Source organism: Solanum lycopersicum, chromosome 7, assembly GCF_036512215.1.
Source record: "Solanum lycopersicum chromosome 7, SLM_r2.1".
NCBI classification, from domain to species: domain Eukaryota; kingdom Viridiplantae; phylum Streptophyta; class Magnoliopsida; order Solanales; family Solanaceae; genus Solanum; species Solanum lycopersicum.
Window position 1 is genome coordinate 7,885,457 of NC_090806.1, and position 72,089 is coordinate 7,957,545.

General features: G+C 31.1%; 2 protein-coding genes across 5 annotated transcripts; one reads left to right on the top strand and one right to left on the bottom strand.

The window, feature by feature from the left end:
- Window positions 1-26,698: 26,698 nt before the first annotated feature.
- PDF1A (polypeptide deformylase) lies at window positions 26,699-31,193 on the top strand. 4 transcript variants are annotated; one of them, NM_001316977.1, is made up of 5 exons: window positions 26,699-26,778; window positions 28,769-29,266; window positions 29,344-29,433; window positions 29,522-29,589; window positions 30,682-31,193. In NM_001316977.1, exons 2-5 carry the CDS (start codon window positions 28,832-28,834, stop codon window positions 30,920-30,922), a joined length of 834 nt encoding a protein of 277 aa, NP_001303906.1. In that variant the 5' UTR covers window positions 26,699-26,778; window positions 28,769-28,831; the 3' UTR covers window positions 30,923-31,193. The 4 variants fall into 4 exon arrangements, with proteins under 4 accessions (NP_001303906.1, NP_001234703.1, XP_025887604.1 ...); NM_001247774.2 differs by having other exon boundaries at window positions 28,772-29,266; XM_026031819.2 differs by having other exon boundaries at window positions 26,753-28,671; window positions 30,682-31,188.
- Window positions 31,194-31,474: 281 nt separating this feature from the next.
- LOC101253391 (polygalacturonase At1g48100-like) lies at window positions 31,475-36,256 on the bottom strand. Its single transcript, XM_069286720.1, has 7 exons — window positions 36,044-36,256; window positions 34,429-34,560; window positions 33,423-33,638; window positions 32,835-32,879; window positions 32,313-32,520; window positions 31,967-32,157; window positions 31,475-31,891 (listed from the first exon to the last, which is right to left on the bottom strand). Exons 1-7 carry the CDS (start codon window positions 36,221-36,223, stop codon window positions 31,514-31,516), a joined length of 1,350 nt encoding a protein of 449 aa, XP_069142821.1. The 5' UTR covers window positions 36,224-36,256; the 3' UTR covers window positions 31,475-31,513.
- Window positions 36,257-72,089: the final 35,833 nt, after the last annotated feature.

The window sequence follows — 72,089 nt, forward strand, 5'->3', positions numbered from 1 at the left end:
AGAAGTTGAGGACAACATAATGCAACAACATATAACGCTTCAAAAATAAATAGAACTACGAAAATGTGTTTCTTTGTTTCCCAAGAGATCAGATATTACCTTAAGAAGTTATTCATACATGTAGTACTCCAAATGTCACTAAGTTTCCTTATAGTTTGCATAAACATATCCTACTAGTTTGAAATTGCTTCTTTTTGGGTAATAGAGTCCCAAGTTTGTGGTTCCTTTTAGGTAGTGTAGAATTCTTTTAACGACTTGTAAATGAGGTTCCTTAGGATTAGCTTGAAATCTAGCACATCACCCCACACTAAACACAAAGTTTGGTGTTCTATCTATAAGATATATAAGTGACCGAATCATTCCTCTATAGAGCTTTCAGACGAAGATTGAACCTATTCCCTCAAGATCTAACTTGGTAGCTGTGGCAATTAGGGTATTGATTGTTTTTGCATCCTCCATTTTGAACCTTATGACTAGTTCTTTGACATACTTATGTCGGTGAATTAGGGTACCTGAGGATGTTTACTCGATTTAAAGTCCTAGGAAATAGTTTAGCTCTCCTATAATGCTCATTTCAAACTCATTCTCATTAGAAATGCAAATTCATATGTGAGTGTTTATTTTTTCTCCCAAGATGATGTCTGCCCCACGTACACATGTATGATTAGCAAGTCCTTTCCTTTATTCTTGAGAAAAATCGTGTTGTCAGTTTTGCCTCTTGTGTGCCCATTACTTAAGATAAACTTTTACAATCTGTCTTACCATGCCTTAGGTGCATGTTTTCACCCATAAAGAGCTTTGTCAAGCTTATAGACATGTTAAATATAGTCATTATTTTAATAGGTAGTTGTCTAACAAGCACTTTCTCTTTTAGTAATCCATTTCAGAATGCACTTTTTACATCCATCTATTAGAATGTGAATTCCACGTGGACAACAAATGATATAAGTAGTCTTGTTACCTCTCATATTGCCAGTGGAGCAAATTTTTATCATTTCCTCTTCTTGATTGTAACCTTGGACCACCAATCTTTCTTTGTTTCTTGTTATGGTACCATGTTCATCCAACTTCTTTCTAAACAACCATTTAAATCCAATAGTGGTTCTTTTTGGGGTCTTGGCACTATGTGCTAGACTTTATTGTTTTTCAAATTGATTAAATTCCTCCTCCAAAGATATAAACCAGCCAGCATCTTGCAAGGCCTCACTAATTTTCTTTGGTTCCATCATAGAAAGGAATGCATTAAATGTTAGGTTAGATTGTATGTTATGATATTTTCCATGGTAGTAGGTCTATTATGTTGGTATGCTAAGATTAATAGACTATAATTAAAGATAAGTTAGTTTGGATTGTGATAGTCTGGAGAAGTACTTAATATGAATGGTAGAATGGTATACCATTCAAACATGGAACAAGTATGACTTGAAGGTGGCTTGTGATGTAGTTCACTTGAGCAAGAAGGATAAATAGTTGAAGTATGAATTTATGTATGCCTAATAATGAATTACTATGCTTATGATATTCATGTTATGTTTATGCTATTATATCTTATGATTATGTCTATTATTGACTAACCCTTTGAGATATCTTATGTTTTATATGTTAGCTTTCATACTTGGTACATTTGTACCAACGCATATTGTCTACATTTCTAACCAAATGTAGGGGATTTTGGGAGATTGAGTACTTGGAAGCTAGGCTCCTAAGTTCGAGAAGCTTGAAGATTGCGAGTCCTCATAACATTTGAGGACAACATCCTTATGTTTCCTTTTATGTCATTTACTATGTTTAGACTTTTGTGGGTTGCATCCCAAGACATTATTACTTATGTATTTCGTAGGTTTTGAGACGTATGTTAGAAAAGACTTTCGTTATTACAAAATGTTTTTCGTATTATGTTTAAAGAAACAGTTTTTTAATCCCCTCCGTTTTTACATAATATTATTTAATGAAGCTAAGATGCTTGTACAAGACCTCCGAGAGGTTAAGTACGTCGTGTCACTTCTAGGGGGTGCTTCTCGGTCGTTACATGTAAGATCTAAATTCAGGAAATTTCTTATTTGTCGTAAAACCAATTACTTACTATAAATAAAATAAAACATGTAAAGAATGGAGCAGATACATATGATTCATATACCTTACCACTTGTTAAGGTATATTCGGCAAAAAGATTAACATGATAATAAACATTTACTATTATAATGCATATGACATAGTGTGTTGGGTTATTCCACCAAAATACTGTCTCATCTCCTTACTTATTTTCTACTAAATGACTCTAATGACTCTTTTGTCTTATCGCAAAAACTACCCTAAATTTAGAATCTCTATAATTATGTAATCTTCAAAATCACAAATTTTTTCAATACATTTTCAACTCTAGAGTCTAAGTTCAGTATTGATTTGTTTAAATAAAATGTTTAATCTGAGATTCTTTCTATAATTAAGTTGCATTTCATCGTATCTTCAAGCTTTGTGTTGATTCTACGTTCATGCACTATCTCATTCTACTGTTTGTATTTTTGATTTTTTTTTCATGTCAAACTACATTTGGCCCTTTTGTGAGGATTATACATCAAACCCTATGTAGTGCCTCACATGGTTATATGTCGATTTTAGTATCTCCTAAAGCTAGTCTTTTAGTTATTGCATGATTGTGTATTTCAGTATTGTAATTCAGTACATCTAAGTTATGTTATTTTACTTGGTTATTGCGTCAGCATGTCTTATAGATTGATCATGCTCAGTTGTTACACTTATCATGTGTTATCTTACATACTCAATATATTTAAGTACTATATATACTTTCTCCCAATATTGGTTAATGATATAGGTTCCAGCACTAAATATCCAGCTTGCAGTTAATTATTAGTAATATCTCCGACGAGCAACATCCTAGTTAGTGAGTCCTCATCTTTTTTAGGACAACGCGTATATGTCCTTTCAGCCATTTACTTTCAATTTCAAACAATTGGAGTTAGCTAGGGTTTTATCCTAGAACCTCATCTTAGTAGAGTTTTTAAGACAAGTCAATGCAAATTCAACTACGTGTACTCAGATATTCGTCTATTGATATTTCTAGACTCCTTTAGTTTCGCATTAAATTATCTTCTGTTTATATTTCTTTCCTATATTAGTTTCATGCTAGTCCACGCTTATCCTTGGGTTCATATATGGATCCAAGCACCGTGTCACGATTAGGGTAAATCTCGAGTCTTTGACAAGATTCTCAAAAATTAGTTGTTGTCCTTAGTACATCCAAAAATATTAATGACGTTAGTTGCTTGATTCGACATAGAAAACTTTTGGAAAATTTATTAAATTATATTATATGATATTTAATATCTTTGATTCATCATTATCATATTTCCAATCTAAAGGGGGTAAAGATTACAATAATACACATAAGTCCATACTCCATCATAAGAGAATTATTCACCAATTTTATTACCCAAATACCCCTCCCCCCCCCCAACAATAAATGGTCATGCTTAGCACAAACAACACCATCTCAATAATTTCATTTCATGCTTGCTTTCCAAGAACTAGTCCTTGTATCATTTTGGCCTAAAGCTCTAGTTTATGCTTCTTATATTATTAAAGGATACCATGTCAAAATTCAAAATTATCCTTACCATTTAAATGCTTATTCCAAAAAAGAACCTGATTTATGTGTTATCTGTTTTGCTCTAATCGTTTCCATGCACTATATCATATTTCACATATTTTTTTCCAACTATATGAATTTTACTGTAAGCAAAGTTTTAAAATATCTCATCCTAGCTGAAAGTTGCACGGATACAATATTTGATGGGAATTATATGTCATGACCGAGGCTACTCCCTTGACGTAACATGGGACTTAGGATTACTAGCGACCCCACGATAACCCTATGTCTAGCATATATCAAGCATACTGAGAATAATTGAATAAGACATGTATTCTACGGAACCTAAAGCAATGGATAACTGATAGTGGGGAATACCTAACTGGTATGAAGGTATAAAACATACTAAGAGTTCAATAACAACTAAAAGATTTAACTTCATAATTCAAGTTGATTCCACTACGATGCTGAAAAGCCTCTAATTGAGTTGCGTTGCTAGAACTATACCCATCTAACTCTAACAAAACTGAAAACTAAATAAAAAGACTAAAATGACAAGCATGTCTGTTGTCCTTGAAGTATGATGACTCACAACTGAAGCTACTAAAATGCGCATTGAGAATCGATCTAAGCGTAATCCGGATGTTGAGTCCTTGAACCTACATCACGAAAGAATGTAGCGCAAAGTATGCAGAAGTACTTGGAATGTCCTAAGCATGCATGATATAAATATTAAGATGAACAAATATGTATAAGTTTAACAAAACATAGATAAGCAATGATATAAACTAAGTAAGAATGTAAATTCTGAAATATAACTGAAAAGCTAAATTGAATGTAATGATCAAGTACTAATCATGAAAATAAATGTTGAACTGAATATTGCATTATATATTGAAAACCTGGTCAAATCCAACTCGTTGCTAAGTCAACTCCCAATTGAATATTTATATGACACAAATGTAACCAAAATACTAAATAGCTCAAAATACTAAAATGCAATTTGAGAATGCAACATATATGTACTGATAATGTGACATTCGAAATATGAGTAGGATTATATGTGTAACTGACATAGCAAGTATATTTCATGAAATAAAAGATTTTGTACAAACTAGGATTCTAAGTTTGATACAAGGAACTAAACTATGTTTCCAAGCAAACATGATATTTAGATTATTGATACTATAACAACTGAAATCGTAATAATTATTTAAGCTTTTTGAAACCTTAGGTCTAAATAAGCTATATAGAATAAAGAACTGACTGAATTCTAGAAACCTGGTGGATGAAATGAACCTATTAGTGAAATCCGCACACTTGATGACAAAACCTACAGATAAATCCTTTGGATTTCAGAGCTGAACTTTCAAGAACATTATTGCTTGTTCTTGGGAGGCTTAATCGACTTTTTCCTCTTCTTTTTGCTTTGGTTTTGAATGATTTTTGGATAATGGGGGTTCTGGTAGGCCTGACTAAGTTATTAGGCTTAAACTTAGTAAAACGATGTTGTTTATGCATAAAACGACTTAGTTTAAGGGACCAACACATAGGAAAAAGACCTAAATTGCCCTAACTTAAAAGTTGATGAAGGCCATCCATGGAGGGACCTACGGACCGTAATCTATGGTTGTGGTTCAAGGTCTGCCCGACAGGGATTCACTAAAACATGCATAAAATTTTACTCTGATAGGTCATGGCCCACCTAATTCATTTCATGCTAAAATATATATAACTGTTTGAAGTTTATCCAACAACAATTTCCCTCTAATTTGATGATGACCCTCACCTACGGTCTGTAGGTTGAACCACGGACCGTACTGGTCGACCGTGGGTGGGATCAGAGACTAAGAATTTGGGTCTTAACGACGTAACTCCACCTATGATCCGTGGTTGGTTTCATTGGTACTGGTACTAGTTTTTCTAAAAACTAGGATTTTCTCAAGTTTGAGATCTAAGGTGTTACAATGTATGTGTGTTACAGCCAATTGTGTGTGTGTGTGTGTGTGTATATATATATGTTTTTGTCACGTCAAAAAGATCCAAGTTCATGATGGCGCACACTCAGAGAACCTCAAAAATTATGTGTAAGCTAAAAAAACAATTCATATGAGATTTCGAAAGGGAATTCAGGCTACAACCTACCACAAAACTACAAAGAAGTTCTCAAAACCTAGTAGCATTAGTATAGTGAGCATCTAAAACATTCTAGATTCTAAAATACATCTCAAGTCTGTAGAAGAAATTAAAGAACATAAATGATAGATGAAGACCAATGGTGATTCAAAAAATAAGATCTCACCACAACTCCGAATAAAAAGAAATTGCTAGACTCGATCAACCACTATGAAGATCACCCCAACTAGGATCTGCAGGAAATATATAACAGAAGTATAGGGTGAGTAACACTACAACTAAAAACAACTTTTAGTGGCAATAAATATTGAGTTTAGTAAAGAGATTTATAATCTTTACCGGCATTAGTTAAGTGTCCTTAGAACCAATATCGCTAAAGGATTTATGTACATATACAAAGAGTGATAATTGCCGCTAAAAATACATATTTAGCATCAATTAAGAATTATGCAGCGTAAAATTCATATGTACTTAGTAGGTTAGATTGACTAATATTAAACAACAGGAAAATGCACAAGTACCCCCTCAACCTATGCCCGAAATCTCAGAGACACACTTATACTATACTAAGATCTTATTACCCCCTTGAACTTATTTTATAAGTAATTTTCTACCCCTTTATGGCCTGCGTGGCACTAGGTTGAAAAAAAGTCAACCAGCATTGGCCCCAAACAATAGTGTCGCGTAAGCCGAAAAAGGGTAGAAAATTATTATTAAAATCAGTTCAGGGGGTAATAGGACCTTAGTATACTCTAAGTGTGTCTCTGAAATTTCAGGTATATGTTGAGGGGGTACTTGTGCATTATCCCTTAAACAACTAATAAAAGTTAAGAAAAAAGTATGAAACGCTCCCGCCTGCACGCAGCAAAATCCCATTTCAGCATCGGCGCCACCGATCTATATAGTACGAAGAAAATAAGATAAACATATAAGGTTACGGTTAATAATCATATCAACAGATAATCAAGTTATATGACACAACAAAGGTGGTCAATGCAATGCAATGAGATGAGATGATGTGGTAGAATGAATTTTGTCGCACAACCTATTGTATACACCTTGCCAAACTTTAGCTTCAAGATAAGGAACATGGGGGACTCACAATTCCTATAGCAAACTCAATATCTCATCAACTTTCAACCTAGCTCGTGATCAAGGATAAAAGTAAGGTGTTTTATTTTCTTTCTCAAAAAATGGCATTTCTCCGCTTTCAGATATTTCCATGAACATAATATGTTGAATGAGGATGAATCCATAAAAACACATAAAATAGAAAGGCATTATCATTTATCAAGGATTTTGAATAGCACAAAATTCTCAAACTCAAAAAGTCATGAAATGTGTCTTCCAGTGATAGGGATGGTGAAGGAATCCATTTCAAATCAGTCTTTACCAATTAAAAACATTTGTTTCATTTTACGAAGTTTAAATATCAACTCAAATCCCTAACTTGGGCATCTTAATGTCAAACATAATGATAGAACAAACAACCCCTCGCTCGTACAATTACTCATATATCACAAGTTATCAACAACAATTATTCACACGTGCCTCTACACAAACTAAGCATCACCAATAGGTATCGCACAGGTTAAACAAGAAGGTCAATACTTACCTGCCTCTAAAACTCATACCACAACTCATTTCATAGTTGACTTCCAAAAAAAATAATTACTTATCTCAGTATAAATGAGGTATAGTCAAACCTACCTCGAAGGCTAAACTTCACTTGAGCAAGTAAGCACTTCCTTAATCACACGACCACCAAAATGATCCCAAACTATCAAGAATAAAAAAAAAGTCCAAATGATACCCATATTGATCAGATTAGAACTGGGTAAATAGTCCAAAATAACTTCAAAAATAGAAAAGTTAAAATCATATTTTTAATTGAAAATCAAGTTCTAAAAGCCAAGAGACGTTCATGATTGAAAAATCCATTAAAAACAAGTAAATAATAAGCTCCAATTCAAGAAAATACCAATTTTCCAATTTAGAAAAAAAATCAAAAACCATATTAAAATCAAGATTTAAAATATTTCAGATGATAAAAGTACAAAGAATCAATAATTTGATCGGGAAAGCTTACTCACGTGAGTTTTCACAAAAAAGCTCCCAATAATCGCCGCACCAAATCTCCAAAACATTGAAAATTCTGGAAATGAGAAAAAAGGAAAGAATCCTTAGGTCGTGTCCAAGAAAAACTTTGGTCATCGCGATCACGAGCCACTAGCTCTCGTGATCATGAAGGACACAAAGTTCACATCGTGATCACGAGACCTTTGTCCATGATCGTTAAGGCTAAGGAAAAAAATTTATCACGATCGTGAGACTATTGGCCATGATCGCAAAGGCCAATAAAAGACATATCACGATCGTGAGCCTATGGGTCGTACTCGCAAAGGTCAAAATGACCCTCACCAGAAACTAAAAACAAGCAGACCATCACAAGGAAAATGCCTCTGAGTGGAACTTTGAAATTGTTCAGAGTCCGATAAAAATAAATTGGACATGCTACCCTACTAAAATCGACATTCCGGACTCAATGAAATTGTCAAATTTCAAAAAAGGTCAAATGATAGAATTGCCCTTCCTAACCACTTTTAAGGCTTAAAACTCAACTTCTTACCCAAACATTAAAAACTCAACCTAAGGCTTTAGAAACCTAACTAGCCATCTTACTAACTCAAACTCAACGTACCAAACGTGATGGAACTAATGGAATCTCCATCCTATGTTTGAAACTTAAAATATTCACCAAAGTTAACAAACCAAGAATTCTCAACTCAAAAGGGTCAAATCACCCAAAACACAATTGATTGCATCGGGGACCACGCCAACCCTTCCCTAACATAAACTAATCATGAAAACTCTTAGGGGAAGGGAAAATGGTTAATTTTTAAATTAAAAGAAAATTTATGGAAATAAGGGACTTTATAGTTTTCTAATTTGAAATTAAGTTCATGTGTGGTCAAATATATGTGTATGTATATATGAGCAATAACAGTCGACAAAGGTTTTAGTAACATAAATACATATATATTTAAGTATATGCTATGAAATTACATTGTATATCCATGTTATATGTCATGCTCCGAGCCTACACAGTAGACACGATCGACACTCGAAGACTATTTTTGATGTCCAAGCAAACCTTTGTCTAGACTAACTACTTAGCGGAAGACTCACTCAAGAAATAATAGGCTTAAAACAAAATTTGATCTCAAAACAAAACTCAAGTCGAGTATCTGAAAGTACTCAATGCAATAATCATAATAGTTTGCACAACATCTTTAAAGGAAAGAAAGTATTGAGAGACTCCTCGACTCCCTCTTTGCCAATACCCTTTAGCAATACTAGTCTTGGAATTGCAGCACTGTCTCAAAATAACCCCAAGATTGATCCCAATCATATACAATACGAACTTTGCATCATATAAAACATCAGCCACATAAGTAAATCATCAAAAACATGTTCAAAGAACCATAATTCAACTTAATCATTGAGCAAATTATTTTTACGTTAATATCTAATCCTTAATATGGTTTAGACTACAAGTCATATAAGAAAGTATACTTCACATATTTGCATTTATTCAGGAAATACCAGACGCATAATAACAATCATCAAACTGCAGCACTAAATCAAATTAGTTCCACTACATTCTAATCACATCATGAATGACCACAAACTGGTCGTTCTTGTACTTATATGATCCTTAAAGCCAAATATCAATTTGTATCTTCTCGGTTCCAATCATTCCTTGCTTGAGTCCCTTCAACAATGATAAAGGAATCCAGTTTAATTTTTTGAAATATCAATTGGGATTCAGAGATACCAATCGAACTCAACCCATACAACAAGCTATAGATCACATGAAAGGGATAATGAAGTCAGATGACTTTCTAGAATGCCTTCTAGACCCCTGAACATTAAATGTGGACGTTAACACACCAATCCTCAGTACTTTATTTGACATTTGCTCTTGTACTGGGAGGCCGATAACCTCGGCTCAAATACCAAATTTGCACGACCCAAACCATCGGGTTGCGCAACTACCTACTCTAACACCTAGATAGGAGAATGCTTACCCTCAAACTGGAAGATGAAATTCGGAAATGAACAAAATATAAGCTAAAACCACAATTGAAGAACTTTGAGCATGAAATTTTGGAACCATGGGGGCAAATTCTAACGAACGTTAGCCAAAATTTCACAAGTTTTGACTCTTATTATGTTGAAATCCCTCCCCTCTGTTGTTCCCAAGCTTAGAGTGTCTTAGGAGAGCTTCTGGAGTAACTTTCATCTAGTTTACCAATGAAAAGTGAAAGGAATATTAAAAGAAATCGAGTTTTCTAGGGTCTGATTCTGTTAGATCTGATATAGAACCATAATGGTACTACAGCAGTGATGTCATAGTGTGAGACTTCTTGCTATGGCGAAATGAAGTTAGCCCAGAACAAACTCAAATTCTAAAACTGTCATCATGTTACCTCAATTTTAAATTGGAAATGTATTTCAAAATAATTTGAGATCTCGCACGAGGTGACTTTTGAATAACGATGGGATAAGTTGTTATAAGAACTCAGGGCTTAATGCTATTAGTTTCTGTATAAGAAATAGGGAAGTCAATTTGAGGTATTTTGAAGCTAGGAAATTTATTAAAGAGACAAGTTTAATAGCTTAAGCACGAGTAATTAAAGTGGGTACAAAGTTTTGCTTCAATAATGTGAAGACTCAAGTGGTGGTAGAAATTGATTCATTAAATATGAAGAAGGTACTAGATGAATTTTGACAGTTACTTAGAGTATTTCATTAGGGATCTAGTACATAAAAAGTTCTATGGAGAACAGATGAATCTACATGGAGCATATTTATAGAAAGGGAAATAAGTGAGCATACTATTTAACTAACTTAGTGGTATTTTTTTGGTACGTTAATATTTTATAGTCTATAAGAGTCGCTAGTAAAATGTAATACCTCAAATCTTAAAACAAAGAAAAATCCTAGTTTTTCAAAAAACTGGTGCTAGTACTGACGGAACCACCCACGGACCGTAGGTGGGACTACTCACTGTATGTGGGGTTCCATAAATAAGGACCAAATCTCTATTGTATCTAATCCCACCCAAAATTGACCAGTATGGTCCGTGGTTGGATATACGGACCGTATCTCTGACCGTTGGTGAAGGTTAGCAGCCAGATAGAGAGAAATCATTGATTGGGTCAACTTCAAATGGTCATCACCCTCAGAACAAAAAGAATTAGATGTAACATTACCTATTATATAATATATAATTGAAGGATCTTTCCAACGCCACCGAGTTTGCTAAAATTCCATCTCTGAGTAAAAAGTTATACTCATTTTAGTGAAGCCCTATCGGGCAGACTGGACAGACCCGAACGACTACTGATAGGTCAAACAATGGACCATCTTTCCCTCTGTGTATGGGCTTCGTCAAAATTAATCCAGGGTCATTTTGGTCCTTTCTCCTATGTGTTAGGCACTTAAACTTCGTCGTTTTATGCCTAAACTATGTCATTTTACTTAGAATAAGTCTAATAACTTAGTCAATGATACCCAAAACCTTTATTTACCAAAAATTTATCAACCCTAGAACAAAAGAGGAGAAAAGAGACGACCCAACCCTTTCAAGAATGTAGCAAGTTTTCTTCTATTCTAGACCCTAAATTGAAAGATTTCTCCGTGAATTTCGTCACCATGTATATCATATTTCACTAGTGGGTTCCTTTGTCCATTAGGTCCCTAGAATTTAGTCAGATTCTTAATTCTCAACATCATATTTAGCCCTAGAATTTCATATTTATGTTTTGATTCAACTATTAGACAATCCAAATCAAATTATCATGTTTTCGTGTAATTATTGCTTAGTTCTTCCTTGAAACTAAGAACTCTAGTTGTGTAGATTCGCTTAGTTCATGAATTACACTTGCTAGGTCGTTTTTTCAGTTATACATGCTCTATTTCATTATCGCTACATTAATGTTGCATTCTCAGTTAGTATGTCAGTATTTTGAGTAATCCAGTATTATAGAAATCTAGTCATAATGTGTTATTTACATAATCAGGAGCGGACTTAATACCGACTTGGACTAGGTTAGTCACCCTTATAGTACCATAACTACATGACATTCGGTTTGTAAGTCCCCTCTATGGGCATCATATTTAGTGATCACGACATTCATGCCCTTATACCCTTGCAAGGCATATTGGGTCCTATCGATGGGGCGTATACATCAAACAACCATGCCATTATACCACTGACAAGGTATATTGGGTCCTCTAGATGGGGTGTATACATCAGATTCCACATTTAGCTCATGTGGTTTTATGTCGGTTATTAGTAGCTCCCACAGTCAAATTCTAGTGTATTAACCAGGTTATTAGTTCAGCCTTCAGTCTCAGCATGTCATGTACTTGTTCATTGCATTCAGTTATCTTAGTACTCAATGTTTCTATGATATTCAGGTTATATCCTTGCTTTATTGTTTGTTCAATTATATGTTTTATTCAGCTTTATTCTATCATGCATGCTCAGTACCTTTCAAGCACAGCATACTCTATGTTACATCTTCTCATGATGTACGTTCAAGCGCCCAACACTCAGAGTACACATAGATCGGTCACTAGTGGTAAGTCCTCATTCTTCTAGGACGATTGACATGTTACTTTTACATCTATAGTTGTTTAGTTTCAGATTTTCTAGAGTTAGCTAGGGACATGTCTCAACATCTCTAGTTAGTTAGAGGCTTATTTCAAACATAGTACTAGATTCAGTTTTAGTTTTGAGTTTGAACTTCCATTTGTTATTAAACTCAATCTTTTATATATTCATATCAACATTGGGTATTCCCCCCTTTCAGTTAGTTATGGTTTTAATCTTTTGCATATTATATTTTATTCAGTAATCTTTTAGTATGTTTATCATATGCCAACTTAGGATTAGCATGGGGCTACTTGTGATCCTAGGTCCCGTATTTACGTCCAATGGATAGACTCGGGGCGTGACATAAAAGGAAAGAATACTCTTCTTTTTTATAAAAGTCAGATTTCAAACATCAGGATACAAAATGTCAAAACGACATTAATGATACTACAACAACCTGCTGCATTAAACAATATTAATACAACCTAATCATAGATATCGATGAACTATTGTCTTAGGTTTTAGGTTTGTGTTCAAAATTTAAATCTATCGAGAGGGAAATTTGATTTTTTAAACTAAATTGTCTTGATGATTAATCCAATATAAACCTCCTTCTAACCGTGGCATTAGCTTTTTTGGATCAATCTATTGGATAGATCAAATAGTGAATCGGTCATCAACATTCTTTATAGTCGTCATCCTAGCTGTTACTAAGGTTATATCTATGGAATATTGAGAGATCATCGAGTCGAAAAAGTCTTTGATGGAAGCAATTACATGACATCATCGAGAGATTTTAATATATAAGGTGAAACTGACCCGACACGTGAGGTGTCTTTTTCATTGAACAATTATTTCATGGTTGAAACTCTAGTTTTGCATAGAGATTGGCTTGCTCATGAAGATTGATGGAACAGAGGGATGGTTCAACATTTGGGCACAACTTTTCCCTTTTGGAGGCGAGGGTCCGAATCAGGGTGAACAAATAAAATTTTGAAACTGAAAATATTTTTAAAAAAACAAATTTAATTTTTTTGGAGGGGGTGGAGGGATGATCGGGGTCAGGGAAGGGCAGAGTGAAAATATAAAATTTTGAAATTGAAAATATTTTTTAGAAATTGATGTTTTTCAAAAAATAAATATGTAATTTGACGTTGGATGAGAGTTTTGGAAAATGTTTTTCTTAACTTTTTAATGGAAGTCTTTTTCCTTAATTTTGAGAAAAATGAGTTGATTTGGAAGACATTTTCCAAAAATTGTCCCAACCAAACATGAGAAAATTGAAAAACATTTTCTACAACGTTTTCCTTCATACCAAACACACCCATAGCTATTTTTCTTTCACAATATTTGTGGTTTCTTCGTCCGTAATATCATAGAAGTCAACATTCCCAAAAGATAATTAAATATCTATTTCAATATGGTTGTCTTAATATATATATATATATATATATATACTCTGTGTGTATATATATATATACACACACACACACACATTATTACAACAACTTCATCCAACTTAGCATGGGGCACATGTGCAACGCACGTACCCAGAACTAGTATAACATAAACAGGAAGCAAACAACAATCAGGTACTTTGAATTGGTTCCTTCTAGAGTGTTCCTTGCTCATAATCTGATTAGCCACAACTACCATTCCAGGATAACACCCAACATTCATCATAAGATCAACATTAACTAATCAAGCCCATTATCACCCTAAATAACAACTAACAACATATTCAACCATTCATACTCTGTGTATAAAGGCCTATATGTGCTAGTTCCCAATAATTTACAAGGTATTATGCAAATAAGATAGGTATAACTACTCCATTGTAACCTAGCTTACATGGACACCTAGTAACTATTGAAGAACTTTGAACATGAACATTTGGCACCGTGGGGACGAATTCCAATGAACGTAAGGCAAAATTTCATGAGTTTTGGCTCTTATTATGTTTAAACCGCTCCCCTCCATTGTTCCCAAGCTTAGAGTGTCTTAGGAGATCTTTTGGAGTAACCAACATCTACTTTACCAATGAAAAGTGCAATGAAAATTAAAAGAAATCATGTTCTCTAGCATTTGATTTTGTCAGCCCCTATATAGAATCTATGATGGTGTTAAAGCAGTGGTGACATAGCGTGAGACTTCATGTAGGGTGAGTGACGTTAGCCCAGTCAAATTCAAATTCTAAAAATTGTCATCATGTTACCTCAATTTTGTTATTAATCTAGTAACCTTTAATTATAAGGTTAACCAATGAACAGATACATAAATAAGATGAAGCAGAAAATACATAAAATACAAGAATTAATCCGAGTCCACAGAAACTGTTGTGTGTCTTTAAGAAATTTAATCCCCTCACTGTACCCAAGGTTATGGATTAATTTCTCCCAAGATAAAACGGATTAAACCTGTTAAAGAAATAACAGTACCTCAAACTTCTTTAACTTCAACGAACTTAAGAATAGCAACAAGTCACAAAGACTCGGTCGATCGACACTTTGATTTTATTTGACAGAAAAATAAATGTAGAGAAGGAAAAATTTTCAGTATTTTAAAAAATCAAAAATTGACTTCCTTTTATAGCCATTTTTCAGCAAGGAACATGTCTGTTCAGTGAAATTTGTTCAGACCCATTTTATCCAGAAAATTGTGTCTTTTGGAAAAAATAACAACTTTTCGGAAAATTTTGTTTGTTAGGAAAATAACGACTTTTTGGAAAGTAACGACTTTTCGGAAAGAGTAACAACTTTTCGGAATGTTACCGTTACCTGCAAATTTATAAGAGATAATTTTAACAGGATTTATTTGATTTAACAAAAACTGATTAAATAAATTTTGTCCAAAAAATTTATCAATCAAATCATTTGCCAAATCCAAAGCCGAAGCTGAGGCCAAGCGAGCGACGACGACGATGGCGCGAGGGGCATCTTTTTCTTAGCTCTTCTAGAAGTAATGGAAGTGTTTCCTTCTATAAGGACAACAATTTCCCTTTCTTTTGCCGATATGGGAGAAATAACTTTTCATTTGCACTTTGCAAATGACTTATCATTTTCCCTCCAAAGTAGTTCCCTCACTTTTCATATTCTCTCTTTTCTTTTCCCATTCACACTTGATAAATCCCAACAATACCCCACATGAATGGATAAGGCTATTGTTAAAACATATGTATGAAAACTTGTGTGTCTTGTAGGTAAAGGTTAATCGTATCTGGATAAGTAGGTTTCCCTTTACACTTTCCATAGTGAACATATATGGGATGTACTCGGTCAATCTATAGATTTGATATCTTTGAATCGTCGATCTTTGGTGTATACCTAGACAACATATGTCACACAATCAACCCTTGAACTGTTCTTAGTTCTCATTGTTTTGTTCGTTTCAGCCATGAACACATCTTGGATAGTAAGTGCTTAAAGAGCTGACCTTACCATTTTCTCCTTGAAGCGGCTTACACTTCACACTTACATAGGTGATTTCTAAATGTGTTATCCCATAGATACACCATTTGATATTCCCTGTATCAAACTTAGAAACCATTAAAAAGTACTTATGTTTTTATCCTGGTTAGTAAACATTGTCTCATCATGAGAATGGACCATAAAATAATAATAATTTTTTTTCTTTTCCTTTGACAATGTTGAACCGTCATCAATGACTTTGTTTATCTCCTTGAACCAAGATCTTGGGATCTCCGGTCTTCTAGGTAGAGTTACCGCCACGATGACTTGTTCTCAGCCATAGTCCCATTCCCGTCGATGATTTCTCAACTCCCTCTCTATTTAGGCCTTTTGTAAGTGGATCAGACACATTATCTTTTGACTTCACATAGTCAATTGTGATAATTCCACTAGAGAGTAGTTGTCTCACAGAGTTATGTCTTCGTCTTATGTGACGAGACTTGTCGTTATACATAATGCTTCCAGCCCTTCCTATTGCAGCTTGACTATCACAATGAATGAATATAGGGGCCATTGGTTTAGGCTAAAATGGAATATCTTCTAAGAAATTACGGAGTCATTCAGCTTCTTCACCTGCCTTGTCTAAAGTAATGAATTCAGATTCCATTGTACAGCGAGCTATACATTTTTGTTTGGATGATTTCCATGATATTGCTCCTCCACCAATAGTAAAAATGTATCCACTTGTGGATTTTGTTTTAGTTGACCCAGTAATCCAATTTGCATCACTATATCCTTCAAGAACGGTTGGATATTTGTTGTAATGTAAAGCATAGTTTTGAGTGTCATCTAAGTATCCCAAAACTCTCTTCATTTCCAACCAATGATTGTGATTAGGATTACTTGTGTATCGACTCAGTTTACTGATAGCGCAAGATATGTCTGGTCGTGTACAATTCATGACATACATTAAGCTTCCCAATACGCTAGCATAGTCCAATTGAGACTGACTTTCACCTTTATTCTTTGCAAGATGAAGATTTACATCAATTGGAGTCTTTGCCCCTTTAAAATTCAAAAATTTGAATTTTTCAAGTATCTTTTGAATATAATGAGTTTGAGACAATGCTAGACCGTTATGAGTTTTAAGAATTTTAATTCCTAATATCACATCAGCAACTCCTAAATCTTTCATATCAAACTTACTAGCAAGCATACGCTTTGTAGCTTTTATATTAGCAATGTCTTTGCTCACTATAAGCATATCATCTACATATAGGCATAAAATAACTTCCTGATTTGGAGTATCTTTAATGTAAACACATTTATCACATTTATTGATCTTAAATCCATTTGACAACATGGTTTATCAAACTTTGCATGTCATTGTTTTGGTGCTTGTTTTAGACCATAAAGTGACTTAATAAGTTTGCACACTTTCTTTTCTTTACCAGGAACTACAAAACCCTCAGGCTGTTCTATGTAAATTTCCTCTTCAAGCTCTCCATTTAAGAAGGTTGTTTTCACATCCATTTGATGAATTTCAAGATCGTATACTGCAGCTAGTGCAATTAACATCCGAATTGATGTAATCCTAGTCACTGGCGAGTATGTGTCAAAATAATCAAGACCTTCTTTTTGTCTAAAACCTTTGACAACAAGTCTTGCTTTATATTTGTCAATAGCTCCATCGTCTTTCATCTTCCTTTTAAAGATCCATTTTGAATCCAAGGGTTTGTTCCCTGGAGGAAGATCAACCAACTCCCAAGTATGATTGCTTAAGATTGATTCAATTTCACTAATAACAGCCTCCTTCCAAGAGGTTGAGTCGCTAGACAACATTGCTTCCTTGAATGTTTGAGGCTCACTTTCAAGAACAAATGTTACAAAATCTGATCCAAATGAAGTAGATGTCTTTTGACATTTACAGCGTCTTCGACTTTCTTCATTTTATTCATTCTCTTTTGGTTCTTCTCTGGGTTGTTTAGATCCCCCACTAGATGACTCAAGTCTAGTTTTATATGGATAGATATGTTCAAAAAATTCAGCACTATCTGATTCCATTACCGTATTATCATGAATATCCGGATGTTCGGACTTATGAACCAAAAATCGACATGCCTTACTATTTGTGGCATATCCAATGAATACACAATCCACAGTCTTAGGTCCTATTTTTACCCTCTTAGGTATAGGAACTTGGGCTTTGGCTAGACACCCCCACACTTTGAAATATTTCAAATTGGGTTTTCTACCTTTCCATTTCTCATATGGAATTACATTTTTCTTTGAGTGAGGCACTCTGTTAAGTATCTGATTTGCTGTAAGGATAGCTTCCCCCCACAAGTTGTGGTAAACCTGAACTTATAAGTAATGCATTCATCATTTCTTTAAAGTTCGATTTTTTTCTTTCTGCAATTCCATTAGACTGAGGAGTGTAGGGAGCAGTAGTTTGATGGATTATTCCATTTTCTAAACATATTTCTGCAAATGGAGATTCATATTCTCCACCTCTATCACTTCTGATCATTTTTGATCTTTTTATCTAACTGATTTCAACTTCAGTTTTATATTGTCTAAATGCATCTATTGCTTCATCCTTACTATTTAGCAAATAGACATAACAATATCTAGTGCAATCTCAATAAAAATTATGAAATACTTTTTCCCACCACGTGATGGTGTTGACTTCATGTCACAAATATCAGTGTGAATCAATTCTAAAAGATTTGAATTCCTTTTAATAGATTTATAAGAATGCTTAGCATACTTAGATTCAACACAAATTTGACATTTTGATTTATTGCACTCAAATTTTGGCAAATTATTTAAGTTAATCAGTTTTCGCAAGGTTTTGTTATCAACGTGTCCCAAACGTTCATGCCATAAACATTTAGACTCAAGCATGTAAGAAGAAGCAAAATCTTTATTCATATCAACTGCAATTAAATTGAGTTTGAAAAGGTCATCACTAAGGTAGCCTTTTACTACATACATATCATTTTTGCTTACTACTACTTTATCATAAACAAATATACATTTAAATCCATTCTTGGTCAGAACTGGAATTGAAATTAAATTCTTTCTCAATTCTGGAACATATGAGACCCTATTCAAAGTCATCACCTTGCCTGATGTCATCTTTAATAGGACTTTGTCAGTTCCTTCCACCTTTGCAACAGCGGAGTTTGCCATAAACAATTTTTCATCTGTAAGTGCTGGAGTATATGATGAAAATAATTCTTTGTTGGCACAAACATGGCATGAGGCACCAGAATCTATCCACCATTCTCTTGGATTTCCAACCAAGTTACATTCGGAAAGCATTGCACAGAGATTGTCCATTTCTCCTTTGGATTCAGCCAAGTTTGCTTGATCCTTCTTTTTCTTGTCCTTCTTAGGACCTCGGCATTCATTAGCCCTATGACCATGTTTACCACAATTAAAGTAGTTTTCATTGAATTTCTTCTTAGGAGAATTGCTTTTTGGACCAGATGCTTTCTTTCTTTTCTTTAATTTTGTGGGTTCTTCTTCAACAAAATTTACTCCAGATATTGCTGAATTACCACGTGACCTTTTTTCTGCAGCTTTATTATCCTCTTCGATTCTCAACCTTACTATGAGATCTTCAACAGTCATATCCTTGCATTTGTGTTTCAAGTAGTTTTTAAAGTCCTTCCACAATGGAGGTAACTTTTCAATAATTGCAGTCACTTGAAAAGCCTCATTCACAATCAATCCTACATTAAAGGTTATGTGAGTATTAAGGGAAAACTTAATATTTCTAACATAGGCATTAAATAACTTATACCTTCAGCAAGGAGATCATGGATAATGACCTGCAATTATTGAATTTGGGTGACAACAGTCTTACTGTCTATCATCTTATAGTCCAGAAATTTTGCCACAATGAATTTCTTCATTCCGGCATCTTCTGTTTTGTACTTCTTTTCTAAAGCATCCCAGAGTTCTTTTGAGGTTTTGGCATTGCTGTACACATTGTACAGATCATCTTGCAGACCACTCAAAATATAATTTTTACACAAAAAATCTGAGTGTGTCCATGCTTCTGTTACCAAGAATCATTCATCAGCCGGAGTTTCATCTGACATAACAGGAACATTCTCATTAATGAACTTCTGCAGACTCAACGTAGTGAAATAGAAGAACATCTTTTGCTGCCATCTCTTAAAGTCGACTCCAGAAAACTTTGCAGGTTTCTCAGCCGGTGCTAAGGCAGCATTTGAACGATTATGTGCAACCGTTGTTGTTGCGGCACTTACTGTTCCAGCATTTGTTTGACTTGAATTAGTCTCTTTTTTTTTGTCACAAATGGCAGATAAATTAAGTATTTGAAATACTAACAGTAAAGAACAAATCTTTACACAAACTGTTTCTGATTTAACGATAAAGTTTTTATTTTTTTAGTCGTTAATCGAATGAATTTTAAAAATTCAAGCAGAGTAGAAAACCATAAAGGTTTTAATCTCCAGAAACCTCAAATACAGAAACTATTAAATTTCTTAAGATTATTATTAATCTAGTAACCTTTATTTATAAGGTTAACCAATGAACAGATACAAAAATAAGATGAAGCAGAAAATACAAGAATTAATCCGAGTCCACAGAAACTACTGTGTATCCTTAAGAAATTTAATCCCCTCACTGTACCCAAGGTTATGGATTAATTTCTCCCAAGATAAAATGGATTAAACCTGTTAAAGAAATAGTGGTACCTCAAACTTCTTTAACTTCAACGAACTTAAGAACAGCAACAAGTCAAACAGACTCAGTCGATCGACACTTTGATTTTATTTGAGAGAAAAATAAATGTAGAGAAGGAATTTTTTTCAGTATTTTAAAAAATCAAAAATTGACTTCTTTTTATAGCCACTTTTCATCAAGGAACATGTCTGTTCAGTGAAATCTGTTCAGACCCATTTTATCCAGAAAGTTGTGTCTTTTGGAAAAAATAAAAATTTTCGCAAAATTGTATATGTTAGGAAAATAACGACTTTTTGAAAAGTAATGACTTTTCGAAAAGAGTAACAACTTTTCGGAATGTTACCGTTACCTGCAAATTTATAAGAGATAATTTTAACATGATTTATTTGATTTAACAAAAACTAATTAAATAAATTTTGTCCAAAAAATTTTTCAATCAAATCATTTGCCGAAGCCGAGGCCGAGCGAACGACGATGACGGCGCGAGGGGGCATCTTCTTCTTAGCTCGTTAAGAAGTAATGGAAGTGTTTCCTTCTATAAGGACAACAATTTCCCTTTCTTTTGCCGATATGGGAGAAATGACTTTTCATTTTCCCTCCAAAGTAGTTCCCTCACTTTTCATATTCTCTCTTTTCTTTTACCATTCACAATTGCTAAATCTCAACATTTAAATTGGAAATGTATTTCAAAATGTTTTGAGATGCCGAACGAGGTGACTTTTGAATAACGATGGGATGGGTCGTTACAAGAACTCGGGGCTTAATGTTATTGGTTTTTGTATAGAAATAGGGAAGACACAAGTTTAATAGCTTAAGCACGAGTAATTAAAGCAGGCTCGGAGTTTTGCTTCAATAATAAGAAGACCCAAGTGGTGGTAGAAATTCATTCATTAATTATGAAAAAGGTGCTAGATGGAGTTTGGGAGTTACTTAGAGTATTTCCCTGGAGATCTAGTATATAAAAAGTTCAACGGAGAAGGAATGTATCTATGTGGAGCATGTTCATAAAAAGGACAATAATTGAGCATATTATTTAACTAACTTAGTGGTGTATTTTTTTTGTTTTAATCTTTCATAGTCTATAAGAATTGCCAATAAAAGGGAAGAATACTCGTACTCTTTAATAAAAGTCAGATTTCAAACATCAGGATACAAAAATGTCAAAATGGCATTAAAGATGCTACAACAACCAACTACATTAACAATATTAATACAATCTAATCATAGAAATCGATGAACAATTGTTTTAGGTTTCAGGTTTGTGTTCAAAATTTAAATCTATCAAGAGGGAAATTTGATGGTTTTTACATGAAATTTCTTGATGATTAATTTGATATGAACTTCCTTTGTAATAGTGATGTTAGCTTTTTGGATCAATTTATTGAATAGAGCAAAAAGTGAATCGACCATCAACATTGTTTATAGTCGTTATCCTGGCTGTTATGAAGGTCATATTTATGGAAGATTGAGAGATCATTGTGTCGAAGAAGTCTTTGATGGAAGCAATTAGACAACATCACCGAGAGCTTTTGATGTATAAAGTGAAACTGGCCCTAAACATGAGGGATCTTGGTCATTGAACGACTGTTTCATGATTGAAACTCTAGTTTTGCGTAGAGATTGACTTGCTCATGATGATTTGATGGAGCTGAGGGATGGTTCAACATTTGGGCATAACTTTTCCCTTTTGGTGTTCTTTGTCATTTTGTTTCCTTTTTATTTGTTTCATTTCCTAATCTGGGTGGATATGAGCTTATTCAAATTGGGCTTTGTGGACTATTTTGTTAATTTGGAATAAAAGGAGGCCTTTGAAAAAAAAAAAAGAATAAAGCACAAGAAGAAGAAAAGGTCAACCAAAAAAAAAATTTACTTTTGGCAAAAGAGACAAATTAAAAAAAAATATAACATTTATTTAATTAATACAAATTATCATTTATTAAATACTTAGTTGTATTAATCTAAATAATTTTAAAAAGAACTCAAATTTTCAAATGAAAATATCGTGAGAAATTGTATGGAAGAAATTAGAGTAGACATCATCAATCATGACTAAACGAGGGGGATCTAATGTACTTATCCATTTAAAAAAATTAATGTGTCCCACCAATTCAATGGCATTTTTTTAATACAGGGTAGAATATGAGCTGTAATTTAGTGGGAAAGGGTAGACATTTTCTTTAAATTATTTATAAAATCTAAATAATAAAATAGAAAAGATAATATTTCTTAGCAATCTGGTCTTGTAAAATGTTTCTCAGACTATATATTCTTACAAAATCCATTCCAAAAACTAACATGCTTAAATCAATAATATAATACAAATATTAAATGTAAGTGTCAACAATTCTCCAAATTTTATTATTTCAATACAAATTTATATGTTATTTGATATCAAAAAAGCTTAAACATATATGTCACTTGAAAGAAAATATTTCGTATCCTTTTTTATTTGATGTCACCGTTCCCATTGGGGGTTGGGACTGCAAGGGAAAAGTGTAACTATCTGAATTCATATTGCGTAAATAAGACCACTTAATGAATTTTCTATTAGAAAAATAGAGATGATAATTTGTTATAACAAAATTGGACATATATATATATATATATATATATATATATATATATATATATATATATATATATAATGAGGCAAGTATGCAAATGACCTCTAGACCAAAACATATCTTTTTCAATTATTGTTTTTAAATATGAAATATATAAATTAAGAATGTACATTATACACAATTTACACATTTATCATACTTGAATTCGCCAATAAATTTCGTAGACGTTTGTCCATGCGATATCATATCATAATATGAAATTATAAGATAGAATTAGAGTTTGGACGTGTAATTTCCTATTTATTATGTATTACAACATTCTCTGGTTTTCTTAATTTCATGCTTTTTTCCATTATTTCATTCTTTATTTTCTTTATCACAATAAATAAACCCTTAATTATGATTAAAAATAATTACGAACTACAAAGGCTTAGTTCGGTTCTAAAAAGATGAGATTTTTTGCTTTAAATATTCAATATATATATTTTTTTAATTATCACAAACTTGGTTATTATCTCTCTTATTTACACTATACCAAAGTTGCCACATAGTTTTGTTTTCAAACATTGATTATGATCACTTTATCTTAGTTTATTATATATACATGTTTTGTTCCCAATTTTAATTTCTAATATTGAATCATATTCAACGATTCTTAGTCTTAGATCAATAAATTTCAAGACTACATTATTTTTAATATGATTAGCATTGATTTGAGATAGAATAAACAACACACTGAATCTATCTTTTTTCTTAGTTTCATATTTAAACTATTAAGAGTGTCAATCTCACATTTAAACTAATGAGAGTGTTAGTTTCATACCTAAACTATCATTTATTTTTTGAAAAACACACGTCTCTTTTTTACTACACTCTTATCATGGTGTGTGTACTATTTCTTTTTTTTTAAAAAAAAATTATCACGTCATATTGCACATGGACCAAATATTTCACCTGAACAAAAATTAAATAAACTAGTAATATTAGTTAAAGTTAAAAACTAATCCTCCTCATTTTTCAATTTTTTTTAATTAAAACATCACACCCCACACAATCCTCCTCGGTTTTCAATTTTTTCTCGTTTTGTATATATACTAAAAAAATTTACTTGCTCAAGACTTTCTTAAAATAAAATTTTTATTTTGTTATATTTGATATGCAGATAGAAAAGAATTCTTAAGAATATGTGTAAACATCTAAGATAAAATGAGAAAAATGTAAAAAATAAATAAATTGAAAGCAGAGGACTAAACAAAGGTGAAGGAGGGCGCCTAGGTATGTTATAGAAAGGGAAGGCGGAAGCATCGAATGGCGAAGAGAGGCGGCTCGGCAGGAAAGGAATGAGAAATTGTCAAGAATGACTTCTTTGTTGGCGAAAAGCCTAAGCCTAGAAGAGAAATAGGCAGGACTTTCAGTTACAATGTTAGAAAGCAAGCTCAGTAGGCCCTGCCTTAACCTGTCCTCAGACAGCCAGCGCTCACTAGACTGCTGGCATTGCTAAATGCTTCGCCACGAAGCAAGGGATAGATTTTTATTTTTTTAACAATATCAAAATATAATATTTCATAGAATGAATTTTAAAAAATAAAAGAACGGGGTTTTGTGGGGGGGGGGGGGGATTACTAAGTGGGGTGAGAAAAACAATTTTTAAATTTTATTTTTTAAAAAATAATTATTTTAAAAAAAAATTAGATAATAATACTTCACTCTTTAGTTTTTAACTAATATAAATAATTTATTTATTTTTTATCGTGGTAGAATGTTTTCTCACATACTCAATAATTTAAACATAAAATTTAAATAAAATTAAATTGTTTAGACGTGTTTTTGATAATTAACAAAAATTATACTTGATTCCCTAATAAAAGTTGTTCTAATAAGGGAAAATTACATGGGATGGCAAACATTCATAACTAATTATATTATAGGGGTATAGTTTAATTTATTTACCTTATATAATTATAGTTTATTTTTGTTTGCTATATTTAATGGGTCTACAACCTATTATATAACCAATGGTATAAAAACATTATTTTTTAATTTTGTATATAATTATACACAAAACAATTTTCTCTCTCCTTTTCACATTCCAAATTTTTCTCCTACATTTAATACTCCAGCTATCCAGTTTGAAATTCAAATTGTTGTCCAAAATTAGATTATTCCCTCCCGAAGTTGAAGTCAATTTCGTAAGTACTCCTTAATTTTAGTTGTTTGCTCTTCTTTTTTTTTTTACTTATTCAAAATTTGTATATGTATTCTGTTTATTTTTTTTCCATATATTTTGATGAAATAATCGATTTTTTGTTCCTGATAGATCTAAAATTGGTCACACAATGAATGAATCATCTTCATCTTTGAGGATTACCAGAGGTATTCCTTTGCATGTCAATGTTGTTGACATTTTACCATCGTTTTCAATGGGGTTAACTCAAGATTTTGGGTTTGATGTAGGGTCATTGGGAAAATCAAATCAAGTTATACAAGAACAAACAATGGAAGAACTTAGATCAAAGGAAAAAAACGACCCTACGGCAGTTCAACAAGCTATTAACAATGTCAAAGCTAGAGGCATTAAAATAGTACAAGGAAGAAGAAAGAGGAAAGTTGTAAACATTGAATCAGAGGAAAATGCTTCTGAAGTTGTCGGATCTGAAGAACATAATATTCATGAGGTACTGTATTAAAACACAAAGTTAGATACAATTTTTTGGTTAATTAGATGTCAATATACAAAAAATATTACTTAAGTATTGTATGTAGTATAATTGCATGTTTAGTAATTGTATATAATATATTGCATATTTATGTTATTTTTGTTTTTTGTATATATATACAAAAAAGTAATTGGACTTAGTTATACAGATGAATTTTTTTTTATATATGATTAGAGTTTGTATATTCTATTAGTTATATACAAATTATTGAAGTTAGTATATATTAAGTTTATATACATATACAAAAATTGATATGTACATGTCTGTTTTAATAGCTGGTAGTAGGGAATTGTATATGAAAGGCTCATTATTTTTTTTATATACATATGTACACAAAGTAATTGGATTTAGTTATATAGATGGGAAAATATCATATGCGATTATAATTTGTATATTGTAGTAGTTATATACAAATTATTGAAGTTAGTATATATTAACTTTATATATTATTGGAGTATATAAAAAGTCATTTAGAAACTTGTATATAATGTCACGTTTAACTAATATATTCATGTACATATATAAATATACAAAAAAGGTAAGTTCATATATATATACAGATTTTTTTTGTTGAATTTGAACGTTTAGCTTAAAAAAAGGGACGTTTCCCTAAAATTGTGGCATTATCTAAATTTATTGTTAGCATATTTAAAGGTTCAGTTAAAAACCATTTTTTAAAATATAATTGTATAAATAAAAAAAAACATTATATACAAAACTAAAAATACCTAAAATAACTAAACTATATCCATATAAAGTAATTAGGTAAACTATACCCAAAAAATGTTATTTAATCTAATAAGTTTGTCATATATGAAATTTCCCCTAATAATAATACTAGTGGGCTCTTGCTTAAGCCCAGCCCAACATCATCTTCTCCATCCATCTGCTTTCATTTGCCATTTTCTCTTTTGCTTTATCCCTTCTTCAAGGAGTGACTGTTGCTTTCCTTTAGGTATCTTCTCTGTGTTTTAGTTGTTATGTTTCCCCAATCTAATTTTTTGTAATGTTTGTGTTTCATTTTTGCACAATCTTTTTGTAGAATGTGACTAATTATTTTTTAAAAAATTTTTGTAATCTGGGCTAAATATAGATATGCATTTTGTTTTTGCTATATGTACTTTATACAAATACCAACCAACAAGGAAAGAAATGAAGAATATTGTTAGTAACACTTGAGAAATGTGACATATTTTAGATGTTTAAACTTTTGAATTTGTTAATATGGAGGAGCAAGTCTATGCAGCCCCATTATAAACAAGTGCAGAATTAGAGACCTGGGCTAGTTAATTTTTACATTTTCTCTTATGTAATTATTCTTTGTATTCATAAAAATATATAAGAGCTTATGTAAAAATCGTTGGTGACGTTGGATTTAATCTATGAAAAGGTGTGTCATTTATTCGTTAATTGCATTGCAGGAATCGATACTATTGATAGATACTACTGATAGAAGCATCTTACCAATGTGATGTGAGACTTTAGGATGGATAGTGTAGAGTCTAGTTGCAGCTTTACAAATTATTAATTGCTTTTAGTAAAGATAGAGAAACAATTTGATTGACAAAGTAGCTGAATGCGAAGAAATAACTTGCAGTTCAAGTCAAAGAACAGAAGTAACATTAATGAGATAAATATGTGGAAGAGTAATGTTAGAAAGAAGTGCTTATTTGGTGTTATATGATTTTTTGTTCTTGAATCTAGAATCAAAAGATCATTACTAAACATCAATGTGAATGAGCTAGAGGGGCTACTAGAAGGATTCTACACTGCATCAGATAAATGTGCTTGTTGGTATCAATTATTTTAATTGTGTTTTGTTTGCCAATTCCATTGAAGAGAATCGCGACACTGCAGTCATGGATTATATTTGTTTCTTGAATCATGCCTCAAATTTGGGATTTTTTATTTTGTCAAATATCTTTGCCTTTTATACAATCCAAGTGACTAAGAACTGCCACAAGTCTGTATTTAACTTTGGATTCTGCATCTTCTGATTTTTTGAATGAAAATATGTGGTTTACCAGGAAAATTCGGGATCTTTTCATAATGCATTATTATCACTTTTTACGTCTATTTGTTCTCTTTCGAATGTTATCATCTTAAAATGTTGCATCTTTCTAAAGCTGAGGCACTTGCACACATCAAGCATTGTGATCAGAATAACTATTTTTCATCATTCTCCTTGATCTATTTGATCGCTTGCTGGATTCACAAGAATCTGAGGGGATTGTAGTTTCAAGGTGTCATATTGCAGTTGTTTGTTCCTTGTTCGACATTATGTGGTATATCTTCTCTCTCAATAGTTGCCTACATGTATATAGAAGATAGAAAGGCGAGATGTCCATGATGTATGTGTAGGATGAACCAAATCCTCATTGGATTTTATTTGTCCAGGATACACATATTGTCACTCCAAAAATCATTCCCTAATAAACTGGACAATCAGTGGAATTCTACCAACAAAGAAAAAAGTTATAATTTGAATAAGAAATTTGAAATTGACTTGAAGTTTCAACTTTTATTTCAATTGAGTTTTGCTTTTTGTATTTTGTTCTGGTAGTAGACCATTATACAGGTGATATGAAATTAATACAAATCCCTCTTATCATTTTACAATGCTGCATCATCTTTCTAAAGCTAAGTCACTTATACACATCAAGCAATTATGGTTTAACTAACTAGTTTTCGTCATACTCCCTAGTCCTTGAACTGTTTGATTGCTAGCTGGATGCACGAAAATCTGAGGAGATACTAGTTCCATGGGTCATATTTCAGCTGTTAAAGATCGATAAATAGTTCTGTGACCAGAAGTTCAACTTCTATTTCAACTGAGTTTTTCTTCTTGGTATTGTGTTCTGGCAGTATGCACCATTATACTATTGATATGAAATTAGTAAATTACTGTGAATCCCTCTGATTTTCTTGAACAAAACTGTGTGCAGCAGGCCCATTCATACTCTGGGATGCTCTAACTAGTGTTACGGGTGTGGTGTCATCTGAGATTGATGATGGAGAGATTTCCACGGTTGGCACAACGCGTTCTTTCCGTTCCATTCACTCCAAAATACTTGAAATCTTGTAAGAAAACGAATCCTCTGACCTCCCACTTAATGCAACTCCGTGGCTCCCAGAGACCAATATTCATACAATGGAATCTGCAGGGAAGACCTTCTGTATGCACTGACTTAATATCCAAGAAAAATTACAGTTCTGCCACTGCTCGGGCAGGTTGGTTTCTGGGTTTAGGAGAGAAAAAAAAGCAAGCCATGCCTGACATTGTGAAAGCCGGTGACCCTGTTCTTCATGAACCGTCTCAGGACATTCCTCTTGAGGAGATTGGGTCAGAACGAATCCAAAAGATTATAGAGGAGATGGTGAAGGTTATGAGAAATGCACCCGGAGTTGGTCTTGCCGCTCCTCAAATTGGTATTCCTTTGAAGGTTTGTTAAAGAAAACATTTAGTTTGTCCAACTTTTTTTTTTTGCCTCACTAAGTTTGTTTGTATGGCAAGTGACAGATAATTGTGCTGGAAGACACAAATGAGTACATAAGCTATGCTCCTAAAGATGAAACCAAAGCACAGGACAGACGTCCATTTGGTCTCCTGGTGTGTGTGAAGTTTTTTATGTGTCATCTTGATAAATATGAGGTCCAAATTTTGTGGCAATACATTCAGTTTTCTTCTATTCTTTCAGGTTATTATAAATCCAAAGCTTAAAAAGAAGGGCAATAAAACTGCATTGTTTTTCGAGGGCTGCTTGAGGTAACACAGAAACAACTAAGCCTAACTTGAAATTTTTTACATATTGAACTATCAAAATGCAGTAGTATATTTTTTTACGAGCACATCGGGGCTCATAATAGAAACATGCTTTTTGTTAGAAGATCCTAGGCCTCAGCACTTCGGGAAAAAGGCAACTATTTGCTCCATTAGTATCATTTTATACAAAGAAATATTTAGAAAGTGAATAGCATTGATAGCCTGTATGAGGAAGATCGTTTTTTTTTTTTTTATCTTTTGTAAAGTAGCAAAATGTATCATCGCCTCAAAACTGTGTCAAAAGGTTTATGAATTCTTTTATTAAAAATAAGGTACAAGAGGCCATATGTTTTCAACAATTATCAGGATGAGCTCTTGTTTTCGATGGTCGCAGCCATTAAGTTTACCTTAACTTGTTCTGATAATCATTTCAGATATGCACAATGGCCTATCTTTTGTAAAGATGAGCTATGTTATTGTGCAATTGAAGGTGCATTGAGTTGGTGAAGATGTCACTCTGCCTATTGAGGAGATAGTCTAAGAAGAAGGATCTTTATTGATTTGTAGTTTTGTACATTGTTTTGACTTTCATTTTTGCTTGCTTGCGTTTGTCTGAATAGTGAACTGGAAATAGCTGTTTATCTTGTTTAATAGAAAATTACCTAGCAAATTAATAGCCTGTTTATCAAGCTTCCAAAATCTCTGCTTGTTTTGAAAAATAATTGTTATCAGAACTCTGAAGTGTTTTTCAGAAACGTAATTTTTCTAGTGGCAGTTTGTGTTTGGCTAATCGATTTCAAAAATCGGCTTTGCCGATATTAGAGTAGTACTTTGTGCTTGCCAATGTTCCAAATATGTAAATCCGGAAACTAGGCATGTTTGGCTTCCCAGAAGCTTGACCAAATAGGTTATAAGAACAGTTTTACTGGCGCTGTTATGTGGAAGTGCAATTTTTCACAAGAATCTGAATTTCTCTTTGACAGGCTATTCCTAGCCTTTAGAGTGATACATTATGTGATTAAAACTGCTTAGATGTCCTATCAGGTTAATAACCACAGATATAAATGAATTCTTTGCTTAATCTTCTGTTTGCAGTGTTGATGGGTTCAGAGCAGTTGTGGAAAGACACCTAGAGGTAGAGGTTACTGGTTTGGATCGAAATGGCAAAGCAATCAAAGTAGATGCTTCAGGATGGCAGGCTCGCATCTTGCAGCACGAATATGACCACCTAGACGGAACTCTTTATGTTGACAAGATGGCTCCTAGAACCTTCAGGACTGTAGAGAACTTGGACTTGCCTCTTGCAGCTGGCTGTCCTAAATTGGGAGTGTGCTAGGTCCACTACCTCGAGCGACTCATTGTGAACTGAATTATCAATATCTTGCTTGGAAATGGAATCATTTGTCCCTTGCTCAGATAACTGTGATGTTAGAAAACAATAAAGGAGCTACTGACGCTGACTCTTGTGGGATATTGAAGTACTTGGATTCAGAAATGAGGTAGCAAATAGGTGTGTACATTAAGCTGTTTACACAGATCATTTTTTTGAATGGTATACTGTTTCTCTTTCTGTTATGGTATACTACAAAGTTGATACTGTTATTGCACAGCAGAAAATGAGAGGTATCGGGATTATAGAGGGATATGCAATTAAATGTCCTCTTATTCTGTGATCTTCTGGATAATAATATACATAAAAGTAGCTATTTCATACAATATGGTCTTACAATAACAATGACAACAACATACCTAGTGAAACACTGTCTGGGGAGGGTAGAGTGTATGCAGACCTTACCACTACCTCGAGGAGGTAGATAAGAAGGTCTTGCAGAACTATGCATAGACAGAAAACTAGTCTGAAAGATAACATCGAATATAGGACAATTCATACAACTGAATGAGAGTACAATCCTTTATTTTGATTTAATCAACAAGAATCATAACTAGGGATTCTTTTATCAGGTTGAATACAATCAATAGGAGGGGTTGTGTTTGTTCTCAATTCTCCATAAGTTTCCCAACAATACGGTCCATAAAAATGCTTCTTTTCTAATGAAGGTTTAAGCTTTATATCTGCAAGGGAAACACCTGTGCATGGCACAGAGTCACTACACGCAAAATGAACTGGTTTATATGAATAAGTTCCTTCTATGGATTGATATGAAACTCCTGATATTGCTACTGCTGATGTGTGGTTACCACATTTTCTTTTGTCACAATAGAATTGATCTATCATTATTGGTATTTTCACATCTGAGACATGGATATTTGAGAACGTGATTCCATGAACTGAGCCTGAGCCTCCCTGAAAATATTGACATCCTGTGAACATCAAGGTGATCTCAATTGATGGATTCAACAAATGTTTCATTAGTTATACCTGCCATGTTTTGATTCTTACACCAGTCATAGTGTTTTGTAGTGTTGAATCCTGAACTGTTATATTAGAAACACAGGCTTTTGTGTTGTCTTTTCCTAGCCCTCCTATGCTGAATCCATGTCCAGGTCCACAATTCACATCATGAATGAACACAGCTGAACTTCCTGTTTGTATAGATATACAGTCATCTCCTGCATAATGTGTTACAGTTTTCACTTCAAAATCACAAAAAGAAAAGTCTCGAAATCTCTCTAGCGTAAAGAGCTAAGCCCACTATTGTTGTAATTGCTAGAGAAATATAGATTATGTTATATATCTTTCAAAGAGTAATTGATCAAATTATTACCACAAGCAATATCACTGCTGTTAATGACAACATTTTGTGAGTTGTGAAGGTGAATTCCATCAGTATTTGGGCTATCTCCAGGGGATGAAACTGTTATCCCATAAACTTGAACAGCCACACAATGATCAAACTTGAGATGTGCTTTGGGACTGTTTTGGATTGTTATGCCTGTTACAACTACATTGAAACTTCCATGGAACTTCAGTGCCTGCCACATAAAATTGCACCAAAAGTATAAAATAAGAATAAAATCCACTTAATGAGTAAGGGATTTCATGTAGGTAATTGTGTTATTTAACATGGTTTTTCCATTATTTTTGGGCTAACCGGCTCACTGGGAAAATGAACAGTGGGATGTAGATTTTCACTGAAGTAGTGAGAAACTTCCTAATCTTTACTTAAGAAAACATTACTATTTTTTTCTTTTTTCCATCTATTCAATGAAAATATCTATGGGAATAAACAACATTTTTATCATTTTTCAGTGGGGAAAATAGTGATAATTTAGTAAATGGTACTTACTGCTGGTCTTGTTCTGGGCATTTTTCCTTTTGATTTGCTAGTTATCTGTCCAGGCACCAATATAAACAGTCAAGGAATGAATAATAACAATTACTATTAGTTAGAATTAACATTTGGTTGATATGAATGTAGGGTGTTGATTTACTAACATCAAAAGATTAACTTGTAGAACAATTTAGTCAACTATTTTATGAATAGATATAAATGAGGCTTGTTTCTACATGGAATAAATTAAAAGAAATTGCTAGTTGAACAAGGAGAAGGGTCTTAGAAAATATGACTTTGATCGATTGATTTTTACTTGATCACAATAAACTTTTTTCAATAACAAAAAAAATAGATTTTTCATTGCACTCAGATAGATTGCTTGGTTGTCTGATACAATACTTAATGGGAAAGATTTATCTGAGAGGAAATAAAAATATATTTAAGACGAGATTTTTGTAAATTATAAAATTTTTTAGAGATATGTTAAGTCGTATATTTACGGAATGTTTCCAATATTATAACTCTCTCTCAAACTCCAAGAAAGAAAGGAAAGGGATAGGCAAAGTATGATAAGTAGATAGATGAATAAGTAATTATTACCAAAGCAATTTTTGGAGCATAATCATCTTGCTCCTCTGAATAATAATCACCTTCATATTCTTCAATTAATAAAGGAGTATTTTTCCACCAGACTGATCCTTGGCCATCAATAATGCCTTTTCCCTTAACATATATTCCATTTAGCTTTGAGAATTCAAGCCATTGTAATACACCCCACACTTTAGGGTTTGTTGGTGCTATAATTCTCCCATCCAACTATTCAAAAAAATAAAGAGAGAGATATGAAGTGCATACATATTTTTTATAATTCTCATGACTATTAGCATTTCAAAAGTTTTTTGAAAAATGATTTTGGGGAATAGATAGTTAATTTTAAAGATAAAACAGATAAAATATTTTTCCCTTGATGCGCTAAAACAAAAAAGTAAAAATAAAAAAAATATTTTTAATATAGTAGACGAGTAAGAATAAACGAAGGAGGTAATTTGCAAGAGTGACTGAATTAAGGAGAGACTATCTAATTACAAAATATTCTTATCATATTTACTAATTCTCCTTATAGTTTGAACTAGTTACATTCTATATCACTACTTAATAGTTTTATGGCAGATATATCTAGATACGTGTTTTATACACTTAGATACATATTTTTTGCTATCAAATACATTGAAATAGGGAGAGAGGCAAGCGAGATTTGTCTATATATTTCAAATATATGTGATTCACACTAAATACATGTGAATCACAGTAGATACATGTATTGTATGTATGTGATGTGATTTGGATGTATATGAGATATCAGATACATATGAGAGTGGCGAGCGAGATTTTTCTATGTATTTCAGATATATGCAAATTCATTTGGATACAGTGTATCTTGAGCAAATTATATCTAGAAGTATCTGAATAATACCAAAATCTGATAAAATTCGTAATATTGCAAACTAAAATGTATCTAAGTAATTAGCTTCTCGACTAGTGAAACTTAGGGGAGTTACCCCTTCAATTAAACTTACAAAAATATTAGTGGACTGAATGTATATACCTGGAAAACAATGTTTTTCTCACAATGTGACCCTGAAAAAGTGATAGGACCAACTAGGAAATCATAATCTGATGGAACCATCATAACTGAACCTTCAACTTTGCAAGCTTCAATCCATGTTGCTTCAAATGCCTGCCAAGACAATGATAAAGTTGCAACAGACATGTTCTTTGGTGAAATTAGGATTAGGGTTAACTTGAAAATAATTATGGAATATGTGGCAAATAAAGAAACAAAATGTTACTCTCTTCGATCTATTTTAATTATCGTGCTTACTAAAAATTATTATTATTATTTGAGAAAAAATTATGACATAATTAATTATTTTAGAAAATGTGTAAAGATTAATGTGGTGAAAGAAAGTATACTAATAAATTGAGATAAAAAAATAAATAAATAAGGATAATTTAATCAAATTATCATTTAAGTTAATATTTAGAAAATATATATATATATAACAAGTACTCACATAATTAAATGCATAATAATAAAAATATGGCTCTATTTATTTTAGGCTTTTAGTATTTTCAATAATCTAATAAAATTCACTATTGTGTGTTGAAACCAAAAAGTTAGGGTGTATACGTCCGGAGAAAAATATTTCTTTTTTGTATGTTTGGTTGAATAAAATTTTTGAAAAATATTTTTTCTAGCTATAATAGAAAGAAGGTAAAACAAGTTTTGTAAGTGACATTCAATGTGTTTTATTAGTCCCCCAACCCTTACACCTTATCACCCGTCACCGTCCCCACCATCCCCGAGGCCCACAACCATCCCCTCACACCTCTATATGTTTTTTATATATATTATACATAAATGTTAGTAAAATAAAAAAAATTACTATTAATCGAATGCAAGAAAATAAGTTTTAAAAAAAACAATTTGATTTTTTAGGAAAATATTTTTTTACGAATAATAAACCTTCATACCAAACAGATGAATGTTTTCTAATAAAACTTTCAGATATAACATAATTATATACTTTAATATTATATCAGAATAGTAATAAGTCTCGTATCGTCGCTACTACCTACTATAAGAATTAGAGTCAATAACTCACACGTGAGGAACATATAATTGAATACTAATAGTAAGAGAAGTATGTTAAGACATGACTAAAATATTGTGAAATAATAGTACTCTATATACTTTCTTGGTTCTTATTAATTTGTCCTGTTTTATATTGATATGTCGATTAAGAGAATAATATATTCTCTATCTTAATTTATGTATTGTATTTTGAAATATTGTGGATTATCAATTAATGTGACTTATACTATTTTTATGAAGCTAAGTTTACAAATATAAAAATTCATCTAAAAAAAAGATTTTATGCGTAAATTTCTGGTTAAACTTAATATGTTTGACTTTTGAAAACAAAATGTGTCACATAAATTGAGACATATGAATTTACCATATTACCCCTATTAATTGATAGGATTCCAAAATCAATTTACTCATTAAAGAGGTTCTATCTTTTTTGTAAACATTATGTATCTAAATATATTGAATGTATAATAGATATAAAGAAACATTGTATTTTTTTTATTTGTCAAAAATAAAAAAAGTTAAAATTAGAAAACAAAAGGGAATATTATAGAGTATGATATCTTACTTTGGTGTCATATGTGATTCCATCACCTTTAGCACCATAATCTAAGACATTAAAGACATAAAAATTCTCAATACTTGACTCTTGTGACCTAGCATTACATGTTGCATTCTCCAAACTATAATAGATTACTAAAACCAACAAAATAACTAAATTCATGAGATCTGTACTAAACCTCGACATTTTGATTTAATGAGAGAAAGATTTAAAGATGTACTCTCTCTCTCTCTCTCTTAATTAAATTATTATTATTTCTATTGATGATATTTATAGGCTTAATATGTCTGATAAACCAAATTAGCACTGTGCATTCATGTGACAACATGTATTACGTATATATATACCTTTCTTGTAGTGTGGGATAATTAAGTTCATTATTTATTAATTCTTATATTACTACTAGAAAATACGAAATTAGCTATAGAACTAATCGATAATTTCCAACTAATTTGTTGCTAAATAGCTCGTAATTGATGTTTGTATCATTCTTTGCTAATCCATAGCTAAATGGAATTAACATGAAGCTTTTATTGTTCAGTTTTCAGAAAAGGGTTCAAAATATATCTGAATTTTGACCCAAATTATTGTAATGATACCATACTTTAAAGAGGATCTTTTATCCTTGCACTATTTAATATTGTATTCTAAAGGTATATATGGGTTCACGTGGACACATTATTATTTATAACGATGCAATATTTATGATGTCCACGTAGACACATATATATACCTTTAAAATACACTATTAAAAAGTGCAGTGATAAAAGATCCTTTCCAAAGTTCGATATCGTTACAACAATTTTAGTCAAAATTTGAATACATTTCAAACATTTTACTCTTTAATTATGAAATATTTTTCATCGCATTTTTTGTAAGATCTTGTATTACGACAAACAAATTGAAAATGAAGTAGAATATTTAATTCATTACAAACGAGAACATTGAGATTAATTATCGAGTACTTAATGATTTCTATATGATATATATGTTGTTAATTATATCTTGCTAATTAGGTATTTTAGTTCAAAAAGAATCAATAAGTATATACTTGTTTTAGGCTAAAAGGAATATTAAGTAGGTGTTACGTGTGCATGAAGAAGAAGTGTTTTTCATCGTGCTGATGATGAATCATTTGACTCCACACTCGTTCTTGCCTTGTAAGTGATATTTTCTTGAAGTTTGAGCATTGAAATCATGAAATTTCATTACTCAGTGTTTTCTAATTACGTGTCACATTTCGTTTTTCTATGGTCAAACATTTCGTTTTTCTATGATCAAACAATGTAAATTTGATCGAGAATTTGCTTATAAATTTTAATTTTTTAAAAATAAAATTTATAGATTATTGAAACAATACTATAAATTACAATGATTGACAATTTAAAATATTTTATAAGATATATGAGAAACTTATAGTCAAAAATAGACTTATATAAATCTCAAAATCTAAAATACGTCACAGAAATTGAGATAAAACTCAAAACTTAAAATGCGTCACAGAAATTGATATAAAGGAAATACTGTTTTCAGTATTGTACGTGTATATAATTATGAGCATTTTGATTGTCCGCAATATTGCTCAAAATGATTAGGGGATTGTGTTAAAATGTTTTGATGATTGGAAAAGTGTTAACTTTCCCATTTTTAGTTAATGTAGTTAGTCTGTTAGTTTTCCTATTTTCTGTTAATAGAGTTGGTTAGCTAGCTTTGTATGCACATGGTTAGTTAGCTGCAGATTCAGTTAGTTAGTGTGTGTGTGTTGTAAGCGTGAGTGGAATGATTGGAGTTGGTTAGAGGATTAACATTGCTGCACTATGCTTGTATATATATACAGATCACATGTAAAATCCATGAATGAGAATAACAACTTCTTCCTTCTTCCTCCTCCTCTTCTTCTTCTTCTTCTTCTTCAAACTCAGCTTATTCCTAAAAGCTTCAATGGAGTAATTTCGAACTCCTTGTTAGAATTTGTCATGGTATCAGAGCGAGGTTAGATCAGAACAGTGTAGGTTGTGAAGAAGACAACAACAGACAACAATGGTGGCTGGAAGAATTGATCCAAATGATCCTCTTTATATAGGTCCATCAGATGCTTCAAGTGCAGTTTTGATTCCTATCAAACTCACAGGACCTAAAAATTATGGTGTATGGAGTAGATCAATGAGAATTGCTTTGACAGGGAAGAGGGAAATTGGATTCATTACAGGAGCTTGCAACAGATCTTTGTATCGAGATGAGTTACATGAACAGTGGGAAACATGTAATGCAATTGTGCTATCTTGGTTGATGAATTCAGTTAGTGAAGATCTTCTAAGTGGAATAGTTTATGCTACTAGTGCTTATACAGTTTGGCAAGACTTAAAAGAGAGGTTCGACAAGGTTAATCGAATGAGGATTTATCAATTATACAGGGAGATCAACACACTCTCACAAGGTACTGATTCTGTTTCATCATACTACACCAAACTGAAGAACTTGTGGGGGGAATTTGATGCACTTGTGCCATCTCCTAGTTGTGCTTGTCCAAAATCCAAAGAGTATGCTGATCATCTGTATCAGCTTAGACTAATTCACTTTCTTAGTGGGTTGAATGAGTCGTATGAACAGGCTAAGAGACAAATTTTGCTAAAAGGTGTTACTCCTACTATTAATCAAGCTTATGCTATGATTATAGAGGATGAGCTGCAACAACAAACAGCTTGTGTATCCATTGCTTACAAGGTATCTGATGTAGTGGCTATGAATGTTAACAGAGGGAACAATTATAATCAAGGAAATCAGAATAACAAAGGAAGAAGATGTGAACATTGTCAATATACTGGGCATACTAAGGAGAATTGTTACAGGTTAATTGATTATCCAGCTGATTGGAAACACAGAAAAAGGTCTGGTTTTAATAATGCACGGTCAGGCCACATGCATTCTTCATCTGGAGGAAATAACCATAACCTTGTTGGAGAAGCTAACAATATATCCAAAGAGAACTCCGGAGAAGCCTCTTCTAGTCATCATGAAGTAAACAATGCTTTTATGGCTAGAGGACATGCATTCACTGATGGAGAATATAAGCAAATAATGGACATGTTAGGGAAAGATAAGAGGGAAGTGAAGCAGTCCAACATGACAGGTATGGCAAATTGCTTTTCAACTAATGTTGCCTCTCATTGTTGGATAGTAGACTCTGGTGCTTCTCATCATATTACAACAAATGAACATCTGCTAAAAAATAGTAAATGTACAGCTAGCTCTCACCAAGACAAAGTGAAATTACCTACAGGTGACAAGGCCTCTATAACACACATAGGAGATACACATTTGTTTAGAAATGAAGTGATCAAAGATGTGATGTGTGTACTTGAGTTCAAGTTCAACCTGCTGTCTGTATCACAATTAACTAGGGAACTATCTTGTTTTGTTTCCTTTTACCCTGAATTCTGTATATTTCAGGATCTTTACAGTGGCAGGGTGAAGGGGATTGGTAGGGAAGAAAGGAGCCTGTACATATTCAGAACTAATTCTGACATGAAGAGCAAATGTGAAACTCAAAGTCCTCAGAAAATTGTTGCAGAGGTATCACTACAAGATTGTGAATTGTGGCATAGAAGGCTTGGTCATCCTTCAAACCAAGTGTTACATTGTTTAGATATATTACATAATAATAAAGGCAGTGATATACTTACCAGTTGCTCAGTATGTCTATTAGCTAAGCAAACTAGATTGTCATTCCCTATCAGTGCATCAAAAACCTCTAAATGTTTTGAACTTGTTCACATGGATCTTTGGGGACCATATAAGATTCCCACATTTGATAAGAAATACTATTTTCTTACAGTTGTTGATGATTACAGCAGATATACTTGGGTACATTTACTACAGCTCAAATCTGAAACTATAGTAGCTATGAAAACTTTCTTTACATTGATAAAGAATCAGTTTGGGTGTATAATCAAGATTGTACGGTCAGACAATGGAACAGAGTTTTTCAATTCTCAATGCAAAGAATTGTTTACAAGTCTAGGTACTATACATCAGAGTAGTTGTCCTCACACACCACAACAAAATGGTGTAGTGGAGAGGAAGCATAGACACATATTGAATGTAGCTAGAGCTATCAGATTTCAGTCTTGTATGCCACTTAGATTCTGGGGAATTTGTGTTCAAGCAGCTGTGTATTTGATTAACAGACTACCATCATCCAATCTTCATAACAAAAGTCCATATGAGAGGCTATTTTCTAAGTCTCCTAATATCAGCCATTTGAGAGTTATAGGCTGTCTTGGTTATGCTTCTATTATTCCTAGAAATGATAAATTCTCAGAAAGAGCAAATCCTGTGATCATGATGGGATATTCAGAAACTCAGAAGGGCTATTTGTTAATGGATATACAGACTAAGAAGTTCCTAGTGAATAGAGATGTGGTATTTCAAGAATATATCTTTCCTTTTGTCACTTCAAAACCTTCACAAGCACCTGTTAATGATCTATCACCTGATAGCCTTGAAGAACTAAATGATTCAGAAGAGACAACACCTGATGATTGTATACAAACAGATACACAGATTTCTACTAATTTGAATGATGTTATTTCTACTAGTTTGAGTGATGTTCCTGATGAAATATTGCATACTCAGCATGAAGAGATGTTAATCCAAGACTCAAATGTTGATTCAGTGTCTTCTAGAAAGTCATCTAGACTTACTAAACCTCCCATTTGGATGAAAGATTATATGACTACTGCTATTGGACAGAATAGTAAGTATCTTCTGGCAAATCGTCTTAGTTATGATCATATGTCATCAAAGTATCATAGCTACCTAGCCAACTTTTCAGTACAGTAGAACCTCAAACATTTGGCCAAGCTAGTAAAGATCCAAAATGGATTGAGGCCATGAAATTAGAAGTTAAAGCTCTTGAAGATAACAAGACATGGTTGGTGGTTGATTTACCTTTAGGGAAATATACTGTTGGTTCTAAATGGATCTACAAAATCAAATACAAGGCTGATGGAGACATAGAAAGATTTAAAGCTAGACTTGTAGCTAAGGGTTATAGTCAACAAGAAGGATTGGATTATCATGATACATTCTCACAACTTGCAAAAATGGTAACTGTTAGAAGTGTGATTGCAGTGGCAGTTTCAAAAGGATGGTTTCTTTACCAAATGGATGTATACAATGCCTTTTTACAAGGAGATTTGGATGAGGAAGTGTATATGGAGATGCCTGAAGGTTTCAGATCTCAAGGGTCAACCAAAGTTCGTAAATTGCTTAAATCCTTGTATGGACTTAAGCAAGCATCCAGACAATGGAATATCAAGTTGACCAACACTTTGTTATCTGCAGGCTTCATCCAAAGTTCTTATGATTATTCATTGTTCACTTTGAAGAAGCCAGAGGGGATAGTTATAGTACTGATCTATGTTGATGATTTACTCATTACTGGTGACAATGAGTCATTAATCAGAGAAGCAAAAGAAGTATTGCATCAGAAGTTTAAACTCAAAGATTTATGAGAACTCAAATATTTCTTAGGAATTGAGGTGCTAAGGTCCAGAACATGTGTTATCTTGAATCAAAGGAAATACATATTGGAGCTTATTTCTGATACATGATTGAGTGGTGCAAAACCTGTGAATACACCATTAGAAACTAACTTAAGGTTGACATCAGTAGAATTTGATCAAACTGCTGGACTACAAGGAGATGATGTGCTAATAGATAATTCAGCCTACCAAAGATTAGTGGGAAAATTAATGTATGCTACCATTACAAGACCTGATATTAGTTATGCTGTGCAAACACTAAGTCAGTTTATGCAACATCCAAAAAGGTCTCATTGGGAAGCAGCTATCAGGGTGGTGAGATACTTAAAAGGAACAGTTGGTCAGGGCATATGGCTGAAGGCTCAGCCAGCTACAATATTAACATGTTCGTGTGATTCAGACTGGGATGCATGTCCTAATACTAGGAGGTCAGTAACAGGCTACATAGTAAAATTTGGAGATTCTTCAGTGTCTTGGAAGTCCAAGAAGCAACAGACAGTGTCTAGAAGTTCAGCTGAAGCTAAATACAGAAGCATGGCTTCAGTAGTAGCAGAAGTGACATGGTTGATAGGATTGTTCAATGAGCTCAATGTGTCAATACAAATGCCAATCACAGTGTGGAGTGATAGTAAATCTGCTATTCAGTTAGCTGCAAATCCAGTGTTCCATGAAAGAACCAAGCACATCGAAATAGATTGTCATTTCATTAGAGTCAAAGTTAAGACTGGATTGATTCAAACAGAGTATGTACACACACATCAACAAATTGCTGATCTATTAACCAAAGGATTGAGTCATGCTCAACATCTTCATCTGTTAGGCAGGCTAGGTGTGCTTAACGTATTGCACCCTTCAGCTTGAGGGGGAGTGTTAACTTTCCCATTTTTAGTTAATGTAGTTAGTCTGTTAGTTTTCCTATTTTCTGTTAATATAGTTGGTTATCTAGCTCTGTATGCACATGGTTAGTTAACTGCAGATTCAGTTAGTTAGTGTGTGTGTGTGTTTTAAGCGTGAGTGGAATGATTGGAGTTGGTTAGAGGATTAACATTGCTGCACTATGGTTGTATATATATACAGATCACATGTAAAATCCATGAATGAGAATAACAACTTCTTCCTTCTTCCTCTTCTTCTTCAAACTCAGCTTATTTCTAAAAGCTTCAATGGAGTAATTTCGAACTCCTTGTTAGAATTTGTCAAAAAGGAATGTCCACATAAATATATTATAAATGTATAATATATTTTGTATTATATATATTTAGTATTAATTAAGCGAAATTATTAGTCTCAATGATATCAATATAACATATAATGTTAATTTAGTATCAATTAAGCAAATTTAATTAGGGAGTTAATAGTATTATTATTTTGTGAATATGAATACAAAGGGATATACATTTATAATTATTTTGTTTTTAAGAGTATTTGCTTAGTTCCAAAAAAAAAAAAAGAGGCAAAATAGAAAAGCTTAAAATAATGACCTTATACATGTGTTAATTTATCTTGGTGAGCACATGACTTTAAAATATTGAGTTCACTACCGTAAGTTGATAGATTAGAAAAAATTGCATAGAAATTGAGGAATAAATATTTTTTTGAATAATTTAATTCACAAAGATAAAAGAGTTTTGGGTACTGTTTCTTCATAATTTGAGAGTCGATAATGACATATTTCTTCAACTTAGAAAATTACATCTTATCTTTTTATGATTTTTTCATGAATATATGAAATTCTCAAGATGTCTTCCCAAGGTAATAGTTTACCTTTTATTTAGGCATTAGTTAGGATTTAAGGTCAAGAAGCTTCCAATAATTCCAACTGAAATAGAATTTATTTTATAAAATCTTATAAAATTTTGATATCTACACATACCCCTAAAATATTTGTATATCATTAAAGCATTATTCAATCATTCTAGAAAATAACTCAACATAGCTAGGCAGTACATGTATCTTTTTGATAAAATGAGAAAATTCCTAATTAAATTTTCAGTAATACTATTTTCTTGCTTTTTAGGATAAGAAGGGCCCAAATGATGAGCAGTCATAAATATAATCAAGACAGCAAGTTATAGAAGCAAACTGAAATGTATTAACATTGCTAATCTTTGGTTATTAATTTACATGAAGTACGCAATAGTTATCTCGCTCATACTTATCAGATAATTTAAATTATCTAGGCTAAAACAGATGTGAAGAAAATATTTAGTATCTTTTCTTTTTGTATCTTTAATGGAATTTGAATATGAAATTTCGTGATTTTCAACCTAAGCTAATTCATTAGCCATTAAATTATATGTTTGACTCGATTGTATTACCACTGCAAGAAATTTCACTTTTTTGTGGTGATCACATAATCGCAGCTAAAGACTAGAAAGTCTTATTAAATGACCACTAAATCACACTCTTAGATGTTTGGTTCTAACTTTATAACATTTGTGAATGTGAAATCTCATATGTGGCTTATGTCTCGTGCATACATCATTAGAAATATCATGTCAATATATTATAATTGTGACTTAGATATTCCTTTTAATTTAGATTCCATTGGTCTCTTTACGAGATAATAATTACTCTTGAAATTTCACAGTGTCGTGGAAATTAATCAAAAAGTCGCAATCCAAAGAGAATATTCCTCAACCTTATTTCGTAATCAAATAATTAACTAAAATCAATGTGTCGATCAAAGAGGGATTATACATATATATGGTAAATTCTTTTGGCTAAACTTTATTAAACTTTTGGTCCCTTTTTCGACTTAAATTCTTTTGGTGAACTTAAAAAGAAAGTACTTTCAAGTGTTCGAGTAGAACTACTATAAATCGATTACAATATTGATAAGATGATCTTTAGAGATATCCTAACTTTCACGCCTTCAAATTGAGGTGAAATGTGATTGATAATTGAAGAATCTAATCAAATAATTAATTTACAAGATCATTAAATATTGTTTCACTGGCTAATTAGTCCAATCACATGTATACAAACATAAATTATAGCAAAATAACAACAAGTTAAAATCCTACCTTGTCATGATTGAAATTGTTCTTAGGAACAATAGTTTTTTTCCAGGAAAGAAAAGAAAAAAAAGAAGAGAATAAGAGTATCTATGTATCTATTCAATTAGAAAGATACTAAAACTTGACCACATTAAACAATTACATCAAAGACTCTCTTATATAGAGAGACTACTGCTAACTAACTATCAGAAAGTTAGTTATAACTAACTTTCTGAACTACTAACTAACTTCCTGAACTAATTAATTCTTTTTTCTTGTTTTTTGATACTCTTAACACTCCCCCTCAAGCTAGGAAGGGGAGAATATATCACACAATCCTAGCATGGAAATAAGAAAATTATGTTGCACTCTAGTAAGCCCCTTAGTTAACATGTCTGTTGGTTTCTCTTGTGTTGGAATGTAGTTTGTAGTTATCATTCCTTGAAGTAGTTTTTCTCTGATGAAATAACAATCAACATCAATGTATTTTGTCCTCTCGTGATACACATGAGTTGTTGTTATTTGCATTGCAAACTTACTATCACTGAAGACACTTACTGAAAGTATTATCTCACATCCAATTTCCTTCATCAAACCTAGTATCCATACTAACTCTTCAACAACTGCTGCAAGACTCCCGAATTGTGCTTCTGCAGAACTTCTGAAAACTTAGTTTGTTTCTTTGACTTCCAAGCTACTATGGAATCTCCTAGTTTCACAAAGTAACTAGTAAAGTTTGTGGACAAGTTGTCCAATCAGCATCACAATAGGCACTGATTTTTCTTCTGAACTATTGGATAGGAGAATTCCCAACCCTGGCTGGTTTTTAATATACCTCACCACTCTAAGTGCAACTTCCATATGTTACTTCTTAAGATCTTGTAGGAACTGACTTAAAGTTTGCATACCAAAAGTTATATCAGGTCTAGTCATTGTTAGATAGAGAAGCTTCCCAAATAGCCTCTGGTATCCCATATGATCAGCAAGAGGATCATGCCCAAGTTTCATATTTTTTACATGATCATCAAACTGTTTTGAAGTGAGCTTCAGATTGTAATCTATTGGAGTATCAGCTGGCTTGGCTACTCTTAATCCCAACTCATACAACTCTAATGTATACTTCCTTTGATACATCAGAATCTCTTTTTCAAATCTTGGAAACTCAATACCAAAGAAAAACCTTAATTCTCCTAAATCTTTCATCTTGAAAGCTTGTTGAAAGGTGTTTTTGTTTCCTATTTAAGCTTTAATCTATCACCAGTGATCAACATCTCATCTACATATACTAATACAGGTGTGACTCATTCATATGTCTTCATAACATATAGAGGGGGATCATATTGACTCTGAACAAAACCAAACCTCACCAATCCTTTGACAACTTTATATTCCATTGCCTAGAAGCTTGCTTTAAACCATATAGGAATTTGACTAGTCTACACACCTTATTCTCCCCCTGATTTACAAGTCCCTGAGGCAAGTCCATATATATTTCATCAGTGAGATCACCATTTAGAAAGGAATTATAGACATCCATTTGATGGATATACCATTTTTTCCTTGTTGCAGTGGCTAGAACAGTTCTTACTGTTTTCATTTTCACCACTGGAGAAAAAGTCTCCTTAAAATCTATTTCTTCTCTTTGATTATACCCCTTTTATACTAGCCTAGCTTTGAACGTTTATACCTCACTTGAAGCCTAATATTTTATCTTGTAAACCCACTTGCAACTAATAAACTTCTTACCTTCAGGTAGACTAACCACATCCCAAGTATGATTGTGACTCAAAGATTCTATTTCATCTTTCATAACTTGTATCCACCTTAGATATTTGTTGGCCTCTAAGTAAGTGGTTGGTTCAGTAACTGAAGAAGAGGTTGTTACACAAGCCATATACTCTTTGAACAACCTTCCATAATACACACATTTTGATAAGGCACAGGGAACTTCCTTGTGAATATTCAAGGACACAAAATCAGCCATCCGGGTTGGTGTTTTCCTGTCTCTAGTTGACTTCCTCTTATCCTGCACTTTATGGGAACTGTTTGTATCAACTTGTGTCACCTCATGATGTACATGCTAAAAGTTTGAGACTATACCTTGTGAGCTTGCTGTTGGGTTTTGTTTGTCCTAAATTTCTTACCATAAATAGGTTTTCCTCTTAGGAAAAGGTTTTGAATTGGCTAATCCTTTTTTGGTAGGAAAAGGTTTAGGATTCTATAAATAGAGGCATATTCCTTCTAACTTAATTAACATTCATAATGTAGTCTTAAGAGCTTTGAGAGTTTGGTTAGGGGAAGAATTTATGGGTCACAAGTTGGATATGTTATCACTTGTGTGAACCTCCCATGTATTCCGAGTGAATTGGTTGAGGTTGTTTTCCTCTGTATTTTGTACTCTCATATTTATAGTGGATTGCTCATCTCCTTTATGGACGTAGGTCGATTGACCGAACCACGTTAAATCTCTGTGTCTTTTGGTATATTTCTCGTTGTCTTCTTACTCGTGGTCTTTCGATGTTTGCATTGCTAGCTTCCGCATTTACACCTGCTTATTTTCGGTCCCAACAAGTGGTATCAGAGCCAGATTCAATGACGGAGTTAGGTTCAGTGGTTCGATAATCGATGATTGAACCAGGTTAGAAAGATGTGTTCATCTTGGCGGTGTAGTTCTAGCAGTAACCTTTTTTTACAGTAATGAAGATTTTGTTGGAGAAATTGTTTCAGAGAGATTCTTTGTGTTGAGACATAAATTTTTTTTTTCAAAGGAGATTATGGAGAGGAGAAGCAAGTTGTTGAAGATTAAGTGAAGAAGGTGGACAAATTTATTTTGTCAGAAATTCAGGCCAAGGGAGAGATTTGTTGGGTTTTATTTGCCCTGATTTCTTACCATAAATAGGTTTTCCTCTTAGGAAAAGGTTTTGAATTGGCTAATCCTTTTTTGGTAGGAAAAGGTTTAGGATTCTATAAATAGAGACATATTCCTTCTAACTTAATTAGCATTCACAATGTAGTCCTAAGGGTTTTGAGAGTTATGGTTAGAGGGAGAATTTGTGAGTCACAAGTTTGATATATTATCACTTGTGTGAACCTGCCATGTATTCCGAGTGAATTGGTTGAGGTTGTTTCCCTCTGTATTTTGTACTCTCATATTTATAGTGGATTGCTCATCTCCTTTGTGGACGTAAGTCTATTGACCGAACCACGTTAAATATTTGTGTCTTTTGGTATATTTCTCGTTGTCTTCTTACTCGTTGTATTTTGAGGTTTAGTTTGCTAGCTTCCGCATTTACACCTGCTTATTTTCGGTCCTAACACTTGCTATATCAGAAAACTTATTATTTATGTCAGGAACAAACCTTATAAACTCACCATTTTCAGTTGTGTCAGCTAACTCATACCGTTGTTCACTCAAAGGAAATGTATATTGAGGTTCTTGAGGAACCTTATTCTTTTCTTTAAATGGAAACATATTTTCTTTAAAAGAGGCATCTCTATTTATCGAAGAAGTACACTCACCATAGCATACAACACATATCCTTTTTTAATATAAAAAAAAAACTCATAAGTATAGTGGATTTTGTTCTAGGCAAAAGATTGTCATGCTCATTCACAACCTTAGCATAACACAAACACCCCACTACTCTAAGATGATCACAGTCATGTTTCTTATCATACAACCTTTCATAAGAAATTTGATAATGGATAGCTGAACTTAGTAACTTGTTTCTAATATATGCAGTTGTCAATACACAATATCCCAGAACTTTATTTTAATTTCCCCTTGAAACCTTAAAGCTCTCGTGACCTCTAAAATGTGCATGTGTTTTCTCTCAACCACTCCATTTTGTTGTGGAGTGTAAGCACACGTTGTCTGATGAATAATTCCTAATTTTTTAAATAAACTACAGTAGAATGAGTTCACAAACTCAGACCCATTATCTGTCTTTACAACCTTCACTACCTTATAAAATTGAGTCTTCACATAACTAACAAACTACTGAATATGAACATACACATTAGACTTTAATTTCAACAAAAACACCCAAGTCACTCTACTGAAATCATCCACTACTGTCAAAAAATATCTATTGACATTAACAGTAAAAGTCCTTTAAGGCCCCCACAAATCCATATGCACAAAGACCAAAGCAATAACTAGTTTTACTATTGCTAGATTAAAATGGCAACCTAGTCTGCTTAGAACTAGGACATAAAGAGCACTGTTTTATTCTATCCTCTCTAACAGAAGACTTATCAACAGATAGAATTATTTTGAGTACGTCAGAAGACACATGCCCAAACATTCTATTCCACAACTCCACTTCTGCTTGTTTCTTTTCAAAGCTATCAGCCACCAATACTTCATTTTCTCTACAACCATATGCTTTTTTGGTATTTTGATTAGCCAGGAAATACATTACACCATCAACTCTTCGAATTACTCTCACTTTCCCAGTGCAGAGATCCTAGAACACACAGAAACCGGGGAAAAAACTTACTGAACACTGTCATTCTCTAGTTATATTGAACACTGATAGTAGATTTGTAGTTCAACTGAGAAATATGTATCACATTAAAAATATTGTTTCCATCTATCAAACAACTTTTCTCTACAATAGCAACTGCAATTGTAACACCATTAAGAAGACATACCTTCTTTACTTATTTAGACTGTATCACAGAAGACTCATCAAGCAAACTTAACTTAGACATTATATGATGAGTAGCTCATGTATCTATAATCCATTGTTGTTACTTATAAAAAGCTAGAAAAGCACTACTTATACTTGCTACATTAGTTAGATGTGTTGACTATGTCTCTTGTTTCGACAAACTGCTAGAGTGAATCATGTTAAGAATTTGATTGTATTGCTCTTGTGTGAAAACTGCTTTACCCATATGACTTATGATGGAAACTTGTACTTCAGAATCTTCTTAATTACCTATTCTTGTCTTGATTTGAGAACATAGTTCACTAGATTGATTAACCACCACACTGTAAGCAACACTACCTTCTATTCTTTGTTTCCTTTTTGCCTTGAACCAGGAGGGTAACCAAAGAGCTTCCAACATTTCTCCCTGATGTGATCCTTTAATTTGAAAAAATCACTCTGAACATTATAATTTTTGTTGACCCTTTGTCCCTGACTTCCAGTGTACATAGCTGCTTCAAAATCTCTCAATTGTGCACCTAGTGTAATTCCCAACACTCCAACATTTGTAGCTACAAACTTATGACTTTCATCACTCACAATCATGGCATTAGCCTGATTTACTGAAGGCAAGAGCTCATAAGCAAAATTTGACTTCTTGCTTGATGATATGACTCATTTAAACCCATCAAGAGTTGAAACAACTTCAAAATTTTTAAAGATGCAGCACAAAGTCTTTGGACTTATCACAATCACAGTTTGTTGGAGGAACAAGAGCTTCAAACTCATCCCATGGATCTTTCAGTTTCGAGAAATATGCATATACAAACATATTTTCTTGAGACAAAGAAGCTATATTCTTAAGTAGATTAAAGGTTCTCATAGCATCAATCTTATGAAACATTTCATATAGATCATCCCACACTTTTTTTACTATAAACGCATACATTATACCTCCAAACAATTCTTTAGCAACATAATTCACTATCCAAGATAACACTACTGCGTTTACCCTCTCCCAATTGTTCTCCAAATCACTCAGAACCTTATCCTTAGCACAAGTTCCATCTACCATACCCAATTTATTCTTTCCAAACAAAGCCACTCGCATGGAACTATGCCAGATTGAGTAATATTCGATACCAATGAGTTGAAATGATATAATTTGGGCACCTCTCACATCTGATGGATTGAGGAACAACGGATGGTTGCAATCGATCACATTAGGTTGTATTTCTCCTTGAGTAGGGGATTGAACTCCACCTAGACCAGTCGTTCATGTGATTAAACTTTTAGTACTCACCATTGTTTCAATCTTCCAAGATCTCTGATCTTGAATCTAACTTTCCACCTCAATTGAAAATTTCAACTGCAGGATCGTAGAAATTTGTTAGATACTTCTAACTCGATTGCTCTGATACCATAAAATTGTTCTTAGGAACAATAGTTTTTTCCAGGAAAGAAAAGGAATAAAAAAAGAGAGAAGAAGAGAATTTGTGTATATATTCAACTAGAAAGATAGTAAAACTTGACCAAACAATTACATCAAAGACTCTCTTATATTTAAAGACTATTGTACCAAGTAACTATCAGAAAGTTAGTTTTATTCCTCCATCCCATTTTATGTGGCATCATTTCCTTTTTTGTCAGTCCCAAAAAGAATGTCACATTTCCTTATATGGTAAATATTTAAAGGTACAATTCTTCTTTTATCCTTATTGGTCCCACTTAGGTAATCTAATACATTGATGAGCAGAGAGAAATGTGAGTTTACTTTTTTGAAAGAATTTAATAAACATTTCAAAGTCTTCATTATTTTTTAAACTTCGTGCCGAATCAAATGTTGCCACATAAAATGAAACTGAGGGAGTATATAACTAACTTTCTGAACTACTAACTAACTTCCTGAACTAAGTAATTTCTTTTCCTGTTTTTTAATATTCTTAACAATTCTTTCCAACGCTTTTCAGAAGAAAAATATCTTCACACAAATTTTACTGGAATTGGAGAAGGAAGAACAAGGAGGACAGGTCTTTTCTTGCTCCTGTTTTGAGAAAGATACATTATTTCTTTGAAAAAGAAACCTTTTATAATTCTAGAGAGACACAATTTTTTTAAACAGTTGTCTCTTTCCTTCTATTAATAATAAATAAATATAAAAAATAATATATAAAATTTTATATTATTTATTTATTAATATGGATTTGGATTGACCCGCATAGGTGGCTTGATCCAATTTCCTTCATCTCTCGCACACATATAGTGGGTCATCTCTTACTCATATTTTGTAGTTTTATAATAATTAACAACTAGACTATGTAATCAGTTCATACTACGAAATCTTCAATGCAATACATTTGCTAGGAATAGCATCTCGATCAATGAAATTTTAGAGTAGATTATAGTATGTATTACCCTAGATCATTTGTCAAATTCATATTTCTCATTGTCTTTTTTTCTTAGGTTTGAGTTCATCATTATGTACTTGTCTCATAGGCAAACATAAAGGACGTCAATGAACACAATTAATGTAATAATATTCAATATATCTCTAATATAGCGAACACCAAACTGAATCTCAAGAAATTAAATAAAAAATCACGAGAGTACAACATGAAAATTACATATCACTTTCAGGATTTCACATGATAGCAAGTAAAGGCTTAACTTCCTTTTCCATGGAGCGTATGTCTTTTGTTAATTAAATAATGTGCAATCAATAGTACAAATAACTTATGTCTATCTTTGAGTTCACAAATCTACTCATCAATTTATTCTTTAAAACTCACATCTGCATTAGAATGCAACAAACTAACTCATTTTAATCATAAAATCACATAAAGATTGAGCACAAACTAACAAGCTACATTTTTATAATTGGGAAAAGGGTCAAAAATACCTTTGAACTATAAGAAAAGGTCTAAAAATATCGTTCATCCATCTTTTGGTCTAAATACCCTTCTATTCATCTTTTTGGTCTAAAATCACCCTTCCATCCACCTTTTTGCTCACTTATACCCTTGCAACTAACAATCCTCTCTCTTTTTTAAAAAAATATTTATTATGTGTCATTTTGACATTTTCTTACTCGATGAAATAAAAATCCACCTCTAATATTTTTTTCCCCATAATTTATCCAAATCAAAACAATATATCTTTTCAAGATCAAAAAATATATTTTTTTAAATCTAGTAATTTCTATTTTCTATATTTTTTTCAAAAAAAATTATTTTTAGATAATTAAATTTTTGTAAAAATATTAGTCATGCCACATTTATCGTAACATTATTTATTAATACAAATCCTAAAATTGACTAATATTTTTTTAAAAAAAAAAATTATGTAAAAACAATTTTTTTTTTTTTGAAAAAAGCTATAGAAAATAGAAATTACTAGATTTTTAAAAAAATGGATCTTGAAAAGATATATCGTTTTGATTTGGATAAATTATGAGAAAAAATTAATAGAGGTGAATTTATATTTCATTAAATAAGAAAATGACACGTAATAAACATTACTATTTTTTTAAAAAAGAGGGTAGTTAGTTGCAATGGTATAAGTGAGCAAAAAAGTGGATGGAAGGGTGATTTTAGACCAAAAAGATGAATAGAATAGTATTTTTAGACGTAAAATATGGATGGAGGATATTTTATATCTTCTCATGTAGTTCAAAAATATTTTTAACCCTTTTGCCATTATAATTTTTAGCTCTATATTATCATCATTTTTTACTATGATTAGTTTATAACTGTCTCATATCCATTTATCACTTAAACAATAAAAACGATTGCCTATGCTAATAAGTCGATCTTTTCATATAATTGACATACTTATATCTCAAAATTTTATGTACAGTACATCAAAAAAATGGCATATATATATTCACCAACAAGAATGGAGAATTAGACATAAACCAACATTAACTTCAATAATGTTAATTTACATAAACATGCTTGGAAAAGTAAAATATAAATACATCATTATCTACGTAAACCCAATAACTTCACGTGTCTCTCGTAAGCATAACATGCTATGAGTTTTGTTATCATATCCCTTTACAAAATTATATTTTATTTCAATATGTTTCATCTTTCCATGGTACTTTGGATCCTTTGTATAGGCAATTGAAGTTTGACAATCACAATGTGATTATGACAATGTTCAACAACATTGTTATTCATATTCAAGTGAACTAGAAAATGTTTAAGTCAAACAACTTCTTGCATAGCATATGAAAGTGCTAGGAATTCAACTTTTATTGTAGATAAGGCTATACATGACAATTACTTGCTACTCCATAATATGATATCATCAGGGCGGCTCAAATCCGTTGGTGGCCTAAGATCAAAATTAAACTAGAGAACTTACAAAAAATTATAAATAATTTTATTTTAAATTTATTTTTCTAGCTTTCTGAGATGCAAAATTGCTAATAATTTTTGTGTAGTTAATCTCTTCTAATAATTCTTTTTCAATCGATAATATAGTTAAACCACTTAATCTTTCTTGAGACATTAACGATTTTAAACGCTATTTACAATATCAAATAAAAAAATATAATAAACATAAGACAAAAAATAAAAATAATATTAGAAATTAGAATGATATTACCGTATTCAAAAGCTATGAAGACTTGATTTTCGAAAATAAATGGAGCTGCTGCAATATATTTTTTCTCCAAATTTAAAATATAAACTATCAATAAGAGCAAGTAAGTTCTTAAGCTTTGAATAAGAGACAAAGAGAGATATAATATTAGAAAGGAGAAAGTGACAAGAAATAGAGGAGAGGAGGATAAAATATACAAAAACAACATTAAAAAAATAAGATAACGTGTACATTAAAAAAGAGTACAAACTTTTTATTGAAAAGCTGAAAAGTCAATCACTTCAGTCTTTTAACCTTTCCACTTAATTTAATTTTTTTTATCTGTTTGCATTTATCATATGAGATTTAAATTTTTTTTAAAAAAATTTAACCTAATCAATATATATATATATATATATATATATATATATATATATATATATATATATATATATATATATATATATATATATATATATAAATGAGGACCATAGACAAGGTGATGTGGCACCTCTCTATGGCCTCCATTCCTTTTTTTTCTTTTTTCTCTCTTTTTTGACATTTTTTCTTCTTTCTTTTTATGAAATAATTTGTTTATTAATTAAAAAAATTCAAATATATTTATTATTTTAATTATATATAATTAGTTACAAAAGTACTCCATATATTGATATTCTCACTTAAATAGAATGTCTTTTCAATTTCCTTCTAACTATTTTTATGGCTTATCCAATCTATAAATACCTATCATCTATAGAGATGTTGAATGCTCATTTTCATTTTTTCATTCTTTCTTTTTAGTAGTATAGGTTTTTAATTTTCTTTTCTTTGTTTTTTTATTCATCAATCATGTACATAATAAAAAGAAGACATAAAAAAAATGTCACAATAAGACCTTCATTTTGATGAAGATCATAGATATATTCTTCAAAGATTCATCGCATTATTTGGTATAAGTTCAACAAAATGAAGAAGGAAGCATAATTATCTTGGAGATTCCGGAAGATAGAGTCAATAGTAGTATAAAAGTTTGAATGATTTTCAAACATTTTGAAAATTCATTGTTGTATTATTTTGATTCCAATTAATATTATTCTATTCTCTTTTATTTTATTTCTTTGATTTGAACAAAAAAAATGAATATTCTATTCACTGCTGTTGTCGTTTAAGATGAAATGATGCACATTTTTTTTTTATTATTTATATATACGTCAATTTGTAGCTGATTAATATTTTAAATTTTGCCATGATTGAATTAAAAGTATACTACCTATGGTACATTTCTTTTTATATCTACTGGATATTGTTGCCCCTTACCATATATGATGTGGCCTATCATATTAGTAATCAATCACAAAATAAATGAAATAAATCTTATTTTTAGTATTAAAATTTTCCATTTGTTTCTTCTTCTTCTTTTTTTTTTAAAAAATTCTTTTCATAAAATATTAATTATAAAATTCAATCATATTTAATATTGTAATCATATGAAATGATTTATAAAAAAACCCCATCTATTGATATTCTCACTTAAATAGCATGTCTTTTCGATTCCTTTTTAACCATTTTTATGACTTATTTTATCTATAAATATCAATCATCTATGGAGATATTGCATGTTCATTTCCATTTTTTCATTCCATCTTCTTAGTAGTATAATCTTTTAATTTTATTTTCTTCATTGTTTTCTTCATCAATCATGTATTTAAGTAATCATATAAGAAGATATAGAAAAGATGATGTCACGATATGATCTTCACTTTGATGAAGATCATTGGTATATTCTTGAAAGATTCATCACATTATTTGGTACAAGTTCAACAAAATGAAGAAAGAAACTTAATTATCTTGGAGATTCATGCATAGAGAGTTGCAGTAGTATAAAAGTTTAATTGATTTTCAAACATTTTGAAGATTCATTGTTGTACTATTTTGATTTCAACTAATATTATTTTGTTCTCTTTTATTTTATTTCTTCATTTTTGAACAAAAAAATGATTATATTTCTATAGTCTCTAACTCCTCATAACTCTCAAATTTTAAATGTGTAAACTTATGATAATTTATTGTGTTTCTCAATGAATATCTAAATAAATGTGTATTGTAAGACAATCCTTTTTTAAGCAAATGTTATTGTATTCTAATTCATATTTTATGTACTCATGATAGAAGAAAATCTTATGAATTATATATTGATTTTTTCTTGTTTTTTACTTAGTCACGTTCAAGAGATCAATTCTTGACCACAGAATCTGAATCTTAGTCTCTAAATTTATATTTCCATAATCTTTATAACTCCTCATAACTCTCAAATTTTAAATGTGTAAACTTATGATAATTTTTTGTGTTTCTTAATAAATATCTATATAAATGTGTATTGTAAGACAACCCTTTTGAGGCAAATGTTAATGTATTTTAATTCACATTTGATGTACTCATGATGAGGAAAATGTTATATATATATATATATATATATATATATATATATGAACTATGATAGAAGATATTTAATTTATTTGCCAAAATAAAATTGAAAAAAATAGTATAATTTGATGAATCATGTTTTTGTTATTTTATTTGTTGTTTTTTTAATCTCACTTTAGTTTATCTATTCTTTATTTCACGTTTTATTAGAAGTAATTGAAAAACAAAATCTAATTAATGAAAATATTGTTCTCATAATTGAAGATTTTGTAAATTTTTTAGTCAAAATTGTTCTCTTTTTGCTTTGGTTTACTTATATGTTAATTGCGCTCCATGCAAATATTTTGTAATATTAAATACATGTATTTGATATACTATGAAAATCATATTTTGTAACTCTTTTGAAGTATAACTAAATATAGATCAAAATAAATAAAATAGTGAATATAAATATTTAATATACATTTTATGAAATTTAAAAATAGGACAAACATATATGCGAAAAAAATTTCTTCATGCATTTGATAAATTAATTTATTTTTGTTAAATATGTATCTTTTGAAAATTTAAAATAAAAGATGAATACAAATGACTAAGTAAGTTAATTTGATTTTTAATATATTTTTTAAAAATAAAACACAAAATTTTGTACATAAAAACTTTTCATATGAGTATGAATAAATAAACACAAAATTATGATTAAAATTTTAAATTATTTTAATATACTAAGTAATGAGTATATATCTTAGGGTGTTCATGTATTAATTTTATATGGAAAGAGGTGCAATCATTGATTTGAGAATGCAAGAAGTATATTTGAAATGAAATATATTATCAGAGTATTCAATTTAATTAACTTTTGAATTTTATTATTTTATACACATAATATGTGAAGATGTTTATTATCTATCAAATATTTTTACGTAGTTTATATGAATCTTTTATCTTTATATTTCATATAAAAGATATAGATTAAAATATAGTAAAAGAGTTAATGATTTAAAAAAAACATATTCTCATTCGAGGTTGAATACATTGAAACTTGATAATAGCGTAACATTTTCGATAACATTCTTAAAAAACAAATTTGACAAATGATAACAATTATCATTGATATAGGTGCAACTAAAGAATCTAAAATACCAATAGATGTGATTCATGCAAAAATCATACAAATTTAAATTGTATATTTGAAAAAGGAACAAAAATGATTGAAAAACGAAATATTCAAAGGAGTTTTATGAAAAAGGATAATAAGACGTGTAGATGTATTTTATTAGTATCTTTCAGTTATTTATAATATAATTCTTATATACTCAAGAAAAAAAGTACATTGAAGTATATGTTGTAATATAAAGATTCAAACTCATTGATATTTCAATAAATCGTAGAAAGTGACATATTAACTACATGTCCAAACAAAAAAATTACTAAGAAAATATATATTGACATTTGACATATTGATTAATAATGTATTATCCCTTATTTAATAGATTATAGATGTTAAATTTGTTAATTTTCATTTCATTCGTCATCTCAAAACGATCTTCATAATTAATATATAAGTAAAAAAAATAAAGTGATAATATTACGTTTGAAAATAAAGAGAGCTATATAATTGATTGAAAAAAGTAATCCTTTAATATTTATTTTAAAGACCGCGCGAAGCGCGGCCAAATTCCCTAGTTAAATAAAAAATGGGGCCCTAAAATAGGGAGATGAGGCGAATGACTATTTTTTAAACTAACCTGTGGATACCATTATAAGTGAATTGCATATTTAGAGATGAATTTTCTCTCATTTAGATCTCCTCTCCATTCAATATTTATGTAGCCTTTAAGTTGTTGACTATTTTCTTGATAACATGAGGAATAGTCGATTGTGCTTTTGAGATACCCTTTTAACTGGATTTTCAGTGTTGAGTCCTAGATCAAATTGATATTTGCTAATTTACCCAACATCATAACAAATATCTCATCTAGTACACATCATAACACACATAAGACTTGCATTGACATAAGAAAATTTTCTCATTTGTTCCTTTTTATATGAAGTATGAGGGCATATCATTTGATTCAAAACTTCACTTTTAGATACTGATATGCTTCTGGGTTGCAATCTTACATATTAAAACGTTCAAGAATTTTCTTAATGTGAGATTCTTGTATAAGAAATAACTCTGAAAATCTTAGGCATAATGCATAAGCATGACTTTTGACTTGGCGTGAGTTGATAACTATGACCTTTAACTTTGGATTTGCACAAGTAGGCACTTAAATTTGTATAGAATTGAGTAAATGAACTCATTTGTTCCATTTGGCACCATACTTGTCAATTTTGAGTCCTACATAGCATCCTAAGTGTATTGTGCCATGTAGCACACTTATGTATACTCGTTTAATTTTATACAAGTTTAAGTGTCTACTTATGCACATTCAAAGTTGAAGGGATAGTCTTTGTTTAAGCCAAGTTAAGGGTCATGTTTATGTCTTATGCCAAAATCTTAACTTCAAGAATGTATGTTGCTTCACCCATATTTTTCATCTCAAAAATAGATGATAACTACTATTTTGTTTCTTTTACAAAAATAATGTGACTTACAACTATTAGTATATAGTCTACATACAACGACAAGATCACAAACTTATCTTTGAATCATTTGATGTACACACAATGATCTTCATGAATCATAATAAATTCATACAATATGATCGCATTATGATACCATAGTCTAGAAGATTGTTTAAGGCTGTAAATCAACATTTGAAATCAATATACTTTATTTTCTCCGCTTTTATTAACAAAACCTACAGGTTGTTCCATATAGATTTCTTCTTCGAGTTCTCCACTGAGAAATGTAGTATTAGTTACATTCATTTGATACAATTCAAGATTCAACTAAGTCACTATAAATAAAATTAATCTTATTGACCAATTGATTTATCTATTGGTATGTTACTCCTAGTCGAACCAGAAATATAAATGAAATTTGATTCAGATGATGTATTACTGTTTGAGAGATTGTATATGCTAGCTGTGTGAAAGCTCCACCTATAATGCATATGCTAGTTCATAGTTTCATTTATTAGAACAACTTTGTGTTATTCTGTTTTAACAATGCTGGGGTGTAGCATGCTATTAAATTTACGAATAAAGGTCCGAAAAATATTTCAATTTTGGTCGAATTTGTTGTGTTACCTCCCTAGATTATTTAATATGGTATTTTAAACATATATATATATATATATATATATATATATTTTCCCATGTGAACATAAAAAATAATGCAAAATTATAAATAGTAATGTGTCCACGTGGGCAAATATAAAATACACTATTAAATAGTTCAGTGAGTAAAAAATACATTATTAAATAGTTCAGGGAGCTAATAGGTCCTCATGAAAGTTTAGTATCACAACAACAAATTTGACCAAAGTTGAAATATTTTTCATTATCCCTAAAATATAAAGAACAATTTTGGTGGTTTATTGATAGCTAGTTACTAGAAAAAATATTATATAATATATTATTGCTACTTAATAATCAAGTCTCTAATCCATAAATAAAATAATTCTCTTGATATTTACTAAAATTATCCAAAATATTTGTTAATAATGCACATTACGTAGAAAATTTTCGTTTTGATTTGGTTGTTTCAGAATAATTTAAGTTGTGTATACTTTTACATTTTCTTTACTTATTTGATGGTCTTGAAACAAATTTATAAATTGTTTTCAATTCAATTTGAAATTTCTATCATTTTATGAAAATATGTTAGTACACTCCTATAAGAAAATTACTCTTTTGGACCTAAAATTTATCTTTAAAAAATTGAATAATTTTTGACATTGTTGACATATTAATACTTGATATCCAAAACAGATATACCTATTTCAAAGAAGATTAAACAGTTATTGAGTAACAATACAATTAATAAATTTAAAAGGGAAAATGCACAAGTACCTCTCTATATTATGATAAAAATCTCATAAACATATTTTAACTAAATTAAGGTTCTATTACCCTCTAAATTTATTTTTCTTTTTGTAATTTTATACACCTTTTGTCTTACGTGGCACACTCCGCGACTCCCCGCGATTGAGGCGCGTGGGAGATATTTGGATGACACGTAATCCAAAAGGTGTATAAAATTTATAAAAAAAATAAGTTCAAGGAGATAATAAGACATTACTTTAGTTAGGATATGTCTCTGAAAATTCGATCATACTCTAGGGGGTACTTGTGTATTTTTCCAATTTAAAATATCAACTTAACTTTGTTCAATTTCACAATAATAAGAAAAAGGATTGGTATTACTCTCTCCATATACATGGCCTAATATATATTACTTTGTTTTAATTTTGAGAAAATTACAAAATTACAGAGCAAATTTATATTACTTAATTACTCATCATAGCTATAGTTTGCTAAAATTATCACTTACGAATAATTTTATACGTTAATTACATGGACTGACTTCGAGTTTGTATAATTAGTCACGTTTGTATATTCTACATCACATAATTTAGGAGAGAATGAATAAAGTTATTGTGATTTGTAATAGTTTTTACATCATTTTCAAACAAGATATGTTACCCCTTTTGTCTCAACATAATTTGACTGCGAACCAATTTTTTTATGTCTTTTTGAAAAATTTTAAGTTGTTAGTTATTGTGACTTATAATATTTAAGCCCTCTTAAATGATATATATTTTTTCTTTGTCCCAATTTTTGTGGCACACGAATGAATCAAATTTTCATGTCTTTTAAATATTTATATTGCTAATTATTGTGATTAATACTATTTTTCATTTAACTTTGTTTTTTTTTTACTTTTCTTTTTTAATCGATTAGAAAATTTTGAAATTCAATATTAAGTCAAACTTTAAAAAACATTCAAAAGTTGTTTTCACCTTTTTCACTTTAAATTCCTCATAAAATTATAAAATAATTCTAATTTATTTACGACCAAATATAACTTTAATTTTTAAATATTATTTTATTTTTAAAAATAAAATTAGTTCTTTAAGATACCTATTGTTTTCACCTTTACTATATTTTTATTAATGAAATATTAGGATTTAGGAATGTAATTATTATCATTTTTCATAAATAATTTACCATGAAATCAATAGTGGAAAAAAATGAGAGTCAGAAAGAGGACAAATCACTATAAAAGAAAGAACATGATTTCTCAAATGGCCTGCTAAAAAGTGAAGGTAATTTTTGTTATTAAAATAAGATGAAAGGTCATTAGAAACATTTTTGTTATAACACTTAATAATTTGACATCAAATGGATATTGATGTATGTCATATGAATATGATAAATTTCAAAACATGTCAATGAGCTTCTAATGGATGTAATAATTATGAAGAATAAATATATGATTATAGTCGATTTGTTGTAGAAAATGTGACCTGTGATAAGTATGATAAAAAGTGAATCATTCTTAAAAATGAGTGTGTCACAAGATGATAAAAATTATAAATAAAGACATATTCATGTATAATTTAATAAATACCACAACTCACCCCTAAAGGAGGTTAGAGAGAAGTAAAAAAAATTATTTTGATATAGAAGATTATTGGTCAAGTACTTTTAGTACTTCACAAATATTATGACATGTGTTTTGTTATGAACTATACTATAAGGGCAGAAGAAAGAAATATTTTTTTGTCAAAAAAAATTGTCACTGATTATGCATCTTTATATGTCGAAAAATATTTTTGCCAGATATTAAATAAAAAGGGAGAAGATGCTAATAACAAAAGTAAATCAAAAAATAAGTTGCTAGTAATGATATTGATCATGAAAATAATGATATAAATTTCTCCTTGAAAGAGATGTTTACCATACAAACAATGTTATGAAATATGTGGTAGTATTCAAATTGTGAGTTTTTGTGAGCTAATGTGGTACTACTCAAAGAAATAAAACTACTCATGATATTGAAATTGTATTAAGTCTTGAAAGAAACTTTTTAAGCTTTAAAGAAATAGTAAAAACAATTATATTGAGACCATTAAAAAGATTTAAGATCTTCGTATAATCAAACTGATCAGTTATAAATATTTATGTGAAAGATTACCTATATTTTCATGTTGTTTGTAGTAACTAAGTATGGAGATGATGATGGAATCACGTGTAAAATAAACTAGAAGTTTAGTAAATAAATATCAGTTGACATGGCCTGTCGATGACCATCCTGGTTCATATATGATACGAAAAAAATGAGAATTCATGTGATTATATATATGGAAGAAATTATAAATTCTTCAATAATTCTCTTAAGTTGTTTGTTCTCATGATTAAATTATCATTGCACCAACAAATGTTGATATTGTATCTCTAGAAATTTTGACATATAAAAAGAAGGTGAATATGGGCCCGTTCACCTGTCATTTGGATCATTTACTATTATGTAGATGCATCTATGTTATTAAATGACATCCTTTACAAGAATTAAATGATGTTTTAATCAGGGTGAGTAAATACGTGTTGCAGTCTTTTTCCCTTAATTAGACATTTGTCCCAATGAATTTTTCTAGAAAGGTTTTTAATGAGGCAGTTCTCAATGCGTATTACTGCATACTCTTTTTTTTTCATTGAGACTTTTTCCCATCGAATTTTTTCCTAGTAAGGTTTTAACGAGACATATTAGCAATTGATGAACTCCAATGAACTGTAAATATATCTATTGTGTTGTATTTTAAAAAAGGTGTGAATGGAAAATGAAGAGTTGCGACTTTTATGAAAAGTTGTGACTTTTATGAAATGTTGCGGCTTTGATAAAAAGTTGTGACTTTTATGAAAAGTTGCAATTTTTATGAAAAGTTGTGACTTTTATGGAAAGTTGTGACTTTTATGAAAGGTGACGATCATTCTGAAAGATTGTGACTTTTCCAAAGGTTTGTGACCTTTTCGGTAAGGCACAATAAGAACCTTTTCGCACCACCCTTTGTCTTCTATAAATTGAGGGATTTCCTCTCATTTTAATAAAGAATTCATTGACTTCTTCTTCAACTACTAAATCTAGTATTCTAAGTGTACTTTACTGCCGTTGTGTGGTTCACTGACACCGGAGTTTTTGGTATCTATACTCTGGTGATTGAGACCATTTTACCCTGGGAGGTCATATTCCAAATCAAACCCCGGATACTAGAGGGGAATAATTTCCTTAAGGGGACACTGTGAATTCAGTGGACTTGATCTTTTTCCTATTAAATTTTTTTCAGATTCTGGTACGTGTTTTACAAACTTTAGATTTGTAAATTAATTTCAGTTCTTCTATTCTTTTGTTCTAAACTGGTTCATTAAACTTGGTAACTTCGTGTTTCTGCAAAGTTTGTTGAAATCAGTAAGATTCTTTAGACACATATGAAACAACAATTCTTCTTTAAGAAAAATATTTCGTATAATTTTTTTTAAAAAAATCTGTTTCTGATTCTAGTTTCGCTACTAGTTTTAATTTTCTAGATGTGAAAATGTTTTTAAACTTTGTTTTCTTACAAAGATATTCAAAGTTTTGTTCTAAGTTTGTCTAGAATACAAGATGAACAACAATCTTAAGGAAATTATTATACTATTGGTATTTTTTGTATTCTACTGATTGAGAAAATCTGATTATAGAAGTAGAATATAAATTCATTACTTCTCCAGAATTCGTTGCTTTGTTTAGCAAAGTCGAAATGAGAATGTAAACAGAAAATTTTTACGGTATTCCGTTTAAAGATTACCAGGTAACTTTCTTATTAAATTATCTATGGAGGAAAATAGTTTCTAAGAGTTATCTCCTTTGATTTTTTTTTTAATTATGTGTATCTTTGGAAAAAGATCTGCAAACCATATGTTGTGGAATGAATTTTACTTCGCAAATATTGTTGCTTTTAAAATTCTTTAGTCTGCAAAAATGAGAGATGCATATTTTTGTTTGATAAAATAGTATGTCAAAATGTTATAGTTGGAAGACTATACTTTTGTAGTTTTCTACTCCATGAGAAATGTTAGTGTGTCTGATTTTTGTAGACTAAAATTTTTTGTGGTTTTATACTCTGGATAAATTGGACTATGCAATTTGTTTGAAGAATATGAAAACTTCACATAATAAGTCAGTATTGTACTTTTGATTTTCTATAAACTTCAATGTAATATAGAAATAAATTGTACAATTTTTTTTTGTCCTTATTGTTAGTATTTAAACTAAGTGGTATGTCTATTCATGATAGAGGAAAAATACCAATGACTTAGAATTTGTGATTTTGTATCTCTATGGAATGGACTTTGACATTGTGTAAACATTGTCAAAGAGAATTGCAGCACTATAATTCTTTCAGAGAATAATGTTTCCAACATTAAGATATGTGGAAAAACTGTTTTTGAGATCACATTTGAAATGTGGGGGTTATTTGCTTATGATTAGACTTGGTGTCTAATTAAACTTTGGAGAAAAAAAATATGAAATTCAATGATACTTTTATATTATGTTATACCCACAAAATTCTTGAAGTATATTTGGTATTGTGGTTGTTGAGTTTCTCTATTACTACTACTAGTATATAGTGTGACTAGTATCAAACATCCAAATTATATATATACTTGTTCAAAAGAATTGTGTTCTTTTATGAAAAAAAAAAATCACTTAAAGTGTTGTGATTTTTGATAAAAAGATATGTCTATTATAATAAAAATATTTGCATAGACACGAATATTGGTGAATAGTCATTTGTTATGTTTTTGTAAAAATAACAGTTGGACTATATTGTCTTTATTGAACCCGATGAAACTTTGTTCATAGGTAGTTCTATAACAATCACATTGAAAGTTATGGAAATGTCCTTCTGAAAAGGATATTTGACAATCTAAACAATGTTTGTATCACACAAAATTGTAAGAAATAGGAACAAAATATTAGTGAGGAAAAAGCTGTCTCGCGAAGAGCTTTTCAAACTCAACGTTTTTATTTGTTCTTACTTGCTTGAGTCAATGTTTGTGACATGAACACTTGAGGCATGTCAATTACAAAACCTTGTAAGAAAAACTGATCAACTTAGAAGTTTTGCCTAACTTCAAGTGCAATAAATAAAAATATCAAGTTTTTGTGGAATCTAAGTATGTTGAGCATTCTAATAAATCTGTTGAAAGGAATTTTAATCCCTTAGAATTGATTTAATCTAACATTATGATATGAAGTTAACACCATCTCATGGTGGGAAAAAGTATTTGTTACTTTTATTGAGAATTGCATTAGAAATGACTATGTCTATTTGCTAAATAGTAAGGATGAAGCAATAGAAATGTCTAGACAATGTAATATCGAAGTTAAAAATCAGTGTGGAAAAATATATAATAAGTGATAAGAATGGAGAGTATAAATCTCATTGTGCAGAAATATGTTTGGAAAGTGAAATATCAAACTACTGTCATGTTCACCTCAATCTAATGAAAAACCGAACGTTGAAAGAAATGATGGATGCATTATTTATAAGTTCGGGTTTACACAAAACTTGTGTGGAGGAACTATCCTTACTACAAAAGGGATCAACAAATGGTTTTGTCCTTTTAGAAAGAAAGCGATTTTGTTTGATCAGAATACAATCTTTTCCATATGAGAAATGGAAAGAAAGAAAATCCAACTTGAAATATTTCAAAGTGTGGGGTATCCAGTCAAATTCCAAGATCCTATTCCTAACAGAATTAAAATAGGACCTATGACTGTGGACTGTAAAATTAGACTTGAGTAGTCTAGAGAAGGGTCTAAAAGGCCTAAGAAATGAAAAGGATAATGTACTTAATAAAGGGATTCAGAGGCTTAGTAAAATGTTAAAGGACATTTACTTCCTTCGAATATGATTTTGTAACATTTTCTGTGTCTTCTGTAGACTCATCCTTTGGAAAGATGGTGTCAATAAACAATATTGAAACTTAATTGATCTTCTTCAAGAAAATAAACCTTTGGGTTCAAAATGAATCTTTAGAAGGAAAAATAACAGTTGATGGAACTGTTGAAAAAAATATAAAGCAAGACTTTGTGTCAAAGGCTTTAGGAAAAAAATTAAGATTTTGATCTTGTCGATATATATACTCGTTAGTAATTAGAATTACATCCATTCGGATGCAAAAATTATTACTGTGGTATATGACCTCCAAATTCATAAATGAATGTGAAAAGAACTTTATTAATGTAGAGTTGGAGAAAGAAATTTATATGGAACAACCCGAGGGTTTTGTGCTACCTGGTAAATAAAAGAAAGTATGTGAACTTGTTAAGTCACATTATGGAAGCACCAAAACAATGACATAATTCAATCAAACCGTGTTGGCAAATGGATTGAAGAATGATGGAAGTGATAAATGTGTTCACATTAAAATCATAAAGTCATTGTTTGTTTGTATATTGGTTATGTGATGATCATCAATAGAGACACTAATGACATAAATGCTACTAAATGTATGCTATAAAGCAAGTAGAATAAAAATTATTGGAGTTGATAATGCGATCTTAGATATAAGAATTCGTAGAACTCCATAATGTTTAGCATTTTCATGGTCTCATTGCATTGAAAAGGTACTTAACTAGTTCAAATATTTGAATGTCAATACTGTCAAGTGTCCAATAAATGTGAGCTTTGCATTTCAAAAGAGTGAAACCAAAAGTGACTCACAATTAGATTGTTCAAGAGTTTTGGGAAGCATGATGTATATCATATAATGTGTGCGATCAGATATATCATTTGTTATTTTAAACTGAGTCGATTCACAAGTGATCCCAAATAAATTCATTAGATGACAATAAATAGAGTTTTGGAGTATTCAAAATAATACTTAAAACTATGTCTTGCATTATAACAATATCCAACAATATTGAAAGATATAGTGATGCAAATTGAATCATCGGAAGAATGAAGTAAAATTCACGAGTGGATATGTATTTACTATTGGTAGAGGAGCAGTCTCTTAGAAATATTTTAAAAGAGACATGTATCACTAGCTCTACAATGATCTTTGAGCTAGGTGCTCTATATAAGGTCGGTGAATAAGTTAAAAGACTCTGGAATTTCTTGATAGATATTCTATTTTGGCCCAAACCATTGGCATTAGTATGCATACACTTTCACAGTCAAGATGCAATAGTTAGGGCATGGAGCATGACGTATAAAGAAAAGTCTCGTCATATACGACATAGACATGATACTGTTAGAAAACTACTCTCTAGTGGAATTATCAGAATTGACTATGTAAAGTCAAAGGATACTGTGTCGGATCCACTTACAAAAAGGCCTAACTAGAGAGAAAGTTAAAAGATCATCTAAGGGAATGAATTTACGGCTTAGGAAAAGTCATCATGGCGGTAACTCTATCTAGCAGACTGGAGATCCCAAGAGCTAGATTCAAGGAGAAAAACAAAGTTGTGAATGACGGTTCGACATTGTCAATAAACTCAATCCATTCTCATGATGAAGACAATGCTCAGGGACAAGGATACAACATTAAGGCTTGTTAATGAGTTAATAAAGCTTAATGGTTTTAATGATTTTTTAAGTTTGGCAGAGTTGACCAAATAGTGTATCTACGTGATAACACGGTTAGAAATCACCTATGTGAGTGTGAAGTGTAAGCCGCTTCAAAGAAGATGATTGTCAAAAGCCCATCTCTCTATACACTCATGAAACCAGGAGGTGTTCATGGCTAAAACGAACACAACCGTAAGAACCATAAATGGTAAAGGGTTAATTGTGTGACATATGGTTGTCTAGGTATACACCAAAGTTCGACGGTTCAAAGATATCGCATCTATCGATTGACCGAGTATATCCGACATATGTTCACTACGGAAAGTCCAAGGGGAAACCTACTTATCCAGATGCAATTAATTCTTGCTTGTAAAGTACACATACTTGTCCGTTTCTTTGTCTACGAGTCATTCCCCATTCATGCGGGGGATTGTTGTATTTTAAAAAAGGTGTGAATGGAAAATGAAGAGTTGCAACTTTTATGAAAAGATGTGACTTTTATGAAATGTTGCGACTTTGATGAAAAGCTGTGACTTTTATGAAAAGTTGTAATTTTTATGAAAAATTGTGACTTTTATGGAAAGTTGTGACTTTTATGAAAGGTGACGACCATTCTGAAAGATTGTGACTTTTCCAAAGGTTTGTGACCTTTCCGGTAAGGCACAATAAGAACCTTTTCGCACCACCCTTTGTCTTCTATAAATTGAGGGATTTCCTCTCATTTTAATAAAGAATTCATTGATTTCTTCTTCAACTACTAAATCTAGTATTCTAAGTGTACTTTATTGCCGTTGTGTGGTTCACTGACACCGGAGTTTTTAGTATCTATACTCTGGTGATTGAGATCATTTTACCCTGGGAGGTCATATTCCAAATCAAACCCCGGATACTAGAGGGGAATAATTTCCTTAAGGGGACACTGTGAATTCAGTGGACTTGATCTTTTTCCTATTAAATTTTTTTTCAGATTCTGGTACGTGTTTTACAAACTTTAGATTTGTAAATTAATTTCAGTTCTTCTATTCTTTTGTTCTTCACTGGTTCATTAAACTTGGTAACTTCGTGTTTCTGCAAAGTTTGTTGGAATCAGTAAGATTCTTTAGACACATATGAAACAACAATTCTTCTTTAAGAAAAATATTTCATATATTTTTTTTAAAAAAAATCTGTTTCTGATTCTAGTTTCGCTACTAGTTTTAATTTTCTAGATGTGAAAATGTATTTAAACTTTGTTTTCTTACAAAGATATTCAAAGTTTTGTTCTAAGTTTGTCTAGAAAACAAGATGAACAACATATTGCTCATTACACAACTTTTTGCATAAGCTTGAAATAAAAAAGATAAAATTACAAACAGCTCGAAAAACAGATTTGAATAAGCAACTCCACAAGCAGATTGCTATAAACAACTTACACAAGAAAATTCTTAAACAACTTACAAGTACTTTGCAAATAGGTGAATACAATCAGTTTACAAGTGTCTTCTTACAAGTAGGTTTTAATAGGCTTAAGTCATTTGCGGCCCCTTAAAGTTGTTCGCATAATTCACTTAGAGACCTCAACTAGGACTATTACCTATTAGACATTTTAATATTAAAGAATATGTATCTATTGAACATAAAACGAAAACTTTTTAAAAAAATAGTTTGCGTGTAATTCACGCGCATTGTCTTAAAAATGACAAATAAAATTATGACACTTGGCACGTGGACCCAATCTAGCAATAAAATATAATTTTTTAATTTAAAAAATGAAAAATAGTTTCCCTTTATTTATTAATCACAAAAATATTTAAAAGAAAATATCCCCCACCCCCACCTAACCCTTTGACCTTTCTTCTATCTCTACCCAGTGAACCCCGGCAGCCACCATTGATAATGGAGATAACAAAAATAAAAATCTCTGGTTCAAATTTATTCTCCTATCATCTGTTATTCTCCATTCGTTTTGAGATTTTTGTGAAAATAAATAAACGTCAATAAATTATTTTTAAGATTCATGACCAAGAAAAAATGAAAGTATGTTGAATTTTTTAATATCAACTTTAATAAATTAATGAGTGGCGATGTTTGTTCAATAGGAGTGATCGAAATAGAGATAGACGAATATCGATCAATTTTTAACTCCAATGTTCGAATTTTTCTTCCTCTCACATATTAAATTAGAAGATTTTTTTTTTACAAAAAATGAAAAAAAAAAGAATGAAACAAAATACTAAGAATTTTGAAACCATTAGAATGGTGGGGGAAGAAGATAACCACTGATGCTAAGAATTTTGAAATCATTAGAATGGTGGGGGAAGAAGATAACCACTGGTGCATAGGTATGGAGGTTGGGTTGAGGTTGATAGAAATAGGGAAGAAGAAGACAACTGTTCTTCTTCTTTTTTGTTAATTATTTTTTTAAAAATTAACTTAGGGGTATAAATTAAGAAAAAAAAGGAAAAATATTATTTTTAATAAATTAACGCGCTCAAAGAAAGTGAATTACACGTTTTTGCCATGTCAGCATTTTGTGTCTAATAGGAATGACTTTTGAACAAATAAAATGTTCAATTGACACAAGAATTAGTTAAGGTGTCTAAATGAATTATGCAGACAACTTTGAGTGACTGGAGATGACTTAGGCCTTTTTAATAAGACAACAAATAGTGTGTATTACATATGATTATGTATATTTTTATTTTACTAAAGTTTCTTAGTACATGAACATGCAAGGAAGTGTTGTAAATAGTGATGGATGTCATGTGTTATCCCACTATTGTTACTGTAGGAGTATCACCTTTTCAGGTTATATTTTGCGTATATAAGAGACTTTCACAAAGCCATAAAAAAATAATAAAAGTATTAGTTGCATTTTCTATTTCTCTACTTTTGTCTTTCACGTACTTTACTCTTTTCATTTGATTTTAGTTTTGTATTTATTTTATATCAATATACATACATACATACATAAAGAGAACAAATAAAAATCAATGTAAAGGAAAAAAGCGAGATAAGAACGGACACACATCAAGCAGTACTTTTCGATCGAAGAAAAATATGAAATGGTAAAAAGCGAACGTAGTATCAGAAAGTACCAGTTTTTAAGCAAATAAAGTACAATTTTCAGCACTATTAAAGCGTATATAAAATTCAAAAGAAAAACTTCTAAACATTTGTTTTTGAATCAAAATACTAAGAATAAATTAAAAATCATAATTTAAAAAATAGAAATTTACGATTTTTAACTTATAAGTCAAAAGTAATAAGTCATCTAAACATAAACACAATCTCACTCAACCCTCATTTATTCTGTCAGACTTAAAAATCACATTGTAAAATGGAGATAAAGTCAAAATAATTACTTCCTCGGTCTTAATTTATGTGACATTTTTTCATTTTTTGAGAGTCAACCAGTTTAAGTTTGATTGGTAATCTTCAATTGTTTTGAAGTGAAATATCTATTTGTAAACTACGTAAAAAGTATTATAAGTGACAACAATTGATAATTCAAAATGTTTAAAAAATCTATGAAAAATTTATGATCAAAGTTAGAATTGTTTCAATTTTGAAATTCGAAAAGTGTCATATAAAATGAGAGAAAAGGGACGAAGGGAACGGAGAAAATGAGTTTATAATGCCTATCAAGTTTTCAATTTTAAAAAAGGGACAAGAGGGTTTTCTAATTTTTAATAATTAAAATAAGGGCGAAACTATTAATTTTAAAAACTTAGGTACTTAAATAACACTTTTTAATTTGTGATAAAAAAACTTAAAGACTAAATTGAAACTTTCAAATTTTTTGCTTTCACTTTTAGATACATTGACTGACGACGAGAACAACAGTAGGGGAGACGAAGGGATGAAAATTTGAAAGTTTCAATTTCTAAAAATACCATTTAAACCATTTAGTGATCTACCCATCTAACTCGACCCATTAAAAAATATGATATGATCTATTTTATTTTGTCTTTAATCCTAATTAAAGATTTAAAGAGAGGGATTAATTTAGGATTAATCATCCATCTATAATTTTTTTTTTGTTATATTGCATTTTATTATTCCGTTTGAAGTTTAATTAACTCAAAAAAGCTTTTAATCCGTATAAAATTATTTTTTGTTAATGATTTAGCCAATTTAGTGGTTTCAGTCACCCACTTTCGTAGTTGTCTGGACAACTAGTGAAGTTGTTTATAGGAATAATTAAACATATTTTCAAATACAAAATGGTCCAACAATTGCATGTAGTTGTCGGACGACTAGATAAGTTGTTTCCACAACTACGACAGTTGTTGGACAACTGTGTTCAATTGTTGATCCATTGATTAGTTGTATGACAAATAATATAA

Coding starts and splice junctions, on each gene's coding strand:
- PDF1A (NM_001316977.1), top strand. CDS start 28,832: ATGATGGAGAGATTTCCACGGTTGGCACAACGCGTTCTTTCCGTTCCA. Junction 29,267..29,343: donor AAATTGGTATTCCTTTGAAG/GTTTGTTAAAGA, acceptor GGCAAGTGACAG/ATAATTGTGCTGGAAGACAC. Junction 29,590..30,681: donor TTTTTCGAGGGCTGCTTGAG/GTAACACAGAAA, acceptor TTCTGTTTGCAG/TGTTGATGGGTTCAGAGCAG.
- LOC101253391 (XM_069286720.1), bottom strand. CDS start 36,223: ATGTCGAGGTTTAGTACAGATCTCATGAATTTAGTTATTTTGTTGGTT. Junction 33,639..34,428: donor AGAAAAACATTGTTTTCCAG/GTATATACATTC, acceptor TTTTTTGAATAG/TTGGATGGGAGAATTATAGC. Junction 31,892..31,966: donor TAAGAATCAAAACATGGCAG/GTATAACTAATG, acceptor CAATATTTTCAG/GGAGGCTCAGGCTCAGTTCA.